The 72,089-nt window shown below is 35.8% G+C and overlaps 3 protein-coding genes and 1 pseudogene across 4 annotated transcripts in view; 1 reads left to right on the top strand and 3 right to left on the bottom strand.

The window, feature by feature from the left end:
• Window positions 1-4,436, bottom strand: part of Or8g23 (olfactory receptor family 8 subfamily G member 23) — a 5,917-nt gene extending 1,481 nt beyond the window's left edge. Inside the window, exon 1 of the mRNA NM_173129.2 lies at window positions 4,244-4,436. The gene's annotated coding sequence lies outside the window, so the exon portion shown is untranslated. The remainder of the gene's footprint in view (window positions 1-4,243) is intronic.
• Window positions 4,437-31,481: 27,045 nt separating this feature from the next.
• On the bottom strand, window positions 31,482-43,470 carry Or8g24 (olfactory receptor family 8 subfamily G member 24). 2 transcript variants are annotated; one of them, XM_063265951.1, is made up of 2 exons: window positions 43,378-43,470; window positions 31,482-33,197 (listed from the first exon to the last, which is right to left on the bottom strand). In XM_063265951.1, exon 2 carries the CDS (start codon window positions 33,087-33,089, stop codon window positions 32,142-32,144), a length of 948 nt encoding a protein of 315 aa, XP_063122021.1. In that variant the 5' UTR covers window positions 33,090-33,197; window positions 43,378-43,470; the 3' UTR covers window positions 31,482-32,141. The 2 variants fall into 2 exon arrangements, with proteins under 2 accessions (XP_063122021.1, NP_001000961.1); NM_001000961.1 differs by lacking the exon at window positions 43,378-43,470 and having other exon boundaries at window positions 32,142-33,089.
• An 8,858-nt stretch (window positions 43,471-52,328) lies between these two features.
• Window positions 52,329-53,288, bottom strand: Or8g20b (olfactory receptor family 8 subfamily G member 20B). The gene has a single exon (NM_001000517.1). The coding sequence runs from the start codon at window positions 53,286-53,288 to the stop codon at window positions 52,329-52,331; it is 960 nt and encodes a 319-aa protein (NP_001000517.1).
• A 17,736-nt stretch (window positions 53,289-71,024) lies between these two features.
• Rab1a-ps6 (RAB1A, member RAS oncogene family, pseudogene 6) lies at window positions 71,025-71,952 on the top strand (annotated as a pseudogene).
• Window positions 71,953-72,089: the final 137 nt, after the last annotated feature.

A 72,089-nucleotide genomic window follows, 5' to 3' on the forward strand; every position in this document is an offset into this window, starting at 1 on the left:
TATATGACCTACAATAATTGAAAGTGTGGCAAGATGCCCTCAAGTGTGTAAAATGGCACTAAAATCATGGTGGTAAGTAACTACTACCTAATTGGACTTATGGCCTGCTCAGAAACGGGCCTGGTAGTAATAACGTAACTTACAACTCCTGTGTCATGAAATCATAGACCTAAAGAAGCAACTACTACTACTTACTTACTAATTTGTAAACACATTTGTAATACCTATTCTTGCATCTGCAAATAGGGTTAACTCTCCAATCTCATCAAACAAACTTCTTTTGTAGCAATTTGAGACAAATAGGAAAGTCACCATTGGTCAAAAGCTATATAATTGACTTTCAAAGTCCTGATTGATTCATCTATAACATATCATGCCATCTAATCTAACACTCAGAGTATATAACTTAATAGGGTTGCAAAGATTATAAGAAGCAGAGGACCAGAAAGTATGCTTTGACAGATATGCTGGAAGCTACACCTATAAAATAGCAACTTGTGTTTGCCTAAACAAAAGCAGCACCATGACAACACAAGTAGATGTGCCAACTGGATGGGAAAAATCTCACAAGGCCTTATGTCTAGATCAATAGTTACAGGCAATTAATGGCTGATGAGAAAGAGAGAATCAGTCTTCTACAGATATGTTCTCAGATCCCACTGTTCAGCCTCAAATGCATATAAGCAATGCTGTATGGTCTCAACAGGATATATATATATATATATATATATATATATATATATATATATATATATATATATATATATTTGTGTGTACACATGAATGCAATATACATATACATATATATATATATATATATATATATATATATTGTACACACACACAAACACAAATACATACATACATGTGTCATGAATTTGAGAGAGAATACAGGCAGGGAAGAACTTGGAACAGAGACAGGTGGAAATGATATAACCATAATACTCTTGTAAAAACTTTTCAAATTTTTAAATTAAAATTTAAAAATAAAGCTCTGTTGGGGGCTTGGAAATCTACATATATGAGTCACTGTCAATGAGTAAAAGTGACTGACAATCTGAATGTAAACTCTTCCTGAAAGCAATGGCTTAAATGTCCCCAAATGCCCTAGTTACGATCAGAGCTTTTCTTCACAGACATTTCAATTTCATATAATCTTTCAAATTCATGTTTTACATAAAATTATTAGACACTGCTTATTATCTAAAATTACCCCTTTTCATTTTCATATATGCAAAACCATGCTCTCTCAATTTTGACCTTCCATTCTGAAAACTACTTACATCATCGATATATTTGGTTTGCAATTTTGTGTTCTTCTTTTGTTCTGTTGAACTATCCAAAAAAGTTTAAACAAAGCCACATGTATGGCCATGTTTCTGAACTATCCAGTGGAGTTTGGAGAGTTCACCAATGAGTTCACAATTCAAGACAATATCTGTTCCTCTCTCAGATACTTTCAGTAAACTTTAGCTCACTCTGAGGTTTATAGAGCTTTAGTAGGACAGTGGGTCTCCTGCACAGAAAGTACTGTTGTATGAGCCAGTCTTGTATAAGCCCAGTAGACAACCAGATACACTGTGAGTTCCAGAATAAAATAGTAGTGTCATGTCCCAGACATGATGTTTGACATTCATTACTATTAAAATTAAACGGAATGTGTAACAGCAATGATACAAAAAGCAAAACAGATTAATCTACAATTAGGTCATCCATTGCTCCTGGCCTACGTCTTGAGAATATCAGAATCAATTGTGGTTAAATGGTGAGACACAAAGTCAAAGTACCTGTTTTTTTTTTCTTTACTCACACTCACTCATTTAACAGTAATATGGTTTTGGCTGCTGTGTTGTTGTTATTGGTTGTCTTAATAACTGGATAAAACAAGTAATTGTCAACCTCTACATAAAACATCTAGTTTTGATAAATCAAGAAAAACAGGTAGTTCATGAGTGTGTTTTACTAGTATTCTACCAAATTTTAAACAAGTTATCAATATAAATTTAACTATTTATAAATTATCATGATACACAAAGAAGAAATGTATACTGAGGAAACAGACTCTTGAATGTCACGATCTTTGCACTAAATATTAAGTATTTTAATAACTTTGTTTACCAAGTTAAATTCCTAAGTGTGTCTGAAGTAAATAATTTAAAACATAAAATATTTTAAATCTAAATTTTGTTACTAATACAACTTTTAAAATCTACAGTGTAGGCAAAGGACCAAAGTTCAGGCTTAAATACCTGAAGAAAAATTCTAAACAAATTACATGGTGTCTAAGAATAGTTTATTTCCTTATAAAGAGAATTCACAAACACATTTACCAGTAAAACTAAAACAAAAACAAAACCGTAACAATTTGTTAAAATTGAGATGTTTTTGCAATGAAAATTAAATTACCAACTGAAGGTACAATCAAAACACATATTCTAAAATGTAATAAGATATATTTTTTTAAAAAATTAAAACAATTAAATAAGACAGCTTACCAAAATTATGTACATGTATTTGATTAGTAAGTAGTACATAGATAAGACCAAATACTCATTATCACTAACCAGCATTGAAATTAAAAAGAGACATCCTTCACACACTTCTATTACAATGGATTTAATAAGTTGTGACAGTGCCAGTTTTTGGCAAGGAATAGTCAGACATAACATGCATCTTGTGTACCGTGTGAAACTGCTTCCCTACTTTAGAAAATAACTTATAATTTACTCTAATTTTAAAGACACATTAATAATACAAATGAACAGTTTATACCATAAGTTTTACTCAGGAAAGAAATGTTAGTATTTTCTGTAGCGTTATCTGTACGAAAATGTACATGGCAGATGTATTCATGATAACCTTCAGTCACTCATAATCTATTTGTTCAACAGACACAACTTGTAGTTTATGTGCTTTTTAAATCATAATTATCCTTGTGTGTGTTCATACAGTAGTACTCACAGAGGTCACAGGCGATTAGATTAGTTGCTTCTTTCTTGACATCACACTAATCCTGTGGCTTGAACTAGTGATGTTAGTTTGGTGACTAGTGTCTTAACCGCATGACAAAGTTTCCAACTATCATGTTGCAAGGGATTTCAAGCCCTATTCTAGTCTCTGATCAGCCATGTACATACGTTCAGGCAAAACCCCAAAAATGTAAAATTAAAAATATATAAATAAATAAAAACTAATTACAGAGGATGAACAAACATTCATAATAATGTTGTAAAAACAGGTTACAAAACTAGAATCAAGTCTGAGTGTCATGCAATTTTGAATGACTTTCCAATCCAACTAAAATTTATGATTCTATATGTACTTTCTATTTTATTATTTGAAACAGTATTTTATATTTATTAATCATTGTAGAACCTTGAAGATTATTTTTGCATGCAATGCAAAATTTGGTCCTTAATAATTATAACCACAAATTAAAAATATTGGAGAGTCTGTCAATTAACTTTTCTCACAGAGTTTGAACAGAGCCATTTAATTAAGGCTATAATTTAGATGACAGAGCAGAAGAGGAGCTCAATGAACATTGTCATTAATGATCTCTATTGTGTCTTTTAATTGTTTTTCATGACCAGAATTATGGTCACTCAGAACACAGGTTCAAGGGGCTGGAGAGATGGCTCAGCACTGACTGCTCTTCCAGAGGTCATGAGTTCAATTGCCAGCAACCACATGGTGGCTCACAACCATCTGTAATGAGATCTGGTGCCCTCTTCTGGCCTGCAGTCACATATGCAGGCAGAATGCTATACATAAAATAAATAAATAAATATTAAAAAAAAAACACAGGTTCAAAATTTTTACCCAGTTAAACCTAATTGATTTTTATCTGTTAATTAAACCCGAGTTGAGCAATACCTCTTCCATATGATACAATGATGTCCTTGTAGCTGACAGACATAAGATATTACAAAACTAGAAATCATAATAGTGAAATATCCTTTCTTTTTTAAAACCTATTTAAAAAGTATAATCAGCGTCATTCATTGTTGTCTAAAAATATTTTGTTGTTCAATTCACTTAAAGGCATCAAGAAAATATTTCCCAATCCATAGTAACAAAGTGAATATTCAGGACCTTGCAAAGTGGTTGGAAATTCTATATAAACATTAAGAAAAAATTGTGAATAATTAAATGACTGCCGATATTGAAGAATATTTCCCTTATCAGCAAGTGATTCTTCTAGAGTTGTGCTCTTTAATTACAGTTTTGGATGGACACTTACCTTCCTTTCTGAAAGTCTTAGCACCAAATTTTACTTGCCACTTAAAAATCACAAGTGCTGATATTAGGAAGCACAGGTATCAGCATCCTATAACCTTCAGTGATCATGGCCAGGACAGAAGCCTCAGTTCAACTTTTAATCAGAGGTCAGCATCCTTAAAGTTGCATATATATTCAGGATTCCAACTCACTTGCATGGTTTCTCTTATGTTCAGAAGTTTTTTTCCTGAGTTTTTAAGTCTCAGCTACATAATACAATACTCTCCAAGGATTTCGCATTCTCAGGAAGTAGACTCATGAGAATTGAATTAGTTGCATTTTTGATTCCCAGTAGACTATTTTTTTTCCTTTTTAAAAATAATTACTTTTATTTTTAAAGTTATGATGCACTTTGTTCATTTATTCCTTCCTCTTCCTTATCCACACTCTTCTAAGCAGCCCCCCCCCACTGTCTCTTAAATATATGGCCTACTTTTAGTTCACAGAATTTACATACATTTTTACATTCATATAATATGATTAAATCCACCCTTATTTCCTGATGTCCTTAGAACATTTCCCTTGCAAATTTATGCATTTTTTCTTTTATATTTAAAATAATTTTAAGATTCTAAGGCATTTTCACTAAAATATAATTACACCATGCCTACCCTTTTATTTCCCTTCAGTACATCCCATGTCCCATCACTATAACTTAATTCCCTGTAGCTGTCACACTCTCATAATCAGAAAAAAATGAGGTAGAGGTGCCAAGCTCTTGTGCTGTTTAAAGCTTATTGTAAATATAAAGATTTTGTGTGTCTTTTACCCAGGAAATAAATTATCAAACACAGGATCAAAACCCTGGGTCAGGATTACAAACTTCTATAACACCTATATCTAAGGCTCCATTAACATAGGAGAAGGTGCAGAATGATTGTAAGAACCAGAATATCTGGAAATCAGATGTGAAACAAACTTCCCTCCAAACAATAGCATGAACAAAACCAGAACAATGGCAAAACCAATAGAAACATTATTGCAGAATGGGGGAAATCTCATAGGGCACACCTTTAGACAAATAGTTGTAGAAAACTAATAAATGCTGGGAAAGGGAGAAATTACCCTGTCTTAGGCATGAGCCTCTTAATTGGTTACCCAATATAAAACAAACTCAAAAGTATATATATATATATATATATATATATATATATATATATATATATATATATATATATATATATGTTACCACAGTAATAAAAGAAAAACTGATGAGAAATTTCTATCATCAAAAACTTGTAGATAATAGGCAAAGTTTTGAACATAATCACAATCTGTAATCTGTACTAAAAACCAAACTGTGATCAGGTTCATTAGGCTTAAGAATCTACATTTCTTAGAAGTTTCTTTACAAATCACATTATGATGAACAGATTTGAGCAGCTAGGCAAACCACGACCAGTTGTATGTTATATTTATATTATGATTAGAGAATTAAGAAGAAAAAGCCAATAGTTCCATTGAACAATATGTTTGCTTTTTTTGTTTTACTATATAAAAATCTTTGATTTCTATACCTTGTTGAAAACACTTTTTTATTTTATCTAATCATGTTGACAAGTCTGTTCTCCAAAACACCATCCTCTTGCCTCAGATTCCAAGAAGGTTTGTTTCTTGGCATATATATCTAATTTGTCAACCTCGTCTAAATTTTATGTATTTGAATAACCATGAAATTATCATTGGAGAGTGATGTAAACTTACATGAGGTCACTTGATAATCTAAAGGTTTTTCCCAAAGACAAGTTGGTCTATATAGAATCTCTCTCTCTCTCTCTCTCTCTCTCTCTCTCTCTCTCTCTCTCTCTCTCTCATATATATATATATATATATATATATATATATATATATATAAGTTCTGATTTGGTTGCTTAAGTAAGAAAGAGAAATAGTAAGAAGTAAGATGGACAACAAACAGGGCAAGAGGTGCTGTTATAAGTATGGATAGCTAACTTAATATGATGCTTTCTAGATGCAATCTTTTCCTAAAAATATCATTATTCTGTTTATTTTATTGGTTATTTTCTTTATTTACATTTCAAATGTTATTCCACCTCATAATTTTCCCTCCTAAAATATTTTGTTTATTTTTACACTTGAATAAAACCATTGCCTTTGAACATATGTTGAGGAGGGGTACTACTGGGTCATACCAAAGTTTCATTTTTAGCTTTTTGAGAAACCTCCAAGTGAATTTACACAATGTCTCTACCGGATGCAACCTAACTAGTAGTGAATAAGTGTTCCTGTTTGCCACACCTTAGCAAGTATTTATTAACCATTTTTAAGATTTATTTATTTATTCATTCATTCATTTGTTTTTTGTGTGTTTCACCATTTTTTTACTTGCATACTTATGAACCACACATTCAATCTTGGTGCATGAAGTTTTGAATTCTTGAAACTAAAGCTTGCTTCAGTTGTTCAGAAAATAAAATTGGTGATGTATAAAATATACCATCTGCTAAATCAAAGCAATACAACCCCCTATAAACAACAAAACAACAATAATAACAAAAACAAAAGCAAAAATCAAAAACAATCAGGACATTACCTTGGTAAATCAAAGTAACTGACCATAAATGTAAGTATATAAATAAAACAAGATGTGAGAGTTTTGCCAGTTGTAGTCTTTAGATCTGCCAATAGAAACTATATGCATACTATATAAATACACACACTGCGAGTGGTTAGTTTATAACAAACATGTTAAATGTAGCAAAATAATTACTCAATAAATTATTAAAAATATGCTATCTTAGATTCAGGAAGGGATGGTATGATAGTTTAAGAATGGATCATATACCCCAGTGAACGTGATTGTTGGGGGTAGGGTGGTAATGGGGGGAGGATGGGGAGGGGAACACCCATATAGAAGGGGAGGGGGAGGGGTTAGGGGGATGTTGGCCTGGAAACCTGGAAAGGGAATAACATTCGAAACGTAAATAAGAAATACTCAAGTTAATAAAAAAAAAAAAAGAATGGTTCACATAGACTTTATCTATGAATGCTCAGCACATACTGAGTGACCTAATACAGGTGTGGCTTGTTGGAGTTAGTGTGACCTTGTTGCAGGAAGTGTGTTACTTTGGAGTCAGCCTTTGAGTTTTCATATGCCCATGCTATACCCAAGGGTTGCACACAGTCTCCTTTTGCTACTTGAGGACCAAGATGTAGAAGTCTCCAAAACTGTGTCTGCCTGCACAGTGCCCTGCTTTCTGTCATGATGATTTCTGAGCCTGGCATGGCCTTGCTGGAAATAAAGTGACACGGTTCCTGCCTCTGGGACAGGACACCTATGGGAATCTCCATGAGTGTCTATGGCTGCTGTGGGTGTAAGGCTTGTTTGTGTGATAATTTACATATTCTGTGGACTCAATAGCAGTGGAGTAATTTTTTCCTGAAGATTGTCTTCTCTGTTAACATTAATAACTTCATGATAATTAGAAACAGCAGGATTCCAGAAGTTAAGGATGTGGAAATACCTCGGCAAAATAGTGAACAGTGGGACTTCCATGACAGCCATCAAAGAGATGAGAAAGAGCTCTAAATTCATGAGTTCAAAAATAATTAATTTCTCAACTATCCAAAAAGTAAGGATTCAGTATGAATTATATATCTTATGATCTAATGCTTAATCATACCTAAATATGAACCTAAAACTAAGACAATCATATCGGAAATAATTTTGTCACAAAACAATATAGTAATACAGTAGACTTTATTTTTTCTATTGATTTTTGACAGCTAACGTTAGAAATATTCTTTCTATGTCAAATTCTGTGACATAGGAAATCTTCCTTCTTTCATAAGACTGGGTGAATAAGAGGTAGCATTAGAGTTGCCGAGGTTTTAAAAATAATGATGCATATTAAAATTGGAATTTCAAGAAATTACAGGCATTGCTAAAGGCCACTACTAATAAGAGAAGAGGAAAAGTAGACTTCTGTTCTAGGAAACTCAATAAGCCTGATGGAATTGAAAGCCATGAAATGTAGGCACATTATTGAGCCTATGCTAACAGCATCTTTGTTCTTCAGGAGGAGAGTTGAGTATTTATTGTTTTTAAAAATAAATTTTGTGGATAATGAAAATATGTATAATACAAAATATTTCAAAATAAGCAATTTGTTTAACATTACATTTAGTGTTATTTCTTTATTAAAATTTTAATTTGCTGAACTGGCGCCCTGAGAAGACCTCGGGTGTAGGTTTCGCAAACATTCCAACAAGACCCAGGGGATGCTGGACTCCCAGGTGATCGAACAAACCCAGGATCATAGGTGAGGTGGCCACAACATCTGCCCTTCAAACTCCAAATACACTAGACCATAAAGGAAACTCCACCAATCACAGAATAATCAAAACAGCAAATCCACAAAGCAAAGAAAGAATATTAAAATCAGTAAGGAAAAAAGGCAAGTAACATATAGAGACAGACTTATCAGAATTACCCCAGACTTCTCACTAGAGACAATGAAAGCCAAAAAAACCTGGGTAGATGTCACATGAACACTAGAACACGAATGCCACCACAGATTACTTAATATACCCAGCAAAACTCTCAATTAACATCAAAGAACAAAGCAAGATATTCAATGACAAAACAAAATTTACACAATAATTTTCCACAAATCAAGTCCTACAAAGGAAAGCTCCAACACAGGGAGGGAAGCTACACACCAGGAAAAGCAAGAAAATAATCTTCTTTCAACAAAAGGTAAAGAAGGCAGACATGCAAACATAATTTCACTCCATTCACAAAAATAACAGGAAACAACATACACTATTCCTTAATATCTCTTGACATCAATGAACTCAATTCCCCAATAGCAAGACATACACTAACACACTGGAGACCTAAACAGAACCCAGCATTTTGCTAGATACAGGAAACACACCTCAGTGATAAAGACTGATACTATCTCAGAGTAAAAGGTTAGAAAAAAAATCCCAGGAAATGGTCCCAAGAAACAAGCTGCAGTAGTCATTCCAATATTAAATAAAATTGATTTTCATCCAAATGTTATTTAAAAAGATAAGGAAGGGCACTTCATACTCTTCAAAGAAAAAGATTTACCAAGATGAACTATTAATTATGAACAACTATGCTTGAAACGCGAAGGCAACCACATTCATAGAAAACAACTTTACTGAAGTTTAAAGCACATATTGCACCTCACTAAATAATAGTGGGAATCTAAACACCCCACTCTCATCAATGGACACATCATGAAAACAGAAACTAAACAGAGACACATTGAAACTATTGGAAGTTATAACAAAATGGATTTAACAGATATCTATAGAACATTTCATTCTAAAACCAAAGATTCTACCTGCTCCTCAGCACCTCATGGTATCTTCTCCAAAACTGACCATAAAATTGTTCACACAGCAGTCCTCAATAGATACAAGAAGATTGAAATAATCCCATACATCCTGTCAGATCACTACAGACTAAGGCTGGTCTTCAATAGCAACATAAACAACAGAAAATTCTGATAGTCATGGAAGATGGACAATGTTCTACTCAGGAAAACGTTGGTCCAGGAAGAAATAAAGAGAGAAATTAAAGACTTTTTGAATTTCATGAAAATGAATGCACAACATGCAAAACATATGGGACGCAATGGAAGTAGTGCTAAGAGGAAAGATCATAGCTTTGAGTGTGTCTCCAAAAAGAAGCTGGAGAGATCATGCACTTGGAGCTAGACAGCACACCTGAACTTTCTAGAAGAAAAAGAAGCAAATGAACCCAAGAGGAGTGGGGATGGAAATAATCAAACTCAAAGCTGAAATCAATGAAGTAAAAACAAACAAACAAACAAAATTTTCAAACAATCAACAAAACCAGGAACTGGTTCTTTGAGAAAGTCAAGAATATAGCTAAATCCTTAGCCAGACTGACAAGAGGGCACAGATGCAATATCCAAATTAAAAAATAAGAAATGAAAATGGACAAATAACAACAGAAACTGAGGAAATTAAAAAAAAATGTCAGATCCTACCAACAATGCCTATACATAACAAAACAGGAAAATTTGGATGAAAAGCACAATGTTTTAGGCAGATACCAGGTACAAAAGTTAAATCAGAATCAGGAAAACCATCTAAACACTATAATGTCCTCAAAAGAAATTGAAAGAGTCATTAAAAGTCTCCCAACCAAAACAAGCCCAAGACCAGGTAGGGTTACTGCAGAAATCTATCAGACTTTCAAAGAAGATCTAACACCAATACACTTCAAACTATTTGACAATAGAAACAGAAGGAATACTATCCAATTTGTTCTAAGAATCCACAATTACACTTATACCTAAACCACACCAAGACCCAACAAATAAAGAGAACTTTAGACCAATTTCTCTTATGAATATCAATGCAAATTACTCAATAAAAATCTTGCAAACCAAATTCAAAAATACATCAAACACATCTTGTATCATGATCAAGTACGTTTTATCCCAGGAATGCAGGAAGGTTTCTGTATAGGTAAATCCATCAATGTAATCCAATATATAAAAAAAACTCAAAGAAAAAAGAACACGGTCATGTCATTAGATGGTGAGAAAGGATTATACAAAATTCAATATTCCTTCAGGATAAAAGTCTTGGAAAGATCTGGATTTAAAGGCCCATACAAAAACATAGTAAAAGCAATATGAAGCAAACAAGTCACCAACATCAAACTAAATGGAGAGAATCTTGAATCAATCAAACTAAAATCAGGGGCTGGACAAAGCTGCCCACTATTTCCCTACCTATTCAATATAGTACTCAAAGTTCTAAACAAAGCAGTTAGAAAACAAAGGAAAGTCAAAGGAATACAAGTTGGAAAGGAAAAATTCAAAATATCATCATATGTAGTTGATATAATAGTATACTAAACTGCCCATAAAAGTTCCACCAGAGAACTAGTAAGCCTGGTAAGCAACTTCAGTAAAGTGGGTAGACATAAAATTAAGTCAAACAAATCAGTAGCCTTCTTTTACTCAAAGGATAAACAGGCTGAGAAAGAAATGGGGAAATGACATCCTTCACAATAGTCAAAAATAATATAAACTACATCAGTGTGATTCTAACCAAGAAAGTGAAAGACCTGCATGAGAGGAACTTCAAGTCTGAAGACTTGAAATTGAAGAAAATCTCAAAAGATGAAAAGATCTCCGATGTTCATGGATTGGCAAGATTAATATTGTAAAAGTGGCCAACTTTCTTAAAGCAATCTATGGATTAAACACAATTCCCATCAAAATTCCTATTCAATTCTTCATAGAGTTAGATAGAGCAATTTGCAAATTAATTTGGAATAACAAAAACCCAGGAGAGCCAAAAGTATCCTCAACAATAAAAGAATTTCTGGGGAAATCACTATCCCTGACCTCAACTTTATTATAGAGCATTTGTGATAAAAAACTTTGTGGAATAGGTACAGAGATAGGCAGGTAGATGAATTGAATAGAATTGAAGACCCAGATGACTTGATCTTTGATAAAGGAACTAAAAACACAGCATTTTCTCCAAATGGTGCTTGTTTAACTGTTGATCAGCATGTAGAAAAATGTGAATTAATTCATTGTTATCTCTTTGTACAAAGTTTAAGTTCATGTGGATTAAGGACCTCCACATTAAACCAGATACACTGAAATTAATAGAAGAGAAAGTTGGGAAATCCTCAACTATATAGGTACAGGTGAAAATTTCCAGAACAGAACACCAATGACTTATGCTCTAATATGAAGAATGTACAAATATAACCTCATACAATTGAAAAGTTTCTGTAAGTTAAAGGATGTTACTATTAAGACAAAACAGCAACCAACAGAATGGGAAAAGATCTTTACCAATCCTATATTGGAAAGATGGAAAATATTCAAAATACATAAAGAATCAAGAATTCAGAGAATCAAATAACTATTTTAAAATGCGGTACAGAGGTAAACAAAGAATTCTTAACTGAGGAATATCGAATGGCCAAGAAGCACCTAAAAATGTTCAACATTCTTAGTCATCAGGGGAATGTAAGTCAAAACCATGCTGAGATTCCACCTCATAACATTCAGAATGGCTAAGATCAAAACTCAGGTGATAGCAGATGCTGGTGAGGATGTGGAGAAAGGAACACACCTCTACTGCTGGTTGGACTGCAAGCTGGTACAACCATTGTGGAAATCAATCTGGCAATTCCTCAGAAATCTTTACATATTACTAACTTTGGATACAGCTATAAAACTCCTGGGCATATATCGAAAAGATGCTCCAACATATAATAAGAACACATGCACTACTATGTTCATAGTAGCCTTATTTATATTAGCCAGAAGCTGGAAAGAACCCAGATGTTCTTCAATCAAGGAATGGACTGAGAGATTGTTATACATTTACACAATGGAATAGTACTCAGCCACTAAAAACAATGATGTGATGAAATTCTGAGGCAGATGGATGGAACTAGAAAATTTACTGAGTGAGTTAACCCTATCATGAAAATGAAATACATTGTAGGCACTCACTGATTAGTGGTTATTAGCACAAAAGCTTGGAATACCCCAGATATAATTTACAGATCACATGAAACTCAAGAAGGAAGATCAATGTGTTTATGATTCAGTTGTCTTTTGAAGGCAGAACAAAATACTCACAGGATAAAGAGCAGAGCTTTAAGGAAACAGATCCTGCCCCACCTGGGTATACAGTATAACTGTATATCACATATACAGTTACCAAACACAGACCCTATTGTGGATTCCAAGGTGTACATGCTGACAGGAACCTGATATAGCTATCACGTGAGAGGCTATACCAGAGCCTGACAAATATGGAGTTTGATGCTTGCAGCCAACTATTGGATTGAGAATGGCGTCCCTAATGAAGAAGTTAGAGAAAATACAAAGGAGCTGAAGAGTTTTACAACCTCATAGGGAGAACAGCAATATTAAACAACCAGACACCTCAAAGTTCCCAGCGAGTAAACCACCATCCAAAGAGTACACATTCCAGGACCCATGGTTCTGTTGGATATGTAGCAGATGATGGCTTTTTGTGCTATCACTTGGAGGAAAGACCCTTTTTTGCTGTGAAGACTTGATGCTCGAGTGCAGGGGAATGTCAGAGCAGAGAAGAGGGAAGGAGTGGTTGCGTGTGGGGTAGTACCCTCAGAAAAGCAGGGATAAGGCAGATGGGATAGGGGGTTGTAGGATGGTAAACTGGGAAAGGGTTAACATTTGAAATGTAGACAAAGAAAATATCCAATAAAAGAAAAAATGATTTCATTGAAATGGCACTTTGTACATCTTCCCCATTTCCTTTCCTTTCTCTAGCCCTTCTCAAGTGATGTATTCCAATTTGTACAAATATAGGTAAAATATAAATATAATCTGATGAACTAATTTTTTTCCTTGTGAACCATTAACAAGCCTTAATCCTGGGAGAAGATAATAATTCTTTTTACAGCAATAGTTGAGTTGCATGGGTGTAGGATACTCAATTTTACCCAGTTTCGTGTTAACATATCTATTGATTATTGCTATTGTTCTGGTCCCCTTTGTGTCACCATTTCTATGAGATATTGTTTCATAAAACATGTCTTGATATTCTGGCTCTTAGAAGAGTTCTATTTCATCTTTGGTTCTTGCCCTGAGTCAGAAATGTAGGAACCTAGTGCAGATGTAAATATCTACAGGAACTGAGTGTTAGTAACTACATCCACTTAGAGCTGAGATCTCCAAGATCCATCAATTTTTGCATTATGTCCAGTTGTCATTTCCAATGATGGTCTTTATTTGCTAAAGATTTTTTCTTAGTGATGAGGTATGAGGTATCCTTATCTGTGAGTATGAAAAGATTTAGAGTACAATCACATATTGTGATATATTATATTGTGATATAGTATGAAAGATAATGTATTTTACATATATTATATAAAATGATATACTAATTTATAATTAAATATGTATATATAATAAAATATATAAATACCCAAATCTTCAGCAAAGGAAAACATTTGAATGGTTGGTTAGGATAGTACAAATGACACCTAAGATAATATAGACTGAAAATGTAGCTCTTGGTGCATCTCAGTCTTTTTTTATGAATTGAATATTTTTATTTACATTTCCAATGTTAGTCCCTTTCCCATTTTATCATCCATAAGTCCCCTATTCCCTCCCACTCCCCTTCTTCTATAAGGGTGATCTCCCTCCTCAACCACTCTTTCCCAGCTTCCCACCCTGGCATTCACCTACACTGTGGAGGGGCAGAGTCAAGCCTTGATTGGAACAAGGGTTTCTTCTCACACTGGTGCCAAACAAGGACATCCTCTGATACATATGCAACTGGGGTCATTGGTCTGTCCATGTGTAGTGTATGGGTAGTAGCTTAGTCCCTGGGAGCTCTGGTTGGTTAGTATTGTTGTTATTATAGGGTTGCAAGCCCCTTCAGCTCCTTCAGTCCTTTCTCCAATTCCTCCAATGGGGACCTCGTTCTCAGTTCAATAGTTTGGTGCTAGCATTCGGCTCTGTATTTGTCACGGTATGGATGAGCCTCTCAGGGAACAGCTATATCAGGCTCTTGTCAGTATGCAGTTATTGGATTCACCAATATTGTCTAGTTTTTGTGCCTGTACACACACACACACACACACACACACACACACACACACACACACACACACACACACATATATATATATATATATATATATATATATATATATATATATATATATATATATATATATGTGTGTGTGTGTGTGGACTTGCTCCCCAGCTATGGCAGGCTCCGAATGGTCATTCCTTCAGTCTCTGCTCCAAACTTTGTCTCCATATATCATCCTATGAATACTTTTATTCCCCTTTTTAAGAAGGACTGAAGCATCCTAACTTTGGACATACTTCTTCATGACCTTCATGTGGTCTGTGGATTGCATCTTGGGTAATTCGAGATTATGGGCTAAGATCCACCTGTCAGTGAATGCATACCATGTGTTGTTATTTTTGTTTGTTTTTTTTTGTTTTGGTTTGGTTTTTTGTGATTACATTACCTCACTCAGTATGACATTTTCTAGTTCCATCTATTTGCCTATGAATTTCATGAAGTCATTGTTTTTGATAGATGAGGAGTAATCCATTGTGTAGCTGTACCACATTTTTGATATCCATTCTTATGTTGAAGGGCATATAAGTTCCTTCCAGCTTCTGGCTATTATAAATAAGGCTGCTATGAATATAGAAGAACATGTTTCCTTGTTATATGTTGGAGCATTATTTGGCCCAGGAGTGATGTAGCTGGGTCCACCTGTAGTACTAAATTCACTTTTCTGAGGAATTTCCAGATTTATTTCCAAAATGGTTGTACCAGTTTGCAACCCCACCATCAATGGAGGAGTGTTCCTCTTTCTCCACATCCTTGCCGGCATCTGTTGTCACCTGAGTTTTGATCTTAGTCATTCTGACAAGTGTGAGGTGAAATCTCAGGGTTGTTTTGATTTGAATTTCCCTGAGAACTAACGATATTGATCATTTCTTTTGGTGCTTCTTAGCCACTAAGTATACCTCAACTGACAATTCTATGCTTAGCTCTGTACCCCAATTTTTCCTCCATCTTTATTAACTTGGGTATTAACGTTATTAACATCACCTTCTTGAGTGGGCAGACTTGTCTAATCCCTGATTTTAGTGGGATTGCTTTAAGTTTCTATCCATTTAGTTTAATGTTAGCTACTAATTTGCTGTATATGGCTTTTTACTATGTTTAGGTATGGGCCTTGAATTCCTGTTTTTTCCAGGACTTTTATCATGAAGGAGTGTTGAAATTTGTCAAATGCTTTCTCAGCATGTAATGGAAAGATCATGTGGTTTTTATCTTTCAGTTTGTTTGTATAGTGGGTTACTTTGATGGCTTTCTGTATATTAACCCATCCTTTCATCCCACGAATGAAGCCTACTTAATCATGAAGGATGATTGTTTTGATGTGCTTTGGATTCAGTTTGCAAGAACTTTATTGAGTAACTTTGCGTCGATATTCATAAGGGAAATTGGTCTGAAGTTCTCTTTCTTTGTTGGGTATTTGTGTGGTTTAGGTAAAAGAGTAATTGTGGCTTCATAGAAGGAATTCGGTAGCACTCCATCGGTTTCAATTCTGTGGAATAGTTGGATAGTATTGGTATGAGGTCTTCTGTGAAGGTCTGATAGAATTCTGCACTGAACCCATCTGGACCTGGGCTCTTTTGTTTGCTAAAATTTTAATGACTGTTTCTACTTCTTTAGGAGTTATGGGGTTGTTTAAATGGCTTATTTGTTCCTGATTTAAATTCGGTACCTGGTATCTGTCCAGGAAATTGTTCATTTTCTCCAGATTTTCAAATTTTGTTGAATATAGGCTTTTGTAGTAGGATCTGATGATTTTTTGAATTTCCTCTGGCTCTGTTGTTTTATCTCCCTTTTCAATTCTGATTTTGTTAATGTGGACACATGCTCTGTGTCCTCTGGCTAGTCTGGCTAAGAGTTTATATACTTTGTTGATTTTCTCAAAAAACCACCTTTTGGTTCATTGTTTGTATAGTTCTTTTTGTTTCTACTTGTTTGATTTCAGCTCTGAGTTTGATTATTTCCTGCCTTCTACTACTCCTGGTGTGTTTGCTTCTTCTTGTTCTAGAGCTTTTAAGTGTGCTGTCAAGCTGCTGATATATACTGTCTCCTGTTTCTTTATGCAGGCACTCAGAGCTATGAGATTTCCTCTTAGCACAGCTTTCATTGTGTCCCATAAGTTTAGGTATTTGTTGAGAGATATTAAGGAATAGTGATTATTGCTTCCTGTTATATTCATATTTGGATGTGAGGTTATGTTTGTGTACTTCTCTTTGTTTTGTTGCCAAGATGATTAGTTTCTTGCTTTTTCTAGGGTGTAGCTTGCCTCCTTATGTTGGGCTTTACCATTTATTATCTTTTGTAGGGCTGGATTTGTAGAAAGATATTGTGTAAATTTGGTTTTGCTATGGAATATCTTGGTTTCTCCAGCTATGTTAACTGAGAGTTTTGCAGGATACAGTAACCTGGGATGACATTTGTGTTCTCTCAGGGTCTATATGACATCTGTCCAGGATCTTCTGGCTTTCATATTCTCTGGCGAGAAGTCTGGTGTGATTCTGATAGGTCTGCCTTTATATGTTACTTGACTTTTATCCCTTACTGCTTTTAATATTCTTTCTTTATTTTGTGCATTTGCTGTTTTGACTACTATGTGACAAGAGGAGTTTCTTCTCTTGTCCAATCTATTTAGAGTTCTGTAGGCTTCTTGTATGTTTATGGGCATCTCTTTCTTTAGGTTAGGGAAGTTTTCTTCTATGATTTTGTTGAAGATATTTACTGGTCCTTTGAGTTGGTAGTCTTCACTCTCTTCTATACCTATTATCCTTAGGTTTTATCTTCTCATTGTGTCCTGGATTTCCTGTATATTTTGGACCAGTAGCTTTTTCCGTTTTACATTATCTTTGACAGTTCAGTCAATGCTTTCTATGGTATCTTCTGCTCCTGAGATTCTCTCTTCTATCTCTTGCATTCTGTTGGTGATGCTTGTACCTATGGCTCCTTGTCTATTCCTTTCATTTTCTATATCCAGGGTTGTCTCCCTTTGTGCTTTCTTTATTGTTTATACTTCAATTTTAATTCCTTCACCTGTTTGTGTTTTCCTGTAATTCTTTCAGGGATTTTTGTATTTCCTCTCTATAGGCCTCTGCTTGTTTGTTCGTGTTTTCCTGCATTTGTCTAAGGGAGTTCTTCATGTCTTTCTTGAAGTCCTCCATCATCATGATCAAATGTGATTTTTAAATCTAGATCTTGCTTTTCAGGTGTGTTTGGATATTCAGTGTTTGGTTTGATGGGAGAATTGGGCTCCAATGTTGCCATGTATTCTTGGTTTCTGTTGCTTGGATTCCTGTGTTTGCCTCCTGCCACCACGTTGCCACTGATGTTACCTTTTTCTGCTATTTCTGACAGTGTTTAGACCATCCTATAGGCCTGTGTTTCAGGAGTGCTGTAAACCTGTTTTCCTGTTCTCTTTTAGCCATTTATCTGAACAGTGTTCTGCTTTCTGTTGTGTAGTTGTTCCTGTCTTCTGGTCTTCAGGTGTTCCTGTGGGCATGTGTCCTGAGTCCACCAGGCAGGTCATTTGGAGCACAAAAATTGGTATTTGCTCTGGTCTCAGCCCTGAGTCACTTCTCAGAGCTGGGTTTCAGCTCTTTGTGAGGGCTGCAACCAGAAGGGCCTGCCCTGACTTCACTCTGGATCTTGTGCACCGGGGGCCCAGATGGCGCTAGGAGATTTCCTCTAGAGTCAGAAATGTGAGCAGAGAGTAGTCTCCTCTGGTTTCCCAGATGTGTTTGCCCCTCTGAAGTTCTAGCTCTCCCTCCCATTGGATTTGGGTGCAGGGAGCTGTTTGACCGGGTCCCTTCAGATCCGGGTGGTGTCTGGACCGCAACATTGAGTGTCCTTATCTTCCTGTTTCCAGAGGCCCTATACAGTTTCCTCTTGGGCCAGGGATGTTGGCAGTGGTGGGCAGTACTGGCAGTCTTTCCTGTTCTGCCGTTTCAGGAGTGCCCACCTGTCTCGGCAGTGAGCTCTGTCTCCCATGGCATTTGGGAGCAGGGAGCTGTGGGCTGGGATCAGTGAGGTTTGGGCCACAGCTAGAAACCCTGTACCCCAATTTTTAATAGGGTTATTTGTCTCTCTGTAGTCTATAACTTCTTGAGTTCTTTGTATATATTGGACATTAGACCTCTATTAGATGTCAAATAGTTAAGATCCTTTCCCAATCTATTAATTCCATTTTGTCCTAATGATAGTGTCCTTTGCCTTACAGAAGAAGGATTGCCATTTTACAAGGTTCAATTTGTTGCCTCTTTCATTTTAGAGCATAAACCCTTGATATTCTCTTTAAGAAATTTTTTTCAATACCCATGATTTTGAGGCTTTCCCCTACTTTCTTCTCTTAATTTAAATGTGTCTGGTTTTATGTAAAGGTCCTCGATGCACTTGGACTTAAGCTTTATACAGGGCAATAAGAATGGGTCAATTTTCATTCTTGTACATGCTGGTCTCCAGTTGAACCAGCACTGTCTTCTGAAAATGCTTTATTCCACTGGATGGTTTTAGTTCCTTTGTCAAAGATCAAATGACCATAGGTGTGCAGGTTATAATACAGACTGACAACATAATATTTGGTGCATCTCAGTCTTTTTAATTTGAGACCCTATTGGTAATGTCAGTGCACATTTTAGACACATGACTCAGATGATATGGATAAAACCTGAAAGCCTCCTTCCCGCAGTGCAACTTCCATGTTGCCAGAAAATACTCTTCAACATGCTAGGGAATGAAGAACTTAAACAGTCCTATCAAGCTGCAACACCCATAAACCACAGTGGTCAGCATACCATGATGTCTTACAGGTGCTATAAATACTGTTTGTATATTTCTGGTCCGCCTCAGCTATAGTTGAACTCTTGGCCCACTTACTTGAATGGTAATCAGTCCTAGTTCTAGAAATGTAGACTCCTTCCTTGGGATATCTATGTTATATACATTAGAAAAAATTTAGTTTATATAGATATATCTTATGCAATATATTAAGTATTAATTTCTGATTATCTTACGTATTGAATTTGGTATCTCAAGGTCATTTTCCAGATTTATTTATTATGTCCTTCCAACTTTTAAGGTGTGAGGACTTTGTAACACAGAAAATATGAGCCATGTAAAGGACGTTGCCCTTGACTAATTATAAGACTCTAGACTTTTGAAATATAAAGTAGGAAGCAATTCTGTTCTTGAGAATTTAAAACCTTTTGTTATTAAAAGTAAACATTCTTAATGATAATGAAAGCAGAGGACTTGGATATTAGTAATAACATGAACAAATATGCCTTGTATAAAATTGGAAGGATGGGACACTCATGGGATTGACACCCACAATATTTGCATTGAAATATGCCTAAAGTTAGAAGGGCAGATGGTATCAAGATGATACTACAATATAAAATTACTGATAATAAAGATGTAGTATGGGCCATGTACCGGACAGTGGGGATATCATATGAACATGGCCACTCAGTAAAGATATACCTTGGAATTTTGTCAGATATTTCAAGTCAAACTGAGATAAATCAAAATTGTTTATGTCTGTAAGATATGATAGCTGAATTTTTAGTAGAGCTTAGCTCAGTTCAGACAAGGTTATGTGTGGATAAGTAAACTTTTGCTGTCCAACTGTATATGGTTAAATAGAGAGGGAAAGGAAGTGTGTTGTTTAGAACTGACCTCCTTTGTCTACTGAACAACCATTTTGATAGTCTTGAAGAATACTAATTACAAAAAAGTGGAATTTAAACATTTTGTGTTCAGTAATTCCAGAAGCCTCTCAAAGGAGAGAACAATGAAAATAGTTTCATATTTCTATCAGGAGGAGATATGGGAACTGAGGGGATATTGAAGGAAATGCTACTAAATGCTATTAAAAATTTCAAATAGATGGTTATTTACTAATATGAGTTAGATGAATTCTTACTCCTTGCTTTCAAAATCAAAACAGAATCTTTTTTTCCTGTAGTTTTTGTGTAGGTTTGAGACCTTGTTGGCTTTCCCCAATGTGAGAATTAAATGAACTAATAATAAGAGGCCCTCGGCCTTGTTTTCTATTCAGAGTTATTTAGCTATGTGTCTGTTTTTTGAACATAAAAGAGAATTTACTCCTATCTTTGGGTTTTGAATTCTCTTTGGCATTCAAAATTCTTGTCAGAATTCAATAGTTTATAAAGACATATTTGGTCTTTCTGGTGATTCTAATGGATGAAGATAGTGCTTTTGTGTGTACATAATTATTGTAAAAGTTCTCAAGCCTGTGTAAAAATCACACAACTCATTTGTAATATTTATATGCTGTATGCCTAGATTGGACAGATCTACCACTATACTAATCTATTCCCTATCTATGAGATCTCTTGGTACTTGTGGATTCTCCAGGCCATGTAGTTCTACTCCATCTTCCTTAGAACTTTTCTTTCTCCTTCCTTTTTATCTGTTGTCCCTTACCCTTTTATCACCCTCTAAAATCTTCAGGCCCACCTTACCCTTCCACTGCCCAATTAACTCTAGTCTTGACCAGTTAGAATGGGGAAAAGGTTCACATGAAATCACCTGAGTAAGTCAATCACTCCTTGTCTTGGTAACCCCTCTTTGAGGAAGCAGAATTAACATCAGAATGTAACCAGTAGCCTGCACAACCCACAACACATAGTTCCTATATCACTGACTTCAATTTTGGATACAGCACTAGCTCATGGTTGACCATCTAGTAACTGTCAAATCCATGCAATCTACAAGTAAGAGCATGTGTTCCTCCACTTGGTAAAACATGATCCATACATGAAAGTGAAGCCTGCTTTGGAAGAAATTTGATTCTGATTTATGTTTGTGGATCCTGTTGGGAAAGCCTATTTCTTGTATTTCTGTGGGTTTTTCTCAATTAGAAAGTTGAAGAGTGGAATGCTAAGTTTTGTATACTCTACTATTTGGAGGAGTGGAAGGAAGATAAACACTGACATTATGTCCTCTTCATTAAAGCCTGACCTGAAAATATTTTAAACACTCAATACTAAAGTTACAGGCTTCTGTGTAGAGTGTTTGTGTTTTAAAGAGGTTTCTTTATTTTTTATCGGATATTTCTTTATTTACATTTCAAATGTTATTCCCTTTCCTAGTTTCTTATGCATTAGCTCCCTATCATCTCCCCCTCCCCTTCTTCTGTAAGTGTGTTCACTTGCCATCCACCTCCCCTTACCAACCTCCTTGACAGTTCCTTACGCTGGGCATCCAACCTTGGCAGGACCAAGGGCTTCTTCTTCCACCAGTGCCCAACAAGGCCATCCTCTGCTACATATGTAGTTGAAGTTATGCTCTTTTCAGCTATTTTTATTAATCATTTTATTCATTTATATTTCAAATAATATTCCCCCTTCCTGGTTAACTCTCCACTGACCCTTACATTCTACCTCCCCATACACTTTTCCCCTTTGCTTCTATGATAGTGCTCCTCCACCCACTCAACCACTCCTGCCTCACAGCTCTAGCATCCCCATAAACTGGGGCATCAAGCCTCCACAGGGCCAAGGGCCTTCCCTCCCATTGATGTCAAATAAAGCCATCCTCTGCTATATATCTATCTGAAGTAATGAATCAGCTCTTCATTAAAACACAGCTCACCATAAAGTCTAAGCTGAAGCTGGATGTTACAAGTGAGAGATCCAGATTCCAGTCCTTTTCTGTCCCTAGATGTCCACATGCAGCTCCAAAAGAAGGTGTGTGCAACAGAAACTGATGAAAATACAACCATAAGGCTGTATTTATATATGAAATTTTGATAGCAAAAGAAAGAGGAAGAACTGAGTAAATTCAATGTAATCATTGAAAAGCATTTACTATAAGCAATAATAAATAATACAATCTTCACATGTAATCCAAGTACAAGCATAACAAACTTTTCTGTAATTTTAAAATAAAATAAATGGGTTTCATTTTTCCCTTTGAGGAAGTTTTCACTTTTATGAATTATTTTACTTATTTACATTCCAAATGTTCTCCCTCTTATCAGTATTTCTTCCCCAAACACTCCACCCAACCCCCACTGCCCATTGCCTCTAAGAGAGTGCTCCCCCACCCACCTACCAACTCCTGCCTCATTCATCTAGCATCCCCTTTCACAACACCAGGCCTCCACAGCACCAAGCTTCTTGTCTCCCTTTGATATCTCCCTCTATATTTATGATTTTGCAATTTGGATACTGTCTCTGTGCCCTTTACTTAGTTTGACTAAGGGCTTATCTATTTTATTGATTTTCTCTAAAAACAAGCTCTTAATTTTTTGATATTTTTAAATATAATTATTTTTGTTTATAATTGGTTGATTTCTGCCCTGAGTTTGATTATATTCTGCCATCTACTCTTCTTGTGTGTATTTGCTTCTTTTTGTTCTGGAGCTTTCAGATGTGCTAGTTGCTAGTGAAGGATCTCTCCATTTTCTTTATGAAGGCACTCAGTGGTATGAATTTTCTATTTAGCACTGCTTTAATTGTGTCCCATAAGTTTGGGTATGCTGTGTCTTCACTTTCATTACATTTTAGAAAGTCTTTCATTTCTTTCTTTATTATTTCCCTGACCAAGTTATCATTGAGTAGAGCATTGTTAAGTTTTCATTTATATATCGGCTTTCAGATGTTTTTGTTGTTATTGAAGAATAGGCTTAATTTATGGTGATCTTATAGAATGCATGAGCTTATTTAAATCATTTGTATCTGTTGAGACTATTCTACTTCAAATTATATGTTCAGTTTTGGAGAAGATACTGTAAGGGGCTGAAAAGGAGGTATATTCTTTTGTTTTAGGGTGAAATGTTCTGTAGATATCTATTTAATCCTTTTTGCCTTTAGCTTCTATGTCTTTTACTGTGCCTCACTTTCTGTTTCCATGATCTCTCCATTGCTGAGAGTAGTGTGTTGAGGTAAAATTCTAGTTAGAAAATTGTAGCAGGATAAACTGCCACTTCCGCTTATCTCTACCCACATCAAGGGTCCCTGAGAGCAGATCACCTGTTCCAAGAAACAGCAGAAAGAAAACAGGAAAACAGTTCAAGAGAAGTGCTGACACACAGGCCAACAGGAGGATCAAGCCACAGTCAGAAACAGAAAGACAAGTAAACACAAGAGACAACCTGATGGCCAGAGGCAAGTGGAGGAACCTAAGCAACAGAAACCAAGACTATCTGGCATCATCAGAGCCCAGTTCTCCAACCAAAGGAAATACTTGATATCTACACACACAAGAAAAGCAAGATTTAGATTTGAAATCACATTGTATGATAATGATGGAGGACTTTAGGAGGGACATAAATAACTCCTTGAAGACATAAAGGACAACACAAGTAATCAAGTAAAAGCCTTTAAAGAGGAAACACAAAAATTCCTGAAAAAGTTACAGGAAAACACAACCAAACAGGTGAAGGAATTAAACAAAACCATCCAGGAAATGGAAGTAGAAACAATAAAGAAAGCACAAAGGGAGAAAACACTGGAGATAGAAAACCTAAGGAAGAGATCATGAGACATAGATCCAAGCATCACCAACAGAATACAAGAGATGGAGGAGAGAATCTCAGGGGCAGAAGATACCATAGAAAACATAGTCACAACAGTCAAAGATAATGGAAAACTCAAAAAGCTCCTAGCCCAAAACATCCAGGGAATTCAGAACACAATGAGAAGATCAAACCTAAGGATAATAGGTATAGAAGAGAATGAAGATTCCCAACATAAATGGCTGGTAAATATATTCAACAAAATTATAGAAGAAAACTTCCCTAACCTAAAAAAGAGATGCCCATAAACATACAAGAAGCCTACAGAACTCTAAATAGATTGGACCAGAAGAGAAATTCATCCCATCACATAATAGTCAAAATACCAAATGCATAAAACAAGGAAAGAATATTAAAAGCAGTAAGGGAAAATGGTCAAGTAATATATAAAGGCAGACCTATCAGAATCACACCAGACTTTTCGCCAGAAACTATGAAGGCCAGAAGATCCTGGACTGATGTCATACAGACCCTAAGAGAACACAAATGCCAGCCCAGGTTACTGTATCCTGCAAAACTCTCAAATAACATAGATGGAGAAACCAAGATATTCCATAGCAAAACCAAATTTACACAATATCTTTCTAGAAATCCAGCACTACAAAGGATAATAAATGGTAAAGCCCAACATAAGGAGGCAAGCTATACCCTAGAAGAAGCAAGAAACTAATCGTCTTGGCAACAAAACAATGAGAAGAAAAGCACACAAACATAACCTCACATCCAAATATGAATATAACGGGAAGCAATAATCACTATTCCTTAATATCTCTCAACATCAATGGCCTCAACTCCCCAATAAAAAGACATAAATTAACAAACTGGATACGCAACGACGACCCTGCATTCTGCTGCCTACAGGAAACACACCTCAGACACAAAGACAGACACTACCTCAGAGTGAAAGGCTGGAAAACAACTTTCCAAGCAAATGGTCGGAAGAAGCAAGCTGGAGTAGCCATTCTAATATCAAATAAAATCAGTTTTCAACTAAAAGTCATCAAAAAAGATAAGGAAGGACACTTCATATTCATCAAAGGAAAAATCCACCAAGATGAACACTCAACCCTAAATATATATGTTCCAAATGCAAGGGCACCTACATTCATAAAAGAAACATTATTAAAGCTCAAACACACATTGCACCTCACACAATAATACTAGGAGATTTCAACACCCCACTCTCAACAATGCACAAGACAGGGAAACAGAAATTAAACACAGACATAGAGAAACTAACAGATGTTATGAAACAAATGGTTTTAACAAATATTTATAAAACATTCCACCCTAAAATAAAAGGGAATACCTTCTTCTCAGCACCAAAACAGGCCTCAACAAAGAGAGGAAGATAGAAATTATCCCATGCATCCTGTCAGATCACCACACAATAAGGCTAGTGTCCATTAACAACAATAATATCAGAAAACCCACATATATATGGAATGTTGAACAGTGATCTACTCAATGACAACTTGATCAAGGAAGAAATAAAGAAAGAAATTAAAGATTTCTTAGAACTTAATGAAAATGAAGATACAACATACCCAACTTATGGGACACAATGAAAGCAGGCCTAAGAGGAAAACTCATAGCTCAGAGTGCCTGCAAAAAGAAACAGGAGAGAACTGCTTGGCAACACACCTAAAAGCTCTAGAACAATAAGAAACAAATACACTCAAGAGGAGTAGAAGGCAGGAAATAATAAAACTCAGGGCTGAAATCAACCAAGTATAAACAAAAAGGAATATACAAAGAATCAACAAAACCTGGAGCTGGTTCTATGAGAAAATCAGCCAGATAGATAAACTCCTAGCCAGCCTAACCAGAAGACACAGAGAATGTATTCATATTAACGAAAAGGGAGACATAACAACAAAATCTGACAAAATTAAAAAAAATCATCAAATCCTACTACAAAAGCATATATTCAACAAAACTGGAAAATCTGGAGGAAATTTCCAATTTTCTAGACAAATACCAGGTGCCAAAGTTAAACCAGGAACAAATAAGCCTTCTAAACAACACTATAATTTCCAATGAAATAGAAGCAATTATTAAAAGTCTCCCAACCAAGAAGAGTCCAGGACCAGATGGGTTTATTACAGACCTTCATGGAATACCTCATACCAATAATGTCCAAACTATTCCATAAAATAGAAACAGACGTTGCACTACCAAATTTCTTCTATGAAGCTGCAATTACTCTTATACTTAAAGCACAGAAAGCCCCAAAAAAGAAAGAGAACTATGAATATTGATGCAAAAATACCTAATAAAATTCTTGCAAAACGAATCCAAAAACACATCAAAATGATCATCCATCATGATCAAGTAGGATTCATCCCAGGAATGCAGAGATGGTTTAATATGTGGAAATCTATCAAAATAATCCACTATATAAACAAACTCAAAGATAAAAATGACATGATCATTTCATTATATGCTGAAAAAACATTTGACAATATTCAAAACCCCTTCATGATAAAAGTACTGAAAAGATAAAGAATTCAAGGTCCATACCTAAACATAGTAAAAACAATATACAGCAAACGAGTAGCTAACATCACACTAAATGGAGAGAAACTTGAAGCAATCCCACCATAATCAGGGACTAGACAAGGATGACCATTATCTCCCTACTTATTTAATATAGTACTCGAAATCCTAGGCAGAGCAATCAGACAATAAAAGGAGGTCAAAGGGATACACATTGGAAAGGAAGATGTCCAATTATCACTATTTGCAGATGATATGATAGTATACTTAAGTAATCCCAAAAGTTTCACCAGAGAAATTCTAAACCTGATAAACAACTTCAGCAAAGTGTCTGTGTATAAAATTAATTCAACCAAATCAGTAGCCTTCTTCTACTCAAAGGATAAACAGGCTGAGAAAAAAAATTAGGGAAATGACACCCTTTACAATAGTCTCAAATAATATAATATACCTTGGTGTCACTTTGACCAAGTAAGTTAAAGATCTGTATGACAAGAATTTCAAGTCTCTGAAGAAAGAAATTGAAGATCTCAGAGATGGAACAATCTCTCAGGCTCATGGATTGGCAAGATTAATATAGTAAATATGGCCATTTTGCCAAAAGCAATCTACAGATTCAATGTTATCCCTATCATAATACCTCAATTCTTTATAGAGTTAGAAAGAGCAATTTGCAAATTCATTTGGAATAACAAAAATCCAAGGATAGTTAAAAATATGCCCAACATGAAAAGAATTTCTGGGGAAATAATGCAGTATTACAGAGCAATAGCCATAAAAACTGTATGGTATTAGTACAAAGATAGACCAGTGGAACAGAGTTGAATACCCAGAAATGAACTCACACATCTTTGACCACTTATCTTTGACAAAGGAGCTAAAACCATCCAGCGGGGAAAAAGATAGCATTTTCAACAAATGGTCCTGGTTCAACTGGATGTCAGCATGTAGAAGAATGGAAATTGATCCGTTCTCATCACAAAGCTTATGTCCAAGTGGATCAAGAACCTAGACATCAAACCAGATACATTCAAAACTAATAGAAAAAAAAGTATGGAAGAGTGGAACATAAGGGCACTGGGGAAATTTTCCTGAACAGAAGGCCAATGGCTTATGCTTTAAGATCAACAAATGGGACCCCATAAAACTGCAGAGCTTCTGTAAGTAAAGGACGCTGTCATTAGGACAACACAGAAAAAATTATTTACCTATCTTACATTTGAGAGAGGGTTAATATCCAAAAATATACAAAGAACTCAAGAAGTTAGACTCCAGAGAGCCAAAAAAACCCTATTAAAAATGGGGTACAGAGCTAAACAAAGAATTCTCAGCTGAGGAATGTCAGATGGTTGAGAAGCATCTAAAGAAATGTTCAGCATCCTTAGTCATCAGTGAAATGCAAATCAGAACAACCTGATATTCCACCTCACACCAGTCAGAATAGCTAAGATAAAAAAAAAAAAAACTCAGGTGACAGCAGATGCTGGCGAGGATGTGGAGAAAGAGGAACACTCCTCCATTGTTGATCAGACTGCAAACTGGTACAACCATTCTGAAAATCAGTCTGGAGGTTCCTCAGAAAATTGGACATTCTAATACCTGAAGATCCATCTATACATCTCCTAGGCATATACCCAAAAGATACTCCAACATACCACAAAGACACATGCTCTACTATGCTCATAGCATCCTTATTTGTAATAGCCAGAAGCTGGACAGAACCCAGATGTCCTTCAAAAGAGGAATGGATTAAAAAAATGTGGTACATCTACACAATGGAGTACTACTAAGCAATCAAAAACAATGACTTCATGAAATTCATAGGCAAATGGAATGAACTAGAATATACACTGAGTAAGGTAACCCAAACACAGAAAAACACACATAGTATGCATTCATCAATATGTGGACATTAGCCCCAAAACTCGAATGAACCAAGATGCAATCCAGAGACCACAGGAAACTCGAGATCAAGGATGCTGAAAATGCAGATTCTTCCACTCCTTCAGAAAAAGTGGAAAAATATCCATAGGAGTGGATATGGAGGCAAAGTTTAGAGCAGAGACTGAACAGACAGCCATTCAGAGCCTGCCCCACATGTGGCATATATATATATATATATATATATATATATATATATATATATATATATATATACAGTCACCAAAAGTAAATAAGATTGATGAAGCTAGAAAGGGCATGCTGAACAGAATCAGATATAGACCTCTCCTGAGAGACACAACCTGAGCATGTCAAATACAGAGGTGAAGCTAGCAGCAAACCACCGAACTGAGAACAGGACCCTCTTTGGGGGAATTAGAGAAAGGATTGAAAGAGCTAAAGGGGCTTGCAACCCCATAAGAACAACAATTCCAACCAATCAGGGTTTAAACCATTATCCAAAGACTATACGTGGACTGAACCAGGGCTCCAACTGCACATGTAGCAGAGAATATCCTTGTTGGGGCGCCAATTGAAGGAAAATTCCTTGGTTCTTCCAAGGTTGGATCCCCAGTGTAGGAAATGTCCAGCGTGGGTAGTAAAGGGGGGTGGTGAATGGAGGGAATATCATTATGCGGGAGGGGGAGGTGATATGGGGCTTAGGGACAGGAAACCCAGAAAAGGAATGACACTTGAAATATCAACCAAAATATATTCAGTAAAGAATATAAATAAATAAATAAATAAATAAATAAATAAATAAATAAATAAATAAATAAATACTGTAGCAAACACATTTATCCTAAAACTTTGTTTTCTTCCTTTAAGGAATTCAATAGCTTAGCTGGTTATAAGAGAGCAAAAACCATGATTAATCGGAGGTCTCTTTGTTCTCATTTGGTCATTGTTTATTGATCATGAATTCATGAATGTCAGTTCTTAATATTCAGAAAATTATTTTCCTAATTTATCTTCTGCAATGATAACAAATGACATAAATAAAGTTGTAATAAAAGAATATAACTTCTGAGTCTAAAACTCAAAGTGATAGATAAGAAAAATGTCAAAATTATACATGAAGAAACATGAGGACACAAACAGCAGTGTAAAGAATTACTCACAAATCACTGCAAGATGAAAAGTGCATTTATTCCTGTATATAATTCCCAGTATATTTCGAGTTTGTTTAATCACCTTCTGCTTAGTATTATGATAGAACCTGTTCTTTGCTTCCATATACACTAGTGGAGTTTTTCTTTTTTTCTTTTTCTATTTCTTTTCTTTTTGCTTTTTTATTCTCTGTAGATTTATTAGTTGTTTTTCTCCTTTTAATGTGGAAACAGCTAGCAAAGGCAAATCACAGAATATTTCTTTAGCTCACAATTTGAGATGAAACAGTTTGTTCCATGAGAAATGCCCTTATATACATGCCCAGAGCTGTGTCATCCAGGTGATTACAGAGCCATTCAACATTCCTTTCCTTGTTAATTTTATTCACTTTACATCCCAACCATTGTCCCCCTTAAGAGTCCCACCCTTACAAGTCTGTCCCACCATGGCCTTCTTCCTTCTCCTCAAAAAATGGGACCCCATCCACTTGTGTACCATCTCACAATGAGACATCATGTCCCAGGAAGACTAATCATGTCCTCTCTCATTGAGGCTCAGTTAGGCAGTCGAGATAATTCTTCAAAGACAGGGAAAAAAGATCCAGAGACTGAGACAGTCACAGATCCACTTTTTAGGAGACCTACAATTTGTACATCTGCTACAAATATTTAGGAGGTTTATATCCAGCTTCTTCATACTCCTTGGTTAGTGGTCCAGGCTCTGCGAGTGTTAATGGGCCCAGGTTAGTTGACTCTCAGAGTGTTCTTGTGGTGTCATTGACCTCTCTAACTTGCTCACTTCTATCTCCCATTCTTCCACAAATTCATCAGTCTCCTCCAGATTTCTGACTCTGGGTCTCTGAATTTGCCTCCAGTTGCTTCCGGATGAAACCTCTCTGGAAACACTAATGCTAGGTTCTTGTCTGCAAGCATAATAGAGTGTCACTGGGACTCTTTACCTTCTACAATTCCTGTTATTCTTAGCTTAGGTCTTTTCATGGTATCCCAGTTTTCATGTATGTTTTGTGTCAAGAATATTTTAGGTTCAACATTTTATTTGACTGATGTATCATATTTACTATTGCCCTTTTAATATCCAAGTCTCTCTCTTCCATCCCTTCTATTCAGATGATTCATATGTCTGTTTTTCCTGTTCTCTTTTCTAGGATTCCATCTCCAGGATTTCTTCTGTTTGTGTTTTCTTTATTTCCATTTTTATATCCTTAACATTTTATTCATTTCCTTTACCTGTTTAATTGCATTTTCTGCATTTCTTCAAGGGATCTGTTTCTTTCTTAAATGCTGCTACCTGTTTGATTGCAGTATCCTGTATTTCCTCTTTAAAGGCCTCTATCTTCTTTATAAAATTCGATTTAAGGTTATTTTCTCATGCTTCAGTTGTGTTAGGCTATTCAGGAATTGCCATAGTAGGATAGCTGTGTCTGAAGGAATCTCATTTCCTTGGATTTTTGTTTGTTTGTTTGTTTGTTTGTTTGTGTTCTTATTCTTGCCTTTAATAAGCTGGCTGTCTCTGTATATTCCTGTTGTAACAAGTATTGGGAGAGCTTGTAACCTTAATGAATGTTGGTGACATGCTTCTGTTCACTATCCTTGGACATGACAATTGAACTCAGGGGTTGGTGCAGGTCACCAATAGCTGGATGTACCCACAGAGGCATGGTGGTAAATACAATATGTGATGGAGTTGCATGGAGGGAATCTGTGAGGTGGCTAGTCAATGGAGGTCTGGGAAACATCATGATTCCCAGGGCAGCTGGGCTTACCTGATAGGACTAGGTATCCCAGGAATGAGAAATGCTACTAATAGAGTTCCATACTCTCTTAAATCTCATAGTTACACATTGCATACTAAAAGTAACCAACCACACTTTGAAGAATTTTCTGAAGTTGATATAAGATACTATCACTGCATGAACTCTGGTTATACAAAGGAATAGAAGGTCTTCATGGGTCTGAAACTAAGAATCCAATTCCATCTTTGGTACATTTCTTCCAAAAATAAGGTACCAACAATAGCCATGCATCTAGGGTTATAAATGGCTGCTTATAGATTATATCCTACCCCAAATTGCAAATTACATTCTATACTCTATTGTCAAGGAAATCTATATTTTTGTTCTGAGGAAACTTATCTTTTGTAGTAACTTTTTAAGGGAAACTCTGACATCTTTATTTCTCAGGCTATAGATAAGAGGATTCAACATAGGCACAACAATGGTATAAAATACTGATGATACTTTCCCTTGGTCAATGGAGCTGACTGAAGATGGCTGTAGATACATGAATGCTATAGAACCAAAAAATACTGCAACAGCCATGATGTGAGAGCTGCAGGTGCTAAAGGCTTTGACTCTGCCTCCAGTAGATTGAATGTGGAGAATGCTGACAATGATGAAAACATAAGAGCTAAGGATGGTGATAGCTGGTACAATAACATTAAATGCACTGAAGGAGAGAGCTAGTACTTCATTGATATAAGTACTAGAGCAAGATAGCTCAAGTAATGGGAAAAGATCACAGAAGTAGTGGTTTATTATATCAGACTTACAGAAAAGCACTCTCAGTAGGAAGATTGTGTGAGTTGTGGCACTGATTAAGCCAATACTATACACCATAGCTACCATCAATGAACAGACTTGATAGGACATGGTTACATTATAAAGCAAAGGGTTAGATATAGCCACATAGCGGTCATATGCCATTGCAGCCAACATGTGACATTCTGAAACAGCAAAAGCACAGAAGAAGTAAAACTGAGTTATGCATTCTGGGTATAGTATGACATTTGTCTCTGTCACAAAGCTCAACAACATTTTGGGAATAATGACAGTGGACTGACAGCAGTCAATAAAAGACAAGCTACTGAGTAAATAATACATAGGTGTATGTAGCTGAGAACTAATCAGAATCAAGATGATCATTCCCAGATTTCCAACAACAGTAACCAAATATACTGTTAGGAAGATGAGAAATAGGGGAAATTGGAGCTCTGTATTGTCTATTAATCCAGTGAGGATGAACTCAGCCACTGAGGTCTGATTGATTTCTTCCATTGTCTTCTGGAAACTCTATGTAAAACTTTTTATACAAAATTAAATTTTGGAATATTCATTCTATCATTCGATGGATTATATAACAAAGCAGTGAGAGACTTTTCTGTCCTGGAGAAAGGAGACATGCAAAGAAATAATCATACACATATTTATATACTAGTGACTTTTGTTGTAAGAACTACTTTCATTGGTACTCATATCCTATTATGTATGAATCATTCTAGCACCTTTAACTGAGTATTTTAAGAATTTCTCATGACTTACTTATAGCATCTATTTTTTGGTAGTGTTTTATTTCAGAATAAATTAAAAACATTATACATAAGAAGTCCATATCCATAATTACAGAGAATAGTATGAAAATTGAAAAATTTACACTCCAAAATGAACAAGAGAGTTGTCTATTTCTTCATTTAATTCAAGATATTTTTCTATGAAAAACAGACAGAAAAATTGAACCTAAGAGCTAATAGATTAGTAATCAAGCACAGTTAACATCTACTAGTACATAAATATAATCAAACATATTTAAAACACTGAATGGGCTTAAGAAAATTTTATATGCAACTAAGAGTATAGATTGTGGTGGGGAGGGTGGAAATGGGGGGAAGATGGGGAGGGGAACACCCATATAGAAGGGGAGGGAAAGGGGTTAGGGGGATGTTGGCCTGGAAACCAGGAAAGGGAATAACAATTGAAATGTAAATAAGAAATACGAAGTTAATAAAGATGGAGAAAAAAAAAGTAAAATAAAAGAGTATATCTAAGTAATATAAGGAATAGAAATCACAGGACAGATGAGAAAGCTTTCTAAAAAATAACCAATAACCCTGGGTGAGAAATCCTGAAGGTATGGATTGATTTTTGTTTTAATTTGACTTGTCTTAATTTAATTTAATAAAGCCAACAAATGGTTTTGAATTATTTAATGTGTTGTTTTAAACTTTCAGCATAATACTACATAGAACATCTTCCTGAAGATGTTCAGATGAAAAACTGATTCACTTAAACTGTTGGAGACTCGGAAAAAATTAAACATGTGTATCATGTATCCTATCCTTCCCTTATCTCATTCATGTATTCCTGGCTCACTGATCTTTATTGTTAAAGAGAATTCATATTAGTGAATCTATGCAGTCATTTTACTTTTATGCTTGACTTATTTATCATAGTAAAGTGTCCTCCAAGCTCATCAGTATTTTTCAATAAGTTCAATTTCCATTTTAGGGATTACAAATGGTGAAGATTTAGAATTATGCAATATACCATCATATTTTTATATGCACTATTTAGTAATAGAAAATATGAATGAGATAAAGTAGCCAGTTTTAATGCATTATATTTATAAGACACAGTTACAAATGAAAGTAAAAATAAAGACTAGCATCTAATAGTTATATGAATTCAAGTAATTTCCAATTTCATTATGTACATTGTAACATTTGTCTCTTAGTTTTGCATATTTTATTATGTTGTGAAAACAACATTATACCAATACTTTGGATGATACCAACTAAACATTGTTTTGACTTTTATTAAACTTACATTCTGAAAATGATTCAAGTAGATATTGTTAGAATGTTAAAATTAACCAATATTAAAATCAAACTTCAAAATGTCAAGGATAGAGTTTCTTGTGACATTAAAGATATACATCTCGGACACCAGAGGAAAACACCAAAGGCCATCTGGAACCCTGGTGCACTGAAGCTCCCGGAAGGAGCGGCACAGGTCTTCCTGGTTGCTGCCGCCTCAGAGAGCCCGTGGGCAGCACCCCACGAGCAAACTTGAGCCTCGGGACCACAGGTAAGACCAACTTGTCTGCTGCAAGAAAGCTGCCTGGTGAAATCGGGACACAGAGGCAGAATTCCTCTAGGACCGGGCAAGTCCTGTGTTTACCGGAAGTCCCACACCCGCGGATCCCGCCCGCAGCAGCTCTCTGCTCCCAGACCCCATGGGAACGAGACCTCACCGCCTGGTCAGGTGGGCACTCCTAAGGCTGCAGAGCAGAAGAGACCACCAACACTGCCCACCCCTGCCCACATCCCTGGCCCAAGAGGAAACTGTATAAGGCCTCTGGGCTCCCGTGGGGGAGGGCCCATGAGCGGCAGGACCCCTGCCTGAGACACCGCCAGAACCTGAAGGAAACAGACCGGATAAACAGTTCTCTGCACCCAAATACCATGGGAGGGAGAGCTAAACACTCAGAGAGGCAGACACTCCTGGGAAACCAGAAGAGACTGCACTCTGCATACACATCTCGGACGCCAGAGGAAAACACCAAAGGCCATTTGGAACCCTGGTGCACTGAAGCTCCCGGAAGGGGCGGCACAGGTCTTCCTGGTTGCTGCCACCACAGAGAGCCCGTGAGCAGCACCCCGCGAGCAAACTTGAGCCTCGGGACCACAGGTAAGACCAACCTTTCTGCTGCAAGAAAGCTGCCTGGTGAACTCAAGACACAGGCCCACAGGAACAGCTGAAGACCTGTAGAGAGGAAAAACTACACGCCCGAAAGTAGAACACTCTGTCCCCATAACTGACTGAAGGAGAGGAAAATAGGGCTACAGCACTCCTGACACACAGGCTTATAGGACAGTCTAACCACTGTCAGAAATAGCAGAACAAAGTAACACTAGAGATAATCTGATGGCGAGAGGCAAGCACAGGAACCCAAGCAACAGAAACCAAGACTACATGGCATCATCAGAGCCCAATTCTCCCACCAAAACAAACATGGAATATCCAAAGACACCAGAAAAGCAAGATCTAGTTTCAAAATCATATTTGATCATGATGCTGGAGGAATTCAAGAAAGTCATGAAGAACTCCCATAGGGAAACACAGGAAAGCATTAATAAACAAGTAGAAGCCTACAGAGAGGAATCGCAAAAATCCCTGAAAGAATCGCAAAAATCCCTGAAAGAATTCCAGGAAAACACAATCAAACAGTTGAAGGAATTAAAAATGGAATTAGAAGCAATCAAGAAAGAACACATGGAAACAACCCTGGATATAGAAAACCAAAAGAAGAGACAAGGAGCTGTAGATACAAGCCTCACCAACAGAATACAAGAGATGGAAGAGAGAATCTCAGGAGCAGAAGATTCCATAGAAATCATTGACTCAACTGTCAAAGATAATGTAAAGCGGAAAAAGCTACTGTTCCAAAACATACAGGACTCAATGAGAAGATCAAACCTAAGGATAATAGGTATAGAAGAGAGTGAAGACTCCCAGCTCAAAGGACCAGTAAATATCTTCAACAAAATCATAGAAGACAATTTCCCTAACCTAAAAAAAGAGATACCCATAGGCATACAAGAAGCCTACAGAACTCCAAATAGATTGGATCAGAAAAGAAACACCTCCCGTCACATAATAGTCAAAACACCAAACGCACAAAATAAAGAAATAATATTAAAAGCAGTAAGGGAAAAAAGTCAAGTAACATATAAAGGCAGACCTATCAGAATCACACCAGACTTCTTGCCAGAAACTATGAAGGCCAGAAGATCCTGGACTGATGTCATAAGACCCTAAGAGAACACAAATGCCAGCCCAGGTTACTGTATCCTGCAAAACTCTCAATTAACATAGATGGAGAAAACAAGATATTCCATGACAAAACCAAATTTACACAATATCTTTCTAGAAATCCAGCACTACAAAGAATAATAAATGGTAAAGCCCAACATAAGGAGGCAAGCTATACCCTAGAAGAAGCAAGAAACTAATCGTCTTGGCAACAAAACAAAGAGAATGAAAGCACACAAACATAACCTCACATCCAAATATGAATATAACGGGAAGCAATAATCACTATTCCTTAAATCTCTCAAAATCAATGGCCTCAACTCCCCAATAAAAAGACATAGATTAACAAACTGGATACGCAACGAGGACCCTGCATTCTGCTGCCTACAGGAAACACACCTCAGAGACGAAGACAGACACTACCTCAGAGTGAAAGGCTGGAAAACAACTTTCCAAGCAAATGGTCGGAAGAAGCAAGCTGGAGTAGCCATTCTAATATCAAATAAAATAAATTTTCAACTAAAAGTCATCAAAAAAGATAAGGGAGGACACTTCATATTCATCAAAGGAAAAGTCCACCAAGATGAACTCTCAATCCTAAATAACTATGCCCCAAATACAAGGGCACCTACATATGTAAAAGAAACCTTACTAAAGCTCAAAACACACATTGCACCTCACACAATAATAGTGGGAGACTTCAACATCCCACTCTCATCAATGGACAGATCATGGAAACAGAAATTAAACAGAGATGTAGACAGACTAAGAGAAGTCATGAGCCAAATGGACTTAACGGATATTTATAGAACATTCTATACTAAAGCAAAAGGATATACCTTCTTCTCAGCTCCTCATGGTACTTCCTCCAAACTTGACCATATAATTGGTCAAAAAACGGGCCTCAACAGGTACAGAAAGATAGAAATAATCCCATGCGTGCTATCGGACCACCACGGCCTAAAACTGGTCTTCAATAACAATCAAGGAAGAATGCCCACATATACGTGGAAATTGAACAATGCTCTACTCAATGATAACCTGGTCAAGGAAGAAATAAAGAAAGAAATTAAAAACTTTTTAGAATTTAATGAAAATGAAGGTACAACATACCCAACTTATGGGACACAATGAAAGCTGTGCTAAGAGGAAAACTCATAGCGCTGAGTGCCTGCAGAAAGAAACAGGAAAGAGCATATGTCAGCAGCTTGACAGCACACCTAAAAGCTCTAGAACAAAAAGAAGCAAATACACCCAGGAGGAGTAGAAGGCAGGAAATAATCAAACTCAGAGCTGAAATCAACCAAGTAGAAACAAAAAGGACCATAGAAAGAATCAACAGAACCAAAAGTTGGTTCTTGGAGAAAATCAACAAGATAGATAAACCCTTAGCCAGACTAACAAGAGGACACAGAGAGTGCATCCAAATTAACAAAATCAGAAATGAAAAGGGAGACATAACAACAGATTCAGAGGAAATTCAAAAAATCATCAGATCTTACTATAAAAACCTATATTCAACAAAACTTGAAAATCTTCAGGGAATGGACAATTTCCTAGACAGATACCAGGTACCGAAGTTAAATCAGGAACAGATAAACCAGTTTAACAACCCCATAACTCCTAAGGAAATAGAAATAGTCATTAAAGGTCTCCCAACCAAAAAGAGCCCCGGTCCAGACGGGTTTAGTGCAGAATTCTATCAAACCTTCATAGAAGACCTCATACCAATATTATCCAAACTATTCCACAAAATTGAAACAGATGGATCACTACCGAATACCTTCTACGAAGCCACGATTACTCTTATACCTAAACCACACAAAGACACAACAAAGAAAGAGAACTTCAGACCAATTTCCCTTATGAATATCGACGCAAAAATACTCAACAAAATTCTGGCAAACCGAATCCAAGAGCACATCAAACAATCATCCACCATGACCAAGTAGGCTTCATCCCAGGCATGCAGGGATGGTTTAATATATGGAAAACCATCAACGGGATCCATTATATAAACAAACTGAAAGAACAAAACCACATGATCATTTCATTAGACGCTGAGAAAGCATTTGACAAAATTCAACACCCCTTCATGATAAAAGTCCTGGAAAGAATAGGAATTCCAAGCCCATACCTGAACATAGTAAAAGCCATATACAGCAAACCAGTTGCTAACATTAAACTAAATGGAGAGAAACTTGAAGCAATCCCACTAAAATCAGGGACTAAACAAGGCTGCCCACTCTCTCCCTACTTATTCAATATAGTTCTTGAAGTTCTAGTCAGAGCAATCAGACAACAAAAGGAGGTAAAGGGGATACAGATCGGAAAAGAAGAAGTCAAAATATCACTATTTGCAGATGATATGATAGTATATTTAAGTGATCCCAAAAGTTCCACCAGAGAACTACTAAAACTGATAAACAACTTCAGCAAAGTGGCTGGGTATAAAATTAACTCAAATAAATCAGTTGCCTTCCTCTATACAAAAGAGAAACAAGCCAAGAAAGAAATTAGGGAAACGACACCCTTCATAATAGACCCAAATAATATAAAGTACCTCGGTGTGATTTTAACAAAGCAAGTAAAAGATCTGTACAATAAGAACTTCAAGACACTGAAGAAGGAAAATGAAGAAGATCAGAAGATGGAAAGATCTCCCATGCTCATGGATTGACAGGATTAATATAGAAAAAGGGCCATTTTACCAAAAGCGATCTACAGATTCAATGCAATCCCCATCAAAATACCAATCCAATTCTTCAAAGAGTTAGACAGAACAATTTGCAAATTCATCTGGAATAACAAAAAACCCAGGATAGCTAAAGCTATCCTCAACAATAAAAGGACTTCAGGGGGAATCACTATCCCTGAACTCAAGCAGTATTACAGAGCAATAGTGATAAAAACTGCATGGTATTGGTACAGAGACAGACAGATAGACCAATGGAATAGAACTGAAGACCCAGAAATGAACCCACACACCTATGGTCACTTGATTTTTGACAAAGGAGCCAAAACCATCCAATGGAAAAAAAGATAGCATTTTCAGCAAATGGTGCTGGTTCAACTGGAGGTCAACATGTAGAAGAATGCAGATCGATCCATGCTTATCACCCTGTACAAAGCTTAAGTCCAAGTGGATCAAGGACCTCCACATCAAACCAGACACACTCAAACTAATAGAAGAAAAACTAGGGAAGCATCTGGAACACATGGGCACTGGAAAAAATTTCCTGAACAAAACACCAATGGCTTACGCTCTAAGATCAAGAATCGACAAATGGGATCTCATAAAACTGCAAAGCTTCTGTAAGGCAAAGGACACTGTGGTTAGGACAAAAAGGCAACCAACAGATTGGGAAAAGATCTTTACCAATCCTACAACAGATAGAGGCCTTATATCCAAAATATACAAAGAACTCAAGAAGTTAGACTGCAGGGAAACAAATAACCCTATTAAAAAATGGGGCTCAGAGCTAAACAAAGAATTCACAGCTGAGGAATGCCGAATGGCTGAGAAACACCTAAAGAAATGTTCAACATCTTTAGTCATAAGGGAAATGCAAATCAAAACAACCCTGAGATTTCACCTCACACCAGTGAGAATGGCTAAGATCAAAAACTCAGGGGACAACAGATGCTGGCGAGGATGTGGAGAAAGAGGAACACTCCTCCATTGTTGGTGGGATTGCAAACTGGTACAACCATTCTGGAAATCAGTCTGGAGAATCCTCAGAAAATTGGACATTGAACTGCCTGAGGATCCAGCTATACCTCTCTTGGGCATATACCCAAAAGATGCCCCAACATATAAAAAAGACACGTGCTCCACTTTGTTCATTGCAGCCTTATTTATAATAGCCAGAAGCTGGAAAGAACCCAGATGCCCTTCAACAGAGGAATGGATACAGAAAATGTGGTACATCTACACAATGGAATATTACTCAGTTATCAAAAACAACGAGTTTATGAAATTCGTAGGCAAATGGTTGGAACTGGAAAACATCATCCTGAGTGAGCTAACCCAATCACAGAAAGACATACATGGTATGCACTCACTGATAAGTGGCTATTAGCCCAAATGCTTGAATTACCCTAGATGCCTAGAACAAATGAAACTCAAGACGGATGATCAAAATGTGAATGCTTCACTCCTTCTTTAAAAGGGGAACAAGAATACCCTTGGCAGGAAAGAGAGAGGCAAAGATTAAAACAGAGACTGAAGGAACACCCATTCAGAGCCTGCCCCACATGTGGCCCATACATATACAGCCACCCAATTAGACAAGATGGATGAAGCAAAGAAATGCAGACCGACAGGAGCCGGATGTAGATCGCTCCTGAGAGACACAGCCAGAATACAGCAAATACAGAGGCGAATACCAGCAGCAAACCACTGAACTGAGAATAGGACCCCCGTTGAAGGAATCAGAGAAAGAACTGGAAGTGCTTGAAGGGGCTCGAGACCCCATATGTACAACAATGCCAAGCAACCAGAGCTTCCAGGGACTAAGCCACTACCTAAAGACTATACATGGACTGACCCTGGACTCTGACCTCATAGGTAGCAATGTATAGCCCAGTAAGAGCACCAGTGGAAGGGGAAGCCCTGGGTCCTGCTAAGACTGAACTCCCAGTGAACTAGACTGGTGGGGGGAGGGTGGCAATGGGGGGAGGGTTGGGAGGGGAACACCCATAAGGAAGGGGAGGGGGAGGGGGATGTTAGCCCGGATACCGGGAAAGGGAATAACACTCGAAATGTATATAAGAAATAATCAAGTTAATAAAAAAAAGATATAGAAATAAAAAATACAGATTGTCTGCTCTTAGAAGACTGTATGTAGTCACACAAAACACAGTAATAAAAAGGTCATTTATAAAGGTCCTGAAGGACCACAGGCACTATGATGCTTTTTGTAACTCAGGTGATGGTATCAGCGAAGGTATTTTTGAGAATCATAAGAAATAACACTTCCTTTCTTTTTGGTCCAAGTATCATATGTCATGACTGTTACAGATAAGTTCATGGAATATGCTACCCACAATTATAAATTGTCATCTTCCTTTAAGCTTTACTCCTTCTCCTTATCTTTTAACATAATTTTTGTTGTTGTAAAGGTAAGGCTTGTATTTTATTCAATAAATCTTTAACAAATTTTGTAAAAAATTGAAATCAATACAATAAAACATAGTAGCCTTGTAAATTGTACCATCTTAAAACAAAATTACCAAGAATATTTTTATTATTTTATATTATTTAAACAATTTTAGATATAAATATATCTGGTCCTATGCAATTTTTCCTTTTCCCTACCCACTAAATTTACATTTTTCTCAGTGAATAAACAGAAACCCAGTACAATTATAAACATTTCTAAACCTAGAAAACAACATAAATCCATGCCCTTACAAATAAAACTACCAAATTTAAAGAAGTAAGAACACACATAAACACCATACCCATACACACACACACACACACATGCAAACACAAACACACACACACGCAAACACAATATGAATGTGAAAATGATTTCACAATATGAAAATAAATATGAAGTCCACTATAGGTTTGTCAACTAACCCAGAACATGAGAACACGACGTCTGTCATAAAGTGGCTGATAGAACCATTGTCGCTGTGTGAGAAAATGGATTCCCCCTTTTCCAGCAAGAATAAGTGACAGTTCAATTGGTTTCCATTACCCTACTGCCTAGGTATTCACCAATTATTAATTTTTTAAAAACATAAAAAAGTAAAATAAAGTAAGACAAAACAAGATTTATAACACCAAAGTTGTACAAGACAAGCCAACAGAAGATAAGGAGCCACCCCCCCCCAAAAAAAAAACAGGAATCACAGACCTACTCATTCCCATACTCAGGAATCCCATAGAAACACTAAACTGGAACACATAGTATAAATGCGGAAAACCAGGTACATTTTATGTTCCTTTTATGCTTCTTATTTGACAGTCAAAAATACTTAACTGTACATATATTGTTATAACCCACGGAGCACATTTGCTTTCATATTAAATTATATTGTAGCAGTTAACAATATGTCTTAAATATATGAATTAGAAATTGCTGAACAACTTAAAATAACAAACAGCTTCAAAATGACTGTAAAATAAGTTTACTGCCTGAGTTTAAATTAGTGGAAAAATAAGAATCCTGATCGGCAAACGGCAGCAAAGGTTGCAACACTAGGCCTGCTGTGGGCTTTTGACAACTTAAAGCACATCTCCAGTAAAAAATTTCAGCAGGCTCACATTTTTAAGATTACATCTGCAGATGCTTCCTAAACAGCCTGCTAAGTCACACCCCTTCCAAGGATATATACATCTTCCAAAATAGTCACATCCTTTAATCCTTCTTTAACAGTCCATCTCTTGGGTCAAAATATTCAATATATATGGGCCTATGTGAACCATTATCATTCAAATCATGCTATACCATCAAAATGTGGTTAATCCTAAAGACATACAAATATGAATAACACTGACTGAATATTTAAATGATGTAAGTACATAGCATTCATGTATAGAAACTCCAAAATAATTATAAATGAAAACAAACAGTAATAGAACAATAATATAAATACTGTGCTGAAAGGAAGTGGGTAACTAGAAATGAAAATGTGTTCTGTGAGATAAAATATCACATATCTATTAAATACACGAGAATGTAGAACAGACTAGGGGAGTCCAAGATTTTAGGCAGTAAGTTCCTATATCTGAACATACCTTTCCTTCTCCTCAATTTCAGGAGCTTATCTACTCCTTTATGCAAGAAGAAAAAACTGCCTGGAACATATGAGGGGCAGATTATACTGAAATACTTAAGGAACTACTCCTTAAATCCAGTTCTCACAGTAATTTGTTGTTCTACAAAGATTGGTTTGTAAAAACTTTTTATAATCTGGACACCAATAACAAGAGATTGGCTATTAAAATAATAGTGTGAGTTACCTCCCTCTAGAGTCTCATCACTCAAGTTCCATCTCTAGAGAAATTAACAATCAGAATTAATATGCATTCCCCAGTGGTTTTAAGATGTGAACTGTAGTCCATGGGAGGACTCCTAGTTCTTCTTAAAATGTAGATATAATAAAACCATGTTACAAATACTAAGATATATCTGAAAAACAAGATAAACACCAAAGTTTTTTTCTAAAAAATGTAAGAATTAGAGAGCAGTGTAAACAACTAAAATCATGAATTTTGTAACTCTCATTGGCATCTAACAAATGTGATTTAGGTTGTATGAAGGAGTTGCAAATTCATTTTCCTTGGGAAATTTTATACCAGATTTGAATAAAAGCAACTTTCTTCCTACCAATTTTACAACAATTTTGATATTTTAAGTGATGCACAAGAGGTATCCAACAATGAGAGGTGGGTACTGGGGTAACAATTAAAGCAGATGCCACCAAGAGCTACTGAATCTTACTAAAGAAACTGATTACATCCCAAGAAAAGAAAGATGTGTTCTCTCCTTCCTGTTTTCAAGAACAACACTAAGTTTATTAAAAAGGAGAGTAAATGACACTCAGTATGCTCTCTGGTTGATAAAAAGAGTGTAAAGTTATCAGAAAAGAAAGAGAAATAAATATATGAATATAAATGTATTAAAAATATAAATACACAGAAAAATGTATAACAATTTTGCTCCCATATATTCCCACATGGATCCATGTAGGGCAGGCTCTGAATGGCCATTCCTTCAGTCTCTGCTCCAAATATTGTGTCCATATCCCTCCTGTGAGTATGTTTGTTTCCTCTTTAAGAAGTGAAGGATCCACATTTTGGTCATGCTTCTTGAACATTATGTGGTCTGTGGATTGGAGCTTGGGTAATTTGAGCTTTTGGGCTAATATGCAGTAATCAGTGGATGCAAACAATATGTGATTTTCTGTGATTGTATTTCCTCATTCAGGATGACATCATTTTCTATTCAATCCATTAGCCTATGAAGTTCATGACATCATTCTTTTGATAACTGAGTAATATTCCATTGTCTAGAAGTACCACATTTTCTGTATCCATTCCTCTGTTGAAGGGCTTCTGTGTTCTTTCCAGCTTCTGGCTATTATAAGCAAGGTTGCTACTAACATAGAGGAGCATGAGTCTTTGTATATGTTGGAGCACTGTGTGGGTATAGGCCCAGGAGTGATATAGCTGGGCCATCAGGTAGTGCAATGCCCAATTTTCTGAGGAACCTCCAGAATGATTTCCAATGTGGCTGTAACCAGTTTGCAATCCCATCAACAATTTAGGGATGTTAGTTTTTTCTCCGCATCCTTGCCATCATCTGTTATCAACTTAGTTTTTGATCTTAACTATTCTGATTGGTGTGAAGTAGAATCTAAGGGTTGTTTTGATTTCCCTGATGACTAAGGATGTTGAGCATTTCTTTAGGTAGTTTCAGACATTCGATATTCCTCAACTGAGAATGCTTTGTTTAGATCTACCCCATATTTAAGAGGGCTATTTGGCTTTCTGGAGTCTAACTTTTGAGTTCTTGTATATTTTGGATATTAGCCCTTTATCAGATACAGGATTGATAAAGATCCTTTCCCAATCTGTTGGTTGTCATTTTGCCTTACAGAAGCTTTGTAGCTTTATGAGGTCTCATTGGTTGATTCTTGATCTTAGAACATAAGCCATTGGTGTTTGGTTCAGAAAATTATGCCCAGTGCCCATGTGATCAAGACTCTTCCCACTTTTTCTTCTATTAGTTTGAGTGTATTCTGGTTTGATGTGGAGGTCCCTGATCCACTTCTACTTAAGCTTTGTACAGGGTGATAAGAATGGATCAATTTGCATTCTTCTACACGCTGAACTCCAGTTCAACCAGCACCATTTGTTGAAAATGCTATCTATTTTCCATTGATGGCTTCAGCTCCTTTGTCAAAGATCAAGTGAACATAGATGTGTGGGTTCATTTCTGTGTATTCAATTCTATTCCACTGATACACTTGCCTGTTTCTGTGTCAATACCATACAGTTATTATCACTGTTGCTCTGTAATACTGCTTGAGGTCAGGGATGGTGATTCCCCCAGAAGTTATTTATTGTGGAAAATACTTTCTGCTATCCTGGGTTTTTTGTTATTTCAAATGAACTTGAAAATTGCTCTTTCTACCTCTATGAAGAATTGAGATAGAATTTTGATGGGGACTGTATTGAATCTATAGATTTCTTCTGGCAAGATAGCCATTTTTACAATATTAATCCTGTCAATTCATTAGCATGGGAGATTTTTCCATTTTCTGAGATCTTCTTCAAGTTTCTTTCTTCATAGACTTGAAGTTCTTGTCCTCCAGACTTTTTACTTGCTCAGTTAGAAGCACACTAAAGCATTTTATATTATTTGTGGCTATTTTGAAGATTTTTGTTTCCCTAATTTTTTCTCAGCCTGTTTATCCTGGATATAGAAGAAGAATATTGATTTGCTTGAGTTAATTTTATATTCAATCATTTTGCTGAAATTGTTTATCATCTGTGGGAGTCCTCTGGTGGAATTTTGAAGGTCATGTATGTATACTATCATATCATCTGCAAATAGTGATATCTTGAGTTCTTCCTTCCCAGTTTGTATCACATAGGACTTCCAGAACTATGTGTAATAGGTAGGGAAAGACTCAGCAGCTTTGTGTAGTAGCTTCTCCTATTTTAGTGCGATTGCCTCCAGTTTCACGTCATTTAATTTGATTTTGGCTAGTGGTTTGCTGCATATTGCTTTTACTATGTTTAGGTATGGGCCTTGAATTCCTAATCTTCCCAAGACTTGTAACATGAAATGGTGTTGAATTTTGTCAAATTCTTGCTCAGCTTCTAATGAGATGATAATGTGGCTTTTTTTCTTTGAGTTTGTTTAAATAATGGATTACATTGATGGTTTTCTGTATATTGAACCAACACTGCATCCCTGGGATGAAGCTTACTTGATCAAGAGGGATGATTGTTTTGATGTGTTCTTGGATTCTCTTTGCAAGAATTTTATTAATATTTTTGCACTGATATTCATAAGGCAAATGGTTTGAAGTTCTCTTTCTCTGTTGGATCTTTGTTTGGTTTAGGTTTAAGCATATTTGTGGCTTCATAGAAGCAATTGGATAATGTTCCTTCTGTTTCTATTTTATGGAATATTTTGGAAGTTTTGGTATTAGGTCTTCTATGAAGGTCCAATAAAATTCTTTAACAAACCCATCCGAATCTGGGCATTTTTTGGTTGGGAGACTATTAATGACTACTACTATTTCTTTAGGAGTTATAGGACAGTTTAGATGGTTTATCTGATCCTAAGTTTGGTACATGATATCTGTCTAGAAAATAGTACATTTCATCCAGACTTTTCATTTTGTTGAATATAGGTTTTCGTAGTACGATCTGATGATTTTTTTTTAAATTTCCTTAGTTTATGTTTTTACTTTTGTTTTTTTTTTCTGATTTTTTTTAGTTTGGATACTCTCTCTGAACCCACTTGTTAGTCTGGCCAAGGGCTTATTTATCTTGTTGATTATGTCAAAAAAAAAAAAAAGAAAAGAAAAGAAAAAGAAGCAGGTGTTGGTTTTGGTGATTCTTGTATGGTTCTTTTTGTTTCTACTTGGCTGGTTTTTTAGTCCAAAATTTGATTATTTCCTTCCATACTCCTCTGAGTGTGTGAGCATATCTGTTTTTTTTTTTTCCTTTTTGGTCAAGAGCTTTTAGGTGTGCTGTTGTCTGCTGAGGTATGCTGTCTCCAGTTTCTTCTTGGAGGCACTCAGAGCTGTGAGTTTTCGTCATAGCACTGCTTTCATTGTTTCCAATAGGTTTTGTTATTTTGTGCCTTCATCTTCATTAAACTCTAATAAGTCTTTAATTTCTTTCTTTATTTCTTCCTTGACTAAGTTATCATCAAGTAGAGCATTGTTGTCCTTCCATGTTTATGTGGGCTTACTGTGTTTTTTGTTGTTATTGAAGCCCAGCCTTAGTCTGTGGTTATGTGATAGGATGCATAGTATTAATTCAATCTTCTTGTATCTGTTGAGGACATTTATGTGACTGATTTTATGGTCAGTTTTGGAGAAGGTACCATGAGGTGCGGAGAAGAAGGTATATTCTTTTCTTCTAGGAGAAAATGTTCTGTAGATATCTATTAAATATATTTGGTCCATAGTTTCTGTTAGTTTCTCTGTTTTTGTTTATTTTCTGTTTCCGTGATCTGTCCATTGATTAGAGTGGAGTGTTGAAATCTCCCACTATTACTGTGTGATGTACAGTGTGTGCTTAGTGCTTTAGTAAGGTTTCTTTTTTGAATGTAGGTGCCCTTGCATTTCAGCATAGGTATTCAGGATTGATAGTTAATCTTGGTGGATTTTTCCTTTGATTAGTATGAAGTGTTTTTCTCTATTTTTTGATAACTTTTGGTTGAGGTCAATTTTATTCAATATCAGAATGGCTACTCTAGCTTGTTTCTTGGGACCTTTTACTTAGAAAATTGCTTTGCAGCCTTTTATTCTGAGGTGGTATTTGTGTTTTTTACTGTAGTGTTCTTCCTGATGTAGCAAAATTAAGGGTCTTCTTTATATATCCTTTCTTTATGTCTAAATCTTTTTATTGGGGTATTGAGTCCATTGTTGTTGAGAGATATTAGAGACCAATGATTGTTGTTTCCTATTATTTTTCTTGTTTAAGGTAGAATTATGTTTTTGTGTCTATCTTCTTTTTGGTTAGTTGAAATTATATTACTTTCTTGCTTTTTGTAGTGTGCAGTGTCTCTCCTTGTGTTGGGGTTTTCCATGTATTATTCTGCGTAGGGCTGGATTTGTAGAAAGGTATTATGTAAATTTGGTTATGCCATGGAATATCTTGGTTTCTCCATCTATATTTATAGAGCTATATTTATAGAGAGTTTTTCTGGATATAGTAACCTGGGATGGCATTTGTGTTCCCTTACGGTCTGTGTTACATCTGCCCAAATTCTTCTCACTTTCATAGAGTTTTGTGAGCAGTCTGGTGTAATTCTGACAGATCTGCCTTTACATGTTAGTTGACTGTTTTCCCTTACTGCCTGTTATATTCTTACTTTGTTTTGTGCATTTGGTGTTTTGACTATTATGTGACTGGAAACATTTTTTTTTGATACAATCTATTTGGAGTTCTGTAGGCTGCTTCTATGTTCATGGGCATCTCTTTCTTTAGATTCCAGAAGTTTTCTTGTATAATTTTTTGAAGACATTTACTGGCCCTTTTGTTGGGAATCTTTGCTTTCTTATAAACCTATTATTCTTAGATTTGATTTTCTTATTGTGTCCTCCCTTCCCTGGATGTTTTGGGTTAAGAGCTTTTTGCATTTTGCATTTTTGACAGTGTTGTATTAATGTATTCTCTGATAATTTCTGCTTTTTAGATTCTTTCTTGTATTTCTTGTATTCTGTTGGTGAGGCTTATGTCTATGACTCCTGATCTCTTTCCTTGGTTTTCAATCTCCAGTGTTGTCTCCTTTCATGATTTCTTTATTGCTTCTATTTCAATTTTTACACCCTGGATTGTTTTTATTCAATTCCTTCCTCAGTTTAGTTTCTTTTTTTGTTGTTTGCTTGTTTGTTTTTCTGTTTTATTGTTTTTGTTTTTTTGTTTTTTGTTTTTTGTTTTCTTTTTGGTTTTTTTTTTTTTTTTTGGTTTGTTTGTTTTTTTCCCTCTCTCTCTTTAAGGGCTTCTACAAGCTTAGTCGTGTTGTCATGTATTACTTTATGGGAGTTATTCATGTCCTTCATAAAGTCCTCTAACATCACCATGAGTTGTGATTTTAAAGCAAAGTCTTGCTTTTCCAGTGTTTTTGTTTGTCCTGGGCTTGTTTGGATGGAGGAAATTGGTTCTGATGATGCAAACTGGTCTTGGTTACTGTTGCTGTGGTTCTTACCTTGCCTTTAGACATCTGCTAATCTCCCATTATCCCTAATGTTTCCTGGTCTTGCTGTCTCTGACAGTGGATTGACTCTCCTGTAATCCCGTATGTTAGCACTACTGGGAGAATAGCTCTCTCCCAGAGGGATCTGGGTACACAGAACTGTGGCAAAGGTTCAGTTCAGTGCACAGGCATAATGTTTTTGAAAATCACATACAACACTATTCTTTTTGCATCATTTCTAGCCTTCCTTGTTCACATAACAATTCCTCCTATAGTTTCCCACTTTCTCTAAGATTCATGACTTTAAAAATAATTGTAGACAAAAAGCACATCCTCTTAGGAAGCACAATTATTGGATATTTCTGAAGCCTTAGAGGTGTTTGCATTCTCTTTTCTTCCCTCTATTTGCCTCTCTCCACACATTCCTTGCTAACCTATTCCCTCCTCTTTCTTTCTCTCTCCCTCTACTCCCTTCTCAAACCTCCATCTCATGCCCCCAAATAAACTCATTTCTATATGAAAAAAGAAAGAAAGAAAGAACAAAAGAAAGAAAGAAAGAAGGAAGGAAAGAAAGAAAGAAAGAAAGAAAGAAAGGCAGAAAGAAAGAAGGGAAGAAAGAAAGAAAGAATTTCTAGGTCCCAAACATTAAATGATGTGATCTTTAGAGGAAAATAGATTAAACAGGACTAAATTCACAATTTACATTCTTTTTAAAACTTTATCACTGTATTAGATTTTAACATAATTATAAATTTTATATTATTTATATATTTGTTATATTTACATTTAGCTATATACTACATTTATCACTAAAAATATTTTAATATATTTTTACACTAACATTCATACTAAAATTTGCACAGGGTCTCGTGCACAATTGAATAAAATATCCAACAAGCTATATAAAAAGATGCCAAATGACTGTAAAGCACTGAAGTTTGATTTAAAATGGGTAAACTATATTTAAAATGGTAGAACTATTTTTCTAAATATTATACTGTGGTAATAAACAAGATGCATGGGGAAGCTTTGAACATACATGCACATAGACCTTAAAATGACAGTCATTCTTCACAAGTATTTAGCCACATATTTTTATTGAATTCAGTTACAAAACAGAAAATAAAAAGTACAGTACATATAAACAGTGGAATTCTACTTATCTCTAATGAAAAACAACATCTTGAAATTTAAAATCATTGAGTAAAGTTGGAGACAGAAAGAAAAACACCATATGTTCCCACCATGCTCTTCCCCTTAATGGGGATGTCTAGATCTAAATATTTGGCTGTGAGTATATATAGCCCAGAGTTACTACAAAAACCAGTAAAGTCAAAAGTAATGATGGGAGCGTCTTTTCTAGAGAATGGAATAGCAGGTAACAGATGCTAAAAAGGCAGAAAAAGAGTGAATTGAGGGTGTATTAATTGGGGGGGGAAGGGAATGAAATATAAAAGAAGTAGAAAAAAGATAAAGACTATTGAAGATGTTTGAAGAGTTTTGGGAAGTATGTTATTTTTACCTTAAATCTTGCATACATGTACATACTCATGTACATCCCAAATATTATATGCTACTAATATTGCTGTTTGTTGTTTCCCAGAATTTTAATGTATGTTTCAGGTACTAAAGACACAAAGATTGAAACACAGGGCTTGGGTGAGGAGAGATGGACTAGATCTAGAAAGCTACTCTCCAAGGAACAGTGCTATCCAAGTTGCCAAGAAAGTAAAAGAATTGATTTTTCTACTCAACTGTAACAGCTCCAGTGACACTACAATAATAACAAGCAAGGCAAGCTATCCATAAAAGTGTAGTAGTGGTAGGCATGATAGTAAACCATAAATATCAAAATGTACTTACAGCCTATACTAAAGGAGAAAAATCCATGTCAGTTTGTGTAAAGATAGTCAAATATTAGTTGCTTGTGAGGTCATGGAACCTAGAAGAAAATCTAATAGTGATAATTTCTTAACCAGTATAACCTCTAACTGGATACTTAGTACTTACTGTGTCACCCAGAGATACTTTTCACCCTCTTTGCAGCAGATGAAGGCCATTACAGAACTCCAAAAATGTCCTAATTAGAACAAGTGATGGTGGCCTATGAGCCACAATTAATTTATCTACACTAAAAATCTGCCACCTAAAACTCAAGGGGAACATTTTAGAAGTGGAAGAAACAATATTCTAAGATCCAGAGTTAAAGGAAGTATATAGTGAGAGTGTGCCTTCAATCCATGACAAAAAAAATTGGCACTGTAAAAGTCATCCATAGAGTTTCTGAAATATGACCAAAAACGATACCAGTGGATATAGCATGAGGTGACCTCATTCCTAGTTTTTGAGCTATAGGCAATTAATAATTACTTAGAGTACATCAGTCTTCCTATTATTAGTCCTCTCTCTCTCTATGTCTCTGTCTCTCTGTTTGTCTCTGTCTCTAACTATCACCTATCTATCTACCTACAATATTAGGAAACAAATTAAAGGAAGGAGAGGAACATGTAAGTGTTAAAGAAAGAAGAGGAAAATGTTATAATTACAGCAATTGTGCATAAAATTCTCAAAATGAATTAAATAGAAAAATATCCATTTTATTATAATTAAAAATGAAGTTTATTATTTTAATGTAATCTTTATGAAATATGCAAAAAATATAGACAAGCATAAATTACTATGGGAATATGTATTAATGTTATCTTTACTATTTATTTATATTTTGATTGTATGAAACCCATGAGATGATACTAGCATAGAAACAAGCATTTGTGTATAATTTCACTCTAATAAATAATCCTCACATTACTTCGGCTTTTATGAAACTTTTCCTTTCAAATAGTTTCTTCAAGGCAATACTGACATCCTTATTCCTCAGGCTGTAGATCAAGGGATTCAGCATGGGTACAACAATTGTATAAAACACAGACGACACTTTCCCTTGGTCCATTGAACTCACTGATGAGGGCTGAAGGTACATGAATGCTAAAGATCCAAAGAAAATCGCAACAGCCACAATGTGGGAACTGCAAGTACTGAAGGCTTTGGACCTCCCCTTGGTGGAACGAATATGGAGGATGCTGACAATGATGAAGATATAGGAAGTAATAATGGTCAGCAATGGGACACAGATGTTCAGTGTACCAAAAAATAGAATCAACATTTCATTGATATAGGTATTAGAGCATGCAAGCTTCAAGAGGGGAAGAAGGTCACAGAAATAGTGGTTGATCACATCTAATTTGCAGAACTTAACCCTAATCATGAAGCCTGTGTGAACTGAGGCACATAACATACCAAAAATATACACACCCAGAATCAGGGAAGTGTAAATCTGATAGGACATGGTTACATTGTAAAGCAAGGGGTTACAGATGGCAACATAGCGGTCATATGCCATGGCAGCCAATGTGTAGCACTCTGCAACACCAAAAATGAGGAAGCAGTAGAGTTGAGTCATGCATCCAGGGTAGGAAATGACGTTCTTCTCTGTCACAAAGTTCACCAGCATTTTAGGGGTAACAACAGTGGACTGACAGAAGTCAATGAAAGACAGACTGCTTAGGAAATAATACATGGGTGTGTGCAGGTGGGAACTGCATGCAATCAATGTGATCATGGCCAGATTTCCCACCACAGTTATCACATAGACTCCTATGAAGAGGAGAAAGAGTGGCAGCTGGAGTTCTGGCTTCGCTGAGAGCCCAGCCAAGAAGTATTCACTTACTCTGCAATGATTTCCTGCTGTCAAGCTCTCCATTTAGATTCTGAAAGATTAAAATATTTGTAAGGCTTCTTTTCCATGATCCCTATGTCCCCACCTATGTTTTCTACTGTAGAATATCTTTGGTATGTAAATAAAATATATACTTTATTTATTATTATTGATTTTAAAATTATTATTAATTTTAAAATGTCCTTAAAACATCAACCATTTCATAAAAAATATTATCACTGAGTTCAAGGTTTGGAAAATTTTGTGAGATCAAACAATATTTCTATGTTGACCCTTAGAGTGATATCAGTATAGAAAATTGCCCGACTTTCATTATGAAGCATGCTTTCCCTAAAAGTAGTGAAATATTATCAAAAATCTAATATGTTTAAGAGATCCACAGAGGTCTTATTTCAGACATTTCAAATTTTCTCATTCTTAACATATATAAAATCTTGAAATTTTTAAATGAGAAAATTAATTATCATCTGGAACAAGCAGTGCATTTGGTACTCTCTACCTGGTGCTACTAGAAGCAGTTTGTAGTCTGGGGAGCAGATCTTGAGAGTAGAGCAGGTCAGTAATTGTTAGTGAAGCTAAAATGACAAAGGTCACGTATTCACTCCTGGTCACTTACCAATGGTATCCTTGGCTACTACGATGCATTCTTTGCTTACTTACTGTGTAATGAAATAAGTATTAGTGACATCTTATTACTCAGAAAATATGCAGTATGGGTTTTTATTTACTATTGACATTCTCTCAAATTAGAAAAAAAATCAACATTACAAATTAAAATGTTAGAACACTGACTCAGATCAATTCTTATATTGCCCATAAACATATGATGAATTAAGAAAAAGTACATAATCATAGGCGATAATAGTTTTGATGTGTTCTTGGATTCAATTTGTGAGTATTTTATTGAGGGTATTTTTTTGTATCAGTATTCATAAGAAAAATTAGCCTAAAATTCTCTTTCTTTATTGAGTCTTTGTGTGGTTTATGTGTCAGGGTGACTGTGGCCCCATAGAATGAGTTTGGAAATATTGCCTCTGTTTCTAATTTATGGAAGAGTTTGGGGATTATTGGCATTAGTCTGTAAGTCTGGTAGAATTTCATGCTAAAATGATTTGGCCCTGGAAAAATGTTTTTTGTTATTGGGAGATTTCAGTCACTGCTTCTATTTTCTTAAAGGTTTCAGGAATATCTAAATTGCTTGTCTGATGTTGATTTAATTTTAGTTAGTATCTATTAAGAAAATAATCCATCATTTGGGTTTTTCAATTATGTGGTATATAAGCATTTGAAGTAAGACCTAAGGATTCTATGGATTTCTTGGGTGTCTGTTGTTCTGTCCCAATAAAAAAATAAACATACAATTATTGCAATTATAATATATAATTAATTAAATTATAATTATACTCTTAAAATTGAGGGTTTAAGACTATAAGATATTAAGTTCTGGGAGAGATGTTCTTCTTGGAATGACCTAGCAGATGCAATCAGGATTCTAAATCTCAGTGACTGCCTCAATGGGTCATATAAGACTGATCCTGTAAATAATTCATAACAGATTTGGTGGTGAGTTGAGACCTGATACTTCCTCTCCCCACTGAGCTATGGTATACTAATAAATATTGGAATGAGGCAAACATTCTCTTCAGTTGGGTACTTATTAATAAGCTGATTTTCCAAGTTATATTAATACTTAAGTATAGTTCTAACCATATGGTCACGCATATGATCGAACTGAAATAAATATGTCAGAAGACAAAGGAAAAGGCATGATTTTTGGAAGGAGATTGGTAGGGAAGAGGAATATAATAGGGAATACTTGACAAAAGATCATAAGATGATGAGGGTGATAATTATCAGTGTGTGTGTGTGTGTATGTGTGTGTGTGTGTAAATGATTTGTTTTAAGTAGTGATTTGTCTTTACAGATTTTATATTAGTAAATATGAGTATTTTTGTCTGATTGTCTGCATGTCCAGTTCCAGAAGTTGTTCACTGTTATTAATTTATAATTTATATGTAAAATTTCACATAATATCCCATTAAATATTTTATAATATCTACTAAGTTCTTCATCATTTCATAGAAGTGGGTAACTTTAAAAATTTTGTGATTTTTCTAAGGTTTTTCTTTTCTTAAAATCTGTCAAGATTTGATCCTATTTATTGAGTCTACTCAGAAATTCTAAAGTGTTGCAATTCCGTAGTACTTTTGTAAATATATTTGGTAATATTTTTTAGTTTATGGTTTTAATTAATTATTTGAGAATTCGCTACGATGTGTTTTGATCAGAGTCACTGCCTCCCGGATACCCTCCCAGTTCCAGCTACAACTGTGTCCTCATTTCTTCACCCATCATGGCCAAGTTGTGCTGCCCATGAATAGATTAGATACAGTCTCCATCCACTGGAGTATGGTTGACTTTACAGGAGCAACATTCTTAAAGAAAATGGGTCTTCCAGCAACAATCAAATGCCAATCATTACTTTGGTTTTGGCGGATTTTCACGCCTACCTGTCATCTCCATGCAAGGATTTGATCTGAAATAAACTTGCACAGGAATTATGTACTTTGTCACAGTCACTGTGACATATTTTCTGCAGTCCCATTGGGTATGGAGGACATTTTTCCTTTTACTCATAAACCATCTTGAGTGAATAGGTTCTCTATTTGGAGTTGGTGCCAGTAAAGTCTCATCAACCTTTGTAAAAATCACAGGTTCTTCTCAATCCTGTTAGTTAACACTCCATAATTCAATGGTAAGACTTGCTGTTGGAGGCACCTTGTACTTGAGCCACAGAGAATGGAATAACAATATATCTTCCTTGAGTGGAAGCTTCATCACTAATGGCTAGCACTCAGAGGATCTATTATGAACATTACTGGAGGACAAACATGATCAGTGACCTTAAACAGCTGTAAACCCTGTGAATTATATTAACATCTTGTCTCACTGGTACAGTGGTAGCATGTGCATTATGGGATGCCCATCTTTCCAAAAGTTGAACTCTTTCCTGACATTATTATTAGACAAAGGACCTATTGCTTTCTAAACTATATAAAATATTATTTAAGTACCCACAACTGTTTCTGCTTTCCCAAAGGCCAAATCGGCACCAGAGATATCAGATAAGACTCCATGCTATGCCCTATACCAGTCAACTCCCCTTAAAGCACACCTAACAGCCATAAACTACATTCTGTTCTTTGGGTTCCATTTCTTGGCCCAGAACTTGCATAGAAAAACAGCAATTCTGTAGACACACATGGCAAAATTCACACCCCAAACCATAGGTATCACAGAGGCTACAAAACACCATAGAAATGCTTTATTGGAGGTGAAGACTATCTGGTTACTGGAATCTCAGCCACTAAGGTACAATCCCCAGAGCAAGAAGAATGAGAAGAAATATGAGCCAAAAGGAAAAGCACTCATTGAATAAAGAAAAACTAAGAAATCAGCATATAGATCTATAATAACCCCAATACCCATATGGCTAGAGGTAAGCATAAGAAGACAATCAACAATATACAGGGAAATATGACACAACCATAGATCACTACTATATCAATCCCTGGATATTCCAACACAGCTGAAGCACAAGAAAATTACCTTGAATGCAATCTTATGAAGATAATAGAGTTATTTAAAGAGAAAATGAATAAATCTCTGAAAAGACTACAGGAGAATGCTATCAAAGGGTAAAGAAAATGAATAACACCATTTGATACCTGAAAATGGAAATAGGAACAATTTTAAAATGGCAGACTGAAGGAATTCTGCAGATAAAAAACCTAGGTCAGTGAACAGGAGTTACAAATCAAAGCATCACCAACAAAACAGAAGAAATAGAAGATAGAATCTCAGGCATAGAAGATCCAATAAAAGAAATTGATAAATTGGTCAAAGAAAATTGTAAATCTAAGAAAATCCTGATGCAAACCACTCAGGAAATTTGGGACACAGGGAAAAGACCAAATATCAGAATACCACAATTAGAATATTCCCAGTGCAAAGGCCCAGGAAACATTTTCAACAAAATCCTAAAAGAAAATTTCCCTAACTTAAAGGAGAGACCTGTAAATGTACTAGAAACTTATAGAACACCAAATAGATTGGATCAGAAAAGAAATCTACCTATTATATAAAAATTAGATCGCTGAATGAATAGAACAAAGAAAGAATATTAAAAGACACAACGTGAAAACGCTAAAAAAACATATAAAGGAAGACCTACTAGAATTATGCTTGACATCTCAATAAAGACTCTAAAGCCAGAAGGCCCTGGCAGATGTTTTGCAGGCTCTAAGAGACAATAGGTGTAGGGGCTGGGGATTTAGCTCAGTGGTAGAGCGCTTGCCTAGGAAGCACAAGGCCCTGGGTTCGGTCCCCAGCTCCGAAAAAAAGACCAAAAAAAAAAAAAAAGAGACAATAGGTGTAAACCCAGACTACTATACCCAAAAAAACTTTGATTTACCTTAAATGGAGAAAAGATATTCTATGACGAAACCAAATTTTTTTTCTTTTTTTTTTTTTTTTTTTTTTGGAGCTGGGGACCGAACCCAGGGCCTTGCTAGGCAAGCGCTCTACCACTGAGCCAAATCCCCAACCCCGACAAAACCAAATTTAAATAACATCTATGCACAAATCCTATAGAGGATTCTGAAAAAAACCCTCCAACTGAAGGATATATATATATATATATATATATATATATATATATATATATAAGAAAACACAAGAAATAATTAATTTAACACCAAAAATATCTAGAGGGAACACACACACACACACACAACCACAACCACAACCAAAAACAAAATAATGGGAAATAACAATCATTGTTCATCAATGGACTCAATTTCCCATTTAATTTAGGACATATGCCAAAAGAGTGGATGTGAAAAGAGAACACACCATTCTGCTGCATGAAAGTAATACACCTTATTATCCAAGATAAACAAACAAAAGAGATTTTCTAAGTAAATAGACCCAAAGAATAATTTGGTGTAATAATTCTAATATCAAAAAAAAATACCCTTTTAAACAAAATTAATCAAAAGAGTTGTGGAAAGAAACTTCATACTCATCACAGGAAAAAATCCACCAAGATAACATCTCAACTCTTACCATTTATTCCCCAAATACAAGGCCATTCACATTTGTAAAAGGAAAAATTAACTAATGTTTAAATCAAATATTGAAGCCACTCAAATCCTGTATCCAGTTAAGACTTCCAATGGAGCAGCTGGTACATCAACTCAGCCACAGTCCCTGTGTTCTACAATTTTTCCTACTTACAAGATTTGCTGGGGTAAAAAATGGAGCAGAAATTGAGGCAGTGGACAACCAATGACTGCTCTAGTCTGAGACCCAAGCCATAAGAAGAAGCCTAGTATAACCTCTATCAGGAGGTCCCTTCATCCAGGAACTGATGCAAACAAATGCAGAGATCCACAGCCAAACATCAGGTGGTGTTTGAGGACTCTGGTGGAAGAAAGGAGGTAGATGGGTCAAGGAAACCACACTAACGCACTGACACACAGACACACACACACATACACACACACAAAACACACAGACACACAGACACACACACACAGATACACACACACAGATACAGAGAGAGAGAGAGAGAGAGAGAGAGAGAGAGAGAGAGAGAGAGAGAGAGAGATCAAAAACCAAAATGACCAAAACTAAACAAAAACCAAAACAAAACAAAAAACAAAACCCCTACAGAATCCATTAACTTGGCTCCATAAGGGCCCACAGAGTTTAAACCACCATTGGGGAGCATTCTTGGAACTGAACTAGGTCCTCTATATCTGGGATGGAGCTTGGTTTTTATGTAGTACTTCTAAGAGCAAGGACAGAGGCATTCTCTGGCTCTGTTACATGCTCTTGGAACTCTTTCCCCATACAGGGCTGCCTAGAATATTTTAAATAGAGTACCTACTACTACTGTAACTTGATATGCCAAGGCTGGTTGATTTCCATGAGAGGCTTCCATTTTCTGAAGTGAAAGAGAGGAGAATTGGTTCTGGGAGAGGGGAACAAGAAGAGAAGGGGTGAGAAGAAAGGAGGGGGGAACTGTACATGGATGTTAATTAATTGATAAATTAGAAACCATTTTAAGAAGAACAAAGATATTATTAAAGCATGTTGAAGATCATATTTTCCCAATATATACACTGTCTATTTATAATTGTAACTTCTTTAGTTATATTACTTAGATATATGATATAAACAATGACTTTGGTATGCTATTGAAATATCTAGTATGCAGAGCACAATATTGCCTGCACTAAGAAGTATGTTTATATTTTTCTTACTTTGATTTTTCAAACTTGAGTCACACCTTTACTCACTAAGCTATAGAAATCTTAACCCTATGCCAAATTTCATGAATATAAGACTCTTCATGTTAGACATCTGAAGTATCTAAAAAGAATAATAAAATATCATAGTAGTTGTCCCTTTGGGAGCCATTAGATGGACCGTTCTAATACCGTGCTTTATAGACAGTTCCTCTTCTCTTTCTCTTCTCTTTCTCTGTTCTTTCCCTAGATTTCCCTCTTTGTATTTCTCTTTTTCTCCCTCCCTTCCCCTACTCCCTCATCCTCTCTCCAAATATTGCTGAATTTCAAATATGACAATTATGTTAGGTCACTGCAAGCAGTATAAAATTAAATGACATCAACTCTGCTTTAAGTAATTTGTAACCTAATTCTGCCATACATTGTATATTAATTGGAACTAGGCCCTAAATATGTGACAAGATTTAGAGACACAATAAAATTGGGAAGCAGTGACTATAAAACTTGTAGCTATTACATTTTGATGGGATTTTGCTAAATACAGAACTGTACCAACATTCATAATAGTTCTGCATATTAATAAAACATTTGATTAACTTTTCAATATAAATTTTAGTGTCATGTACTATTTACAATTCAAAGATATGATGTTAATTATTTTTACATGCTTATCATTCATAAAAATGTTTTGCTCTCCAATTATTCCAACATCTATAGATTCAATATGATTATATGAAAATTCCTTTTGCTGTCAAATCACACAAAGGTCCCCAATGATTATGATATAAACTAAAATGAAAAACAAATATACTTAAGAATATTTTTTTCAAATTATGACTCTAACCAAGTCTACTTTAGTGGACTATGAATTAAGGACAGGTGTTTCAAATCATGTCCCTAACCAAAGCCAATTTTGTAGACTATAAATTCTATAAAATCAAAGAGAAGGTGTATTTTTGTAATGGAGATTATTTGCTTGAATTACAACCATAGTAGTAGGAATTACATATTCACAGTATTTTATACAGTCTAACACTATGAGGGTATTTTTTTTCTTTATGACTTAAAATTGACCAGGACATAATCTATTTCTGATAGTATGGAGTGCTTCTGTGGCCAGCATGCCTTCAAATTTATTACAACTTCATCTTTAGAAGATAAAAGTAATTAGAACCCATTAAATATTAAAATTAAAATAATACATTAAAAATTATAATTATTTGCTATGTACAGAGACAGTGGAAACAAATTAGGAAGGACAAATTTATAAAACCCTAAATTGATTTTTTAATTTCTATTCATGCACAACATATATAAAGTCCAATTCATATATAAAACAAAAGATATATTTTAATCAAAAGAAACAAAAAAGTTCATTGACTGAGAGAAAATTAAGGGAAATTCAGAACTTTAGATGAAAATACAAATCTTAAAATATAGTAAAATGTAATAATATATTATTACATGTTATCCTTATATTAATATACGATGATCTCTTAAAGATCTCTGTGTCCTCTCTGCTTCAGAGCTGTTGAACTGGAATATAAACAAGATGTCAAAATGACAACTTTTGGTTGAACCAATAGGCCTCTTAGTGATCACCATTTATCATTTCTGTCCCCCTTGCTAAGGCTTCCATTACTTTTGTGTTCCTTCAGTTACCTAGCACTGTTATAAGGCTATTATGCTACATTTCAGGCTAGGACTTTAGGTGGGGATATTCTTCCTATGCAGTAGACAACAGCAAGATGAAACAACGAAGTTGATAGATGGTTGCTTACATGTTTTATGACAGCTTCTGATGTTTAAAACCATAGAAGATATGCCCTTTAATAATCACAAGGAAATAGTATGTTATTTTAAAAGGGAACATATTACTTACTCTGACTTTAAAGTTCTAGGTCTGATGACAATTCACTTTCAGAGATCTAGAGAAAAGAGTCCTTCATTTCTTATGTAGAATGACAACTGTCCATCCACCTTGATCCTGCTAAATTCTTCCTGCATACATTCCCGTCCTACTTCTGTGACGGAAATATTTGGCTACTTATAGTTCCTAAACTTTTTGAAACTCTTTTTATTTTCTTCATTTAAAATGCGTTTCATTCTACTAGAAATAGTAACAATAAACATTTCCCTCTTATAATTTAAATACATATTTTCTTTTACATACCATCTCAAACTATAGTCTTTTAATGGACTCGCTCTTCTTACACTGTCTTCAGCATATTGTAATTTCTGAATCACACACTAACTTGGACTATAAACAATACTGCTAGCCAGATGACCAGTAGAACTTATTTGCCTGTCTCCTTGGTAACACACATATGACACATAACAGGTTTTTATGGTACTCTTAAAAATAATGGAATAATTAAGATTAGAGAATGGGAATATTCAGCTATTTCTGATTGATTTTTGACAGTAATTTCTCCAGATCTTATGGTACTAAATAACAAATGTAGGCATGAGAGACATTCACATGATTTTCCTGAAATGCTCAATATAAATTTTTATTTGCTGTTTCCATAGGGCACTAATCTTGAAATTGAGAGAAGAAATCACCCAGAATTTTATTAATACTGAGAAGACAAGGCTAAACCCTCCATGGCAACAGTACCTTTGAGCCTGGTCGCATCAGAATTCTTCTTCTAGGAATAACTTAGTTTGTGCTTCCGCACATTCAGTTTCACACCATAGTCATCTGAGAAGTTGTGAAGCTCTGTGGTGAGGTTTGTTTTTTTTTTTTTTATCTTCAGGTACCCTATACCAGGAAATAAAAAATCCCCAAGGACTTTAATTATTCAAGAAACATGCTCATGAGAGCATAAGCAATTATTAGTGCTAACTCCCCAATTGCCAAGTTATTCTAGAATGGATTCCTGCCATTTCTGAACTTTTTCATTGTAATAATCAATTCTGAGTATGTTGGTCACCAAAGATCTCTGATAAACTGCTTTCTCTGATCCAACAGATATAGTATTTTTGAGATTTTATGTATTTCTTAAGAGTCTCAAGAACACAAGAGACAGAACCCACACTTGGCTCCACACGTGTGAGAGGGAAAATGCCTTTTCTAGTGAATTATAGTTCAACATTGTTTAAATAAGTCTATTCATTGCTTGGCATATTGCATCAATATTATCAAAAGTTTCTCCAAGAATAAAATCTGTCTTGCTTTGGTGCCCACTTAAGAGTTCCAGAAGAAAAGTAGAATGGTATAGATGAAGGGGATGGGAACACCACTGATACTATAGAGGCATATGAGTGATTTCTTGACTGAATACTTAAAAATCAGAACAATCTAAGTATCAAAATAATAATAAGACTAAACTAAATGTCTTCTTTCCTGACTAATTTATTCATTTTCATAAATTTTCCCTTATTCTACAAGCAATAAATGTAGCAAATACTCAAATTAATGGAGCTCATATAAATTTATGACATTCAGTACTATATAACAGGATAATGTTATAAGGAAATTCAACATATTTTATTCTAATTTTTATAAAATATTAAAGGAAACTTACAGGCATAGACTTATCATTAAGGGTATAATTATACTTCTGTGCATATTGAATGAGAAAAGTAGGTGTATATGAGATATGAAAAACTGAAAATTTCATAAAAATTCTCAAAAGATTATATAAATTATGGTTGAAACAATTTACTGTTAGAAAGTGATATTTTATTGTATGTTTAGCAGCTATACTCAAGTGTTCTGCATATCCTGTAATTCAGAAGTGTTGGAGTCTGATTTTATATTTTATACACATGTAGATCACTAATACTTCATCAATGGCTCAGGAAACAAAGCAACAGACATTGCAGAATTACTTTAAGAATCAGAATACCAGAAAGTCTGGTGTGAAACAATCTTTCCTAGAAGCAGTAGTATACAAAAAATCAGACCAATGGCAGTATCAATACAAACGTTAATGCAAAATGGGAGAACTTGTATAGGTTCTCTCCACGAAAAATAATTATAGAAACTAATGACAATAGGAGAGGGTTAATTAGTAATTCTTAGGCTTGAACTTTTTAGCAGGTTGTTCAGTAAAAAGTGGTCTGCCCTGAAACTGTAAAGACAAATGACTATAGAAAATTTGTGACTGTTGGCAGGGGGAGAATTAGTCTCTCTAAGGCATGAACCTCCTAGATAGTAGTCCATCAAACAATGCTATGCCCTGAAGCTATATACACAGAAACAATAAAAAATAAAACCTCAATAGGTTATATTTAAACATTTGTGTGTGAACATAGCTATGATAACAATTAAAGAAAAACTGGTGGGATATTTATGTCATGCAAAATGTGTAGATTACTGGCAAATATTTGCACACAGTCACAGCTTCTGTACTAAAAAAACAATTAATGAACAATAGGAAATACTCGCTTCTAGGAATTGTTATTCCTTAACAAGCCATGTTATGATGAACAGGTTTTAGCACCCCAGAAACATCCCGGCCAAATACACTATATTTATTTTAGGACTGTGGGGCATTTAAAGCAACAAACTAGTTATTCCATTGTATGTTTTTTTTTACCATGTATAATCTTGGATTTCTATACTTCAATGAAATCATTTATTTTGAAATCATTTTATTTTTAAATGATGTTAACTTATTTTCACAAGAGTGTTCACCTTCCTCCCTCAGGACCCCAAAGTTTGTTTGTAGTCATACAACTCTCTTTTGTAGCCCTGTCTAAATTTCAATGAGTTTTACAAATGAAATTACGATTGGTGAATGGTGGAATATTTACTTCTGGAGACCTCTTGTTGATCTACATGCTTTTTCTCACAGCTAAAGGGAGATCAGGTGACTGTGCTAATCTACACAGTTACAAAATATAGACCTCCATTTAACTCTGATTTGTCTGCCTAAGTCAGAGAGAGCAACAATGAGATGGACAACAAACAGGAAATGTACTGAGTCTGGCTTACCTCACTTAGTATGATTCTTTCCAGATCCATTCATTTTCATGAAAATCCTATTATGTTATTTTTACAATTTAATAAAATACCACCGTCATTTTGACATCTATTTGTGATGGTGTGTATATGCTCAGTGCAGGGAGTGACACTATTAGAAGGTGTGGGCCTGGTTAGAAGGTAGGCATGGTACTGTAGTTATGGACTTAAAAACCCTCATACAATGTGCCTTGAAGCCAATATTCTGCTTGTAGCCTCCAGATGATGATACAGAACTCTCAAGATTCTCTTGCACCATGCCTGCCAGGATGCTGCCATGTTCCCACCTTGATAATAATGGACTAAATTTCTGAACTGGTAAGCCTCCCCAAATTAAATGTACCTCATTATGAGAGTTTGCTTGATCAGGTTGTCTGTTCACTGCAGTAAAACCCTAAGAAATTTTTCAACATTGGTGCTGCTGGGTCATATAAAAAGTATATTTCTTGATTTTTGAAAAAACTCCACATGTATTTGCACAATGGCTGAACAATCATATGTCCTACAAATGGTAAGACTTCCTCTTTGATAGAGCTTTGGAGGTATTTGTGTACTCTTTGCTAAGAGCTTTGTTTGTCTGTTTTATATACTTGTTTATCTTACTAGTATAAATGTGACCTAATATTGGCACAAGAAGACCAGAATAGTGTGTTGAATCCTTTGAATCTAGAGTTATGTACAGATGTTAGAATCATGAAGATACAAAATGGGAGATGTATCAAATGTTAGCTATAAAACAGAGAAAACATATCCTTAGTTAAATGAAATTGACTGATCACTATTATGTGACCAGAGGAATTTCTTTTCTGGTCCAATCTATTCAGAGCTATGTAGGCTTCTTGGATATTCATGGGCATCGCTTTCTTTAGGTTAGGGAAGTATTTTTTTAAACAATTTTTGAAAATATTGACTGGCCCCTTAAGTTGGGAGTCTTCATTTTCTTCTATGTCTATTATCCTTAGGTTTGATTGTCTCCTTGTGTCCTGGACTTCCTGAAAGCTTTGGGCTAGGAGAATTTTGCATTTTAATTATTTTTGAAGGTTGTATCAATATTTTCTATAGTAGCTTCGGTTCCTGATATTCTCTCTTCTATATCTTGTATTCTGTTAGTGATGCTTGGGTCTATAACTCTTGATTTCTTTCCTGGGTTTTCTACCTCCAGGGTTGTCTCCCAATGTGATTTCTGATTTTGAATTCTGGATGGTTTTGATTAATTCCTTCACCTGTTTGGTTGTGTTTTCCTGTAATTCTTTAAGGAATTTTTGTGTTTCCTCTTTAAGGGCTTCTACCTTGTTTACCTGTGCCATCCTGTATTTCTTTAAGGGAGGTATTTATGTCCTTCTTAAAGTCCTCTGTCATCAGCATGAGATGTGATTTTAAATACAAATCTTGCTTCTCCAGTGTGTTTGGGTATCCAGTATTTGCTTTGGCAAGGAAACTGGGATCTGATAATGTCAAGTAGTCTTGGTTTCTGTTGTTCAGGTTCCTGTGCTTGCCTCTCGCCATCATGTTGTCTCTGGTGTTAGCTTATCTTGTTGTCTCTGACAGTGGCATGACCTTCCTGTGTGTCAGCATTCCTGGAGACCTGTTTTCTTTCAGCTGAATCTAGGAACAGAGAGATGCTCCTGGGTTCATGTGACCTGAAGCCTCTAGGTAGGTTGCTTGACCTGAAGAGTTGGTCTTACCTCTGCTCTCAGGTGTTAGGGGCTCCTAGTTACTGGCTTTTAGCTCTAGGCGCAAGCAGCAATCCTAAGAGTTCTGCTCCTAACTGTTCTAGATCCCTGTGCCCAGAATGCACAGATGGAACTAGGTGGTGTCCTCTTGGGTCAGGAGTGTGGGCAGAAAGTAGTTGTTTCCTCTGAGTTCTCAGGATTGTCCACACCTCTGAGGATCGAGCTCTCTCCCTCAAGGGATTTGCGTTCAGGGAGCTGTGAGACTGTTTCAGTTCAGTTCTGGGTTCAGGGAGAAACCAGCAGGTTCCTGCCGCTGACTGCTCCTACATTCCTGTATCCAGAGGCCACTATGGAGGATCCTCCTGGGCAAGGAATGTGAGCAGAAGTGGGAAGAAGTGGTGGTCTCCCCTGAGCTCTCAGGATTTTCCACACTTCTGGGAGTTCAGTTCTCTCCCCCATGAGAATCAGTTTTTGCTTTTGTTTTTGGTTTGTTTTCTTTTCACTGTCTTTTGGTATCTCAAATAAAGTTCAATCTACTTCTATGGTATAAAATGATTGGCATTTCAAGCTAACAAACATGTTTTGCTGTCTCTTATTCTATGTCATATATTTTATGCCATGATTATACCAGAGGATATATGGATTTTTTCTCAGTTTTAATACAAAATAATTCTTTTAGAATCATAATCTAAAATCTTCATCCAATAAATCTGATTTGATGATTGTAGTGTTAAGGATTTTTTTTCTTCTTTCTTTTTTGTCATGCTGGGGACCGAACCCTGGACCTTGCGCTTGCTAGGCAAGCGCTCTACCTCTGAGCTAAATCCCCAACCCCGTGTTAAGGATTTTTATCATTGAAATGCAGAGTTAATAAAATAATTGCCTGTCTCCAAGTACACATTTCTTTTGTTTATATATATCCACACATACTGTTATTATAATTGTTATGCAATATATCATTATCTGTTCTACACTAAATTGTAAACTGAGACTAGTACTGCATGCCTTGTATTTGACACTTCTGAAATGCACATAGGGATTAGGGAAGATAAAAAATCAAAATATTATGAAATTATAAACAAGAACACAATTTCAGGTGTAACCTTTTTTCCAGAGAGCTTGGTACACTTAATTTTGCACAGTTGTTTCTCTTTGTCCTTGGTGAAGAATTCTTCAAATTTCCTATGCATCATTTGTCTTCGGCTCCCTTTGCCAGATGCCTCTTAAATATGAATGAATCATAAGAAAAATAACAAACATTTTAGATGACAGACAGTTATTTTTTCTAACCAGTAATTAAGATTCAAAGATCTAAATATATTTAACACATATGAATGAATTGATTTGGGATTTGAAAATGTTTATTTTGCCAGCACTATTAACAATATAACCAAAGTACTTATTACCTCCCAAAGTTTCCTTGTAGCAATTAGTGTCTTGATTGTTTGGGGGGGGTGTATTTGGCACTATTAGGTCGTGTGATTTTATTGAAGGAATTGTATCAATGTGAAGGTGGGCTTTGTGGTCACATATATGTTTAAGTTAATCTAAAGTTAATATACAGTCTCCTTCTGTGGACTGAGGATCAAAATGTAGAACTCTTAGCTCCTATTCCACTACCAAACCTGATTGGATGTGACCGTGTTTTCCATCACTATGATAACAGACAAAAATCTCTGAAACTTTATATAGGTTACAATGAAATGTTGTCTTTATAGAGTTAACTAGGTCAAATTGTCCCCTGACATAAATAAAACACAGACTAAGACAGGTGTTGGTACAGGGACTAGGATAATGGGGTGATGGTGTTGACCATGTATTTGTGTGGAGAAATGTATATTTGGGGACTTTGGACTAGCAAAGTAATGGAATACTTTAGTGAGCCTTAAAAGGCCATATTAGTAGAAGCATGGGAGACAGTGATACTGAAGGTGACTTGATCTATGGGGTCTGGCTCAAGAGGTTTCAAAGGAGAAATGTAATATGTTGCTTAGAGATTGTCCTTACAGTATTTTGGTGAAGAATATGGTTGTTTTTGTTCTTGTTTAAAGAGTATGCCCAAGACTAAGGTAAAAAGATTTAAATTAATTTTATCGGCAAAGACAATCTCAAAGCAGTCTATCATAGACTCTGCCCTGTGGTTCACGCTTATAAAGAGTATTTTCATGAAATGGAGCAAATTTGGAAAAGAAAAATGCAAGAGGTAAGCTTCAAGGATTAAAAAGGCACTAGGAGGTTGAATGGAGCCAAACCATTTCTTCAAGGAAATACAAAGATCAAATAAATTAAATGTAATTAGAGGAGTGGTGAACTAACAGTAAATTCCCTGGAAGCTAAATTCCATCTGGTGAAAGTAAAAATATCAATCAAAGTAAAGGTTTGTGCATACTATTAGGCCTGATGTTGCATGCAGTTAAATACAGGATGGGAGAAACTGAGGAATGCAGATCTCTGAGTTCAAGGACAGCCTTGTCTGCATTGCTAATTTAAGAACTGCCAAACTAAACAGTGAAGGAAACATTCAAAAGAAAGTTGGTGAAGATGTAGTTGAGTCGTGTATTGAGGGGGGAAACAGGTTGATAGAAGGAGATGGGGGCAAGGGGATCCTGGGAAGAGAGGGCAGGAATAGAGGGAGCAGTATCAGGTATTGAAGGGGACATGAGAGAGGTACAGAATAATAATAGTATGGAGCAAGGGGAAGGGAATACTCACTAGAGGGTAGCAGATGCCAGAGAGACAAGAGGCTCCCAAGACACAATAGGGATGATTTTGGTAGAGAAGCAGAGAGAGAACCTGTAGAGATCATCTCCATTAGATAGACACACCGCTTGGTCGAGTGATAGGGTCACACAACCATCTTGAAGTTTTCAACCCAAAAAAATATTCCTATCCAAAGAAAGAACAGGGGCAATAATATTGGGTAGAGACTGAAGGAAGGGCCAAGCAGAGACTGCCCCACCTGGGAATTCATCCTGTGTGCAGACACCCAACCTGGCATTGTTGCCTCTGCAAGAGGAACTTATTCACAAGAAACTGGTGAAGCTGCTCTTTTTTTGGAGGGGGAGTCACAGGGACCCTCATGGGGGAGCTGGCAGAAGAACTGGAGGAGCTGAGGAGAATTGCAATCCCATAGGAAGAACAATATAATTTGGCCTGATCACCCAGTGCTCCCAGGGACTAGACCACCAACCAAGGAGTGTACAACAGAAAAGATGGCATTGTCTGACATCAATGGGAGGAGAAGCCCTTGATCCTGTGGAAGTTTGATGCCAAGGCATAGGGAGATGCTGAAGGGTTGGGGCAGGAGAAAGTATATGGTTGGGGGAGCACACTCATAGAGGCAGAGAGAAGGGAGCAGAGAGAGGTTGTGTGATGAGGGGCTTCTGGAGGGGTAACCTTGATATATCACTTGAGATGTATATGAATGGAATGATCAATTAAAAAAAAAAAAGAGGATCATGTTCCTGCCCCAGAAAACAGCAGAACATGGAAGCCTCAGATTAATAGTTCTGGCTTTAGAGTCAAGGTTAGAAAAACATACTTATAGAATAGCCTTACATGACTAAGGAAACTCGCTGAGGATAGGTGTGTAGCAGATGTTTCACTGGATAGAGGTCCAGTGCCTAGAAATCAGTCTCATGGTTCCTCAGAAAATTGGATATAGTATTACTTGAGGACCCAACTATACCACTCCTGGGCATATACCAAAAAGAAGCTCCAACATATAATAAGGTGACATGATGCACTATGTTCATAGCAACCTTATTTCTAGTATCCAGAAGCTAGATACAATCCAGATTTCCCTCAACAGAGGTATGGGTACAGAAAATGTAGTACATTTACACAATGAAATACTACTCAGCTATTAAAAACAATGACTTCATGAAATTCATAGGCAAATGGATAGAAATTGAAAATATCATCCTGAGTCAAGTAACAGAATCACAGGAGAGCACTCATGGTATGTCGTGCTTTCTTGCATTATTCATTTTTATTCAGTGTCACAAGTCTCTATCTACTTCATAGTCAATCTAATGTTTATGATAATATTTCCATACTATCTCTTTCTGGTTATCATAGTCACTGAAAACTGTGGAAGTTGTTTACGATTTCAAATACTTTTAAATAGATTTTACGTGTACATAACCACTTCAAAAGATCACTATTCCATAAAGTTTTATGTCTAATAACCTTTATTATGATAAAACAATTACTTTGATATTATTAAGTAATATGACTAAAATTGTGTCTACATAAACCTTTAAAAGAACTGCCAAATAATGCTCAAGAAATATTCTCATTCATATAAACATGGAAAATTATATACACACACATACACATATTCTTTGAGATTAGATATAATATACTCATTATCTATTCTTGGTTCTGACATACTGCCATCATTTAGGGAGATAAGGAAATTGTATGAGTTGGAATCCAGTTATAAAAAGTAGATTACCATGACCAAATTTTTCCTTTAAAACCATCAAGTATGATGAGTTTAGCTATAAAAAGAACTAGTTAAATATGCTGAATTCTATAACTTGCAAAAAAAAAACCCTCCTCCTATGCGTATTCACCTGGGTATTGTAATCATGATGGTGGTTAAATTCTGACTAGAAGAGAAAGTAGCTATCCTCTTTAGGTTTATTGTTGTGATCTTTGTGACTACAGGAGCAGGTGATTCTTAAGCCACTGGAACTGGTTTGGGAACAAATTAAGGGGTAAGGGAGGAGGATGAGGTGGAGGAGGTGGAGGAGGCACCGGGTCGCAGTTTGTCAATATTTAAACAGACCATATCATGCATGAGTACAAGCTAGTGGTCCTTGGTTAAGGAGGCATGGGAAAGTCTGATCTGACAGTTCAGTGTGTTCAGGTAATTTTATTTTGAAAAATATGACCCATCGATAGAAGATTCCTACATAAAGCAAGTCAAAGTAGATTGCCAACAGTGTATGCTGGAAATCCTGGACACCTCAGGGACAGAACAATTTACAGCAATGAGGGATTTGTGTTTGAAGAATGGCCAAGGGTTTGCACTAGTTTATTCAATTACAGCTCAGTCTACATTTAATGACTTACAAGACTTGACAGAACAGATTTTACGGGTTAACGACACAGAAGCTGTTCCAATGATTTTGGTTGGCAATAAAAGTGACCTGGAAGATGAGCGGGTATTTAGCAAAGAACAAGACCAGGATTTAGCAAGACAATGGTGTAACTGTCCCTTTTTAGAATCTTCTGCAAAGTCAAAGATCAACGTTGATGAGATATTTTATGAGCTGTTCAGACAGATAAATAGAAAAGCACCAGTGGAAAAGAAGAAGCCTAAAGGGAAATCATGTCTGCTGCTCTATACCTAAAGTCAGCAGCAGCTCTGAGCCAGATTACAGAAATGAAGAACTGTTGCCTAATTGGAAAGTGCCAGCATTCCAGACTTCAAAAGCTAGACCTGAAGAGGCTTCTCCTGTTTTCTATATTATGTGAAGAGTTTAGATCTTATATTGGTTTGCACAAATTCCCTGGAGAAAAGTTCCGCTGTGCATATCTCCTGGAAATAAGATAGTATTTCTCCTTTGCAATAGCAGTTATAACAGATGTGAAATAAGATACTTGACTCTAATGCAATTATACAGAAGAGCATGGATGCATTTCAAATGTTAGATGTTACTACTATAATTAAATGATTTCATATTGACATTTTTATGATGACTCCTCCCTGCCAAGCACTAAAAGCTGAACCATGATACTTTATATCTGTAATGATATAGATTATGAAATTTCCCTTCAAACTCATTGCAGCAGATAACATTTTGAGTCATTGACTTCATTTTATATTTAAAAATTATGAAAATGTCATCTATCA

This window comes from Rattus norvegicus, chromosome 8 (assembly GCF_036323735.1).
Source record: "Rattus norvegicus strain BN/NHsdMcwi chromosome 8, GRCr8, whole genome shotgun sequence".
NCBI classification, from domain to species: domain Eukaryota; kingdom Metazoa; phylum Chordata; class Mammalia; order Rodentia; family Muridae; genus Rattus; species Rattus norvegicus.

Excerpts from the sequence above, each read along its gene's own strand:
- Or8g24 (XM_063265951.1), bottom strand. The coding sequence starts at position 33,089 with ATGGAAGAAATCAATCAGACCTCAGTGGCTGAGTTCATCCTCACTGGA.
- Or8g20b (NM_001000517.1), bottom strand. The coding sequence starts at position 53,288 with ATGGAGAGCTTGACAGCAGGAAATCATTGCAGAGTAAGTGAATACTTC.